The 62500-nt window shown below is 36.7% G+C and overlaps 1 protein-coding gene, 1 long non-coding RNA gene and 1 other non-coding gene across 7 annotated transcripts; all 3 read right to left on the bottom strand.

The window, feature by feature from the left end:
* Positions 1-10030: 10030 nt before the first annotated feature.
* On the bottom strand, positions 10031-26189 carry LOC144972681 (uncharacterized). Of its 4 annotated transcripts, XR_013645407.1 has the most exons (5): positions 26032-26189; positions 21765-21814; positions 19744-19824; positions 11690-11755; positions 10031-10881 (listed from the first exon to the last, which is right to left on the bottom strand). It is a non-coding gene; the product is annotated as an uncharacterized LOC144972681 (long non-coding RNA). The 4 variants fall into 4 exon arrangements; XR_013645404.1 differs by lacking the exon at positions 11690-11755; XR_013645405.1 differs by lacking the exons at positions 11690-11755; positions 26032-26189 and adding an exon at positions 25841-25910.
* LOC144974279 (small nucleolar RNA SNORD18) lies at positions 22047-22109 on the bottom strand. The gene has a single exon (XR_013645684.1). It is a non-coding gene; the product is annotated as a small nucleolar RNA SNORD18 (small nucleolar RNA).
* An 8369-nt stretch (positions 26190-34558) lies between the features above and the next one.
* On the bottom strand, positions 34559-54569 carry LOC144972682 (E3 ubiquitin-protein ligase CHIP-like). Of its 2 annotated transcripts, XR_013645408.1 has the most exons (8): positions 54203-54540; positions 48315-48513; positions 45769-45934; positions 43847-43919; positions 42585-42641; positions 41185-41301; positions 38464-40795; positions 34559-37038 (listed from the first exon to the last, which is right to left on the bottom strand). XR_013645408.1 is itself a non-coding variant. In XM_078914196.1 (7 exons), the coding sequence occupies exons 1-7, from the start codon at positions 54338-54340 to the stop codon at positions 40670-40672; spliced, it is 876 nt and encodes a 291-aa protein (XP_078770322.1). In that variant the 5' UTR covers positions 54341-54569; the 3' UTR covers positions 34559-40669. The 2 variants fall into 2 exon arrangements, 1 of the variants encoding a protein (XP_078770322.1); XM_078914196.1 differs by having other exon boundaries at positions 34559-40795; positions 54203-54569.
* Positions 54570-62500: the final 7931 nt, after the last annotated feature.

Here is a 62500-nt window from a genome sequence, read left to right on the forward strand (position 1 = left end):
TATTATTATTATTATTATTATTATTATTATTATTATTATTATTATTATTATTATTATTATTTATTATTATTATTATTATTATTATTATTATTATTATATTATTATTATTATTATTATTATTATTATTATTATTTTATTATTATTATTATTATTATTATTATTATTATTATTATTATTATTATTATTATTATTATTATTATTATTATTATTATTATCACCATCATCATCATTATATATTATTATTATTATTATTATTATTATTATTATTATTATTATTATTATTATTATTATCATTGTCATTATTATTATTATTGCTACATACTTATTTTACTTCTACTATTATTGTTAAAACCACTATGACTACGAATAAGTCGTCATTGTTATTGTTGTTATTATTATTATTATTATTATTATTATTATTATTATTATTATTATTATATTATTATTATTATTATTATTATTATTATTATTATTATTATTATTATTATTATTATTATTATTATTATTATTATTATTATTATTATTATTATTATTATTATTATTATTATTATTATTATTATTATTATTATTATTTATTATTATTATTATTATTATTATTATTATTATCACCATCATATATTATTATTATTATTATTATTATTATTATTATTATTATTATTATTATTATTATATTATTATTATTATTATTATTATTATTATTATTATTATTATTATTATTATTATTATTATTATTATTATTATTATTATTATTATTATTATTATTATTATTATTATTATTATTATTATTATTATTATTATTATTATTATTAATATCATCCTCATTATCATCTCAATTAATATTACTGCAATTTGTAGTACTACAAGTATTATTTTTATCCTCGTTGTTTTAATAATTATTACATATATAGCTTTTCATTTATTACGAACCAAGACATTTTGAATAGTTCCAAAGTGTTTCGAGCAATTGTTATCATTATGATGGAAACCTAGTATTAAAATAAATTGAAACAAAAATGCAAATTGTATATTTAATATGTGTCTATATGTCAGATGTGGAAGTGGCGCGTGAGTGGGATGGGTATGAGAGTTAATGTCTTATTATATCTCAATAGGGTTCAACAGTCGAAATTCACTTCCCTCGTAATGACGCATAGCAACTGGTTCTAGTTCTAAACTATCGGAACAATGGCGACGCCATTATCTCCCTTTTGAAATACTTCTCCGACGAGCATAAAAGTGTACCCAGAGGAGAAAAACATAATAAATCTGATCATGTTTTGACTTTAATACATTCTGATCACATGACAAGCCAGCACGAAGAATAAAAAGTACCAATTTTCTTTGTTTAGAACCAAGCTGCTGGTTGCGGGGCGGACGTGACATCAGACTATTGAATCCTATTCCTTTGGTTTTCGAGGTTAAAAACAGGGGAATGAACTGGAGGCTGTAACTGTAAGACGTAGACCACGCCTCGACGTAGACACAAGTGGGAATCGGGAAGTCAACCGAGACTATTTATAGAATAAGGACTCAAGAGATGAATGTAACTACTTTTTGAGATGGACACCAGTGTGGAGTGAATCCAGGACCCTAGGAGGTGGACATCAGTGGGGAGTGAAGCCGGGACTATGAGAGATAGACATCACTTGGGAGTGAACACAGGACCAACTGGTATGGACACCAATGGGGAGTAAACCAGGGACTTTGGACGGTAGACACCAATGGAGACTGAACCTGGGAGGTGGACACCAGCGGGGAGTGAGATCAATGCTATGAGAATGAGAGGTAGACACCAGTAGAGAGTAATCACGAGAGCATGGGAGGTGGACACGAGTGGGGAGTGAACCCGGGACAATGGGTTATGGACACGAGTGGGGAGTGAACACGGGACCACCGGATAAGGACGCCAGTAGAGATTGAATCCTGGGCTATGAGAGGCGGACACCATTGGGGAGTGAACCCGGAACTACAGGAGGAAGACATTAGTGGGGATTGAACACTGGGATATTAGAAGTGGACACCACTGAGAAGTGAAAGCGGAACCACAGGATTTGGACACCAGTCGGTGGTGCCCTAGGGACTATGGAAGGTGGACAGCTGTGGGGAGTGAACCTGGAGCTATGAGTGAGAGGCGGACACCACTAGTGAGTAAATGCGGAATGACTGGATTTGGACTCCAGAGGCTATTAGAGATTGACAAATAATGCCAACTTTTTTGGCAAAAAATGCTAGAATACCCCCCCCCCCCCCCCCCCCCCCCCCCCCCCCCCTGGCAGAACACACAACGCCATCTATCATCAATGACATAAAAGAAGCCCTCAGCTAGACACCGCAAAATTTCAAAATAGCCACAAGATATTTATAATGGATTAGAATATACACTCTGTTGAGAGGGCAACTGCAGCGCAAGCAAATCTGAAGGAGGTGGAATTTACATGAAATGGCCAAATGGATAAGCACAAGAAAAGTACAAGGCAACCGGAGCTCACTTCACCAACTACAAGCCGAGGCATTGACAATCAAAGGGAGAATAAAGATATCAGGGAAACAAACACCTTCATCAATGCCAAAATAGTCTTCATTTCAGATGCCAAACAAGTGTATAGTATTTAGACACTTTAAACAGCCCAATGCAAACAGACCTAAATCATGTAAGTGCAGAGCTAATGAAACTAAATCAAAGAGCAATAGAAGTGACTTCAATTAATTCCTGGTCACTGCGACATCATAGAAAATGAAAAATCAGGTACTTTGGCCAAAATGGGATCTGGGGAAACAGGATGAACCAATCATCAAGCTCATGCAAATGCCAACTGGTAAAAGACACACCCGGAGCTTCAGACATCCCTTTAAAATAGTCAACCGATTGCGTTCCTATTCCCTTCATTATCATTGTCATCTACATATGACTCAGTTACAGCAAGGGTTTCGGTTTCAGTATCAGTACATGCATAATACACTACTTTCAATTCTTTAACTACCGGCAGAAGATCAATATTGTTGATATTTACTCCTTAATTGTTACTAAGTCAGTCATTGTTTTTAGACGTGGAAGATGTAACAGAAGACGGGCCTTTAACCTTTGATATTTTCCCTGCATTAGCAGTTTTGAAGAATGAAGAAAGCGCGCCAGGCCTTTGCAATATTGAGACCAATATGGAAAGTGTCCTGGGCTCTAATTCATGGAGCGGGACTACGACGACAGTCTGAGACTATATCGGTAGTCTGACTAAAAGGCGTAGTAAGCTATTCATGCAGCCGGACTACGCGAAGTCTAAGACTAAACGAGGGACTAAACGGGTGAAATTTATTGTTTTTGTTTTTAAGGGTTTTACGGCGCTAGCAACACATTAAGGTCATATCAGCGCCAGTAAAAAAGAAAGAAAATGGGATAGTAAAAAGTTATAGAATTACAATAAAGCATCCGAGAAAAGAGAAGAAAAAGGGGAATTGGTTAAAAAAAAGAAACAGGTGTAGATTCCAAAAGCACACTATCAAAGTACTTAGTTTGAGATCACTAAAAGTCTCATCCAGACACAATCACAGGTCCCAACTAAGAGGAATACACTCAAATGTTTACCAATCATATAATATAATTTGTAAACTAAACATAATACAATGCATAACAACAGAGAGATGATTTACAAGGAAAAAATATCATCTCCCAAAACTATAACTATACATTCGACTGTTTCCCTCTCAGCCAAGGACTCTGACCAAGGTCAGGACAAAACCAAACAATCTCATTCCAAGAATAAGACAGAAAGCAATTGGAAAACAGATAAGAGGGGATAAAAGACACAGCAAGTACCTCCCTGCCCGCTATGGGAGGTAGGAACCCCATCCAGCATAATACCGTGGGTGAAATTTACACCCGCGATTCAGCAGGTGTAAATATCTTAGTCTGGGACTAAATTTCAAAATCATAATATGTGCTATACGCTTGTGGGAGTAATTGTACTGCGATTAGAACAAGGCTACCCGACAGTTTTTGATTTTATTTTTATTTATTTATTTATTTTTTTGGGTTTTGTTTTATTTTATTTTATTTTCTCGAAGATTCAACAATCGCACATACACTCCTCATCTTGTCCATTCCAAACACTTTCCAGGTACACATATTGTTTCATAGTAACTTACTACTACTACTACTACTACTACTTCCACTATTATCACTACTACTACTACTACTACTACTACTACTACTACCACTACTACCACTACTACTACTACTACCACTACTACTACTACTACTACCACTCCCATTAATACCACTACTACTACTATACTACTACTACCACTACTACTACTACTACTACTACTTTCACTATTATCACTACCACTACTACTACTACTTCTACCACTAATACCACTACTACTACTACTACTATTACATTTCTATTATGTCTTTTATCGTCCATTATTTTCTAGAAATTTCACGTCTCTCACTGGCCTCATCATTTCTATCACTATCACACCACGCTAACGATTCGTTCACACTCCAACCATCGTTGAGTACAGACGATGCAATTTATACTGCATTTCTTCTTATTTGTTTTCAACGTTTATTTGTTTGTTGTGCCGACGAAGGGTTTGTACCCGAAACGCCCATTGTCTGTATTGTTTCCACCGATTCCTATCTATCTTCACTCTTTCGTTAGTATTTTCGAGACCCCATGCTTCAGGCAGCGCCCACCGCTCTCTACTTAGAACAATGCTACACCGTTGATAAGAATCATTTAAGTGCCATCGTTATTTATATTTACTAAAAACATTACACACACACACATTCTCAAACAATTTTTACACCCCTAAACTTGTCTCACACCATTTTTGTTTGTGGGGCAAAAACAAAAACAACAACAAAAACGATCAAAACAAACACGAAGAAGAAATAGATATGATTTCTGTGCCACTTCGTATGACGCATGCGCAGCTGGAAAAGTAACACATTTCTATGACGTTGTGTGTTCAGAAAAGTGAGTGGAGCAGGCACTTATGTTGGTAACAACAAGAGATGAAGTGAGTAGAAAAGTGCCAGAAGACAATAGAGAATAAAAAAAATTTCGCGGCGGTGATGGGGTTTGAACCCGCGACCTTATTGGTACGACAACTCCGCCTGGCCGGTGAGAGCGTGGCTCTACCGTATGAGCTATCCACGAACACAAAAATATTCGTATCAAACTCAAGTCATTCATTTCTAGAGCTCTCTCTCTCTCTCTCTCTCTCTCTCTCACCGACTTCTGGTTCAACACACAACCATCGCGAAGTTACCTGGCCAGCAGTTAAGCTTAATAGCCAATATTCTCAACACAAACATATAACATAGAAACGATTGAGACATTGAGTATACTCCGGTATATGGGGTGAATTTTTAATTCAGAAAAGTGAGTGGAGCAGGCACTTATGTTGGTAACAACAAGAGATGAAGTGAGTAGAAAAGTGCCAGAAGACAATAGAGAATAAAAAAATTTTCTCAATCATTTCTATGTTATATGTTTGTGTTGAGAATATTGGCTATTAAGCTGTCATCTGCATTTTTTGCGGCCGCAAATATCAGGGCGATCCGCAAATTTCCCAAAATTGGCAAATCGTGGCAAATTTTGGGAAAATTGGCAAATCGCGTGGCAAATTTTGGGGAAAAAAAAGAAGCGAAAACAAAATAACGAAAAAAAAAGTGCGAAACTTGAGAAATGTTGCAGCTTTGCCTGGGACCAAACCAAGGGAAGCTACTCTCTACGGATAATGATCCTTTAAAATCTTTGTAACAACAACGCTAATCACAGTCATTTCATTTCTCAAGTCCAAGTTTTTTCTGTATCGCGTGTTAATTTTTACTGAAACGCTTAGTTTTCCTCCGCAAATTTTGGTCTTTTTGGCAAATTTCGGGGGGGGGGGGGGGGGGGGGGTTTGGGCAAATTTTAGGTCCCAATTTGGCAAAAAATGCAGATGACAGATTAAGCTTAACTGCTGGCCAGGTAACTTCGCGATGGTTGTGTGTTGAACCAGCGGTCTCCAGAAGTGAGAGAGAGAGAGAGAGAGAGAGAGAGAGAGAGAGAGAGAGAGAGAGAGAGAGAGAGAGAGAGAGAGAGAGAGAGAGAGAGAGAGAGAGAGAGAGAGCTCTAGAAATGAATGACTTGAGTTTGATACGAATATTTTTGTGTTCGTGGATAGCTCATACGGTAGAGCCACGCTCTCACCGGCCAGGCGGAGTTGTCGTACCAATAAGGTCACGGGTTCAAACCCCACCACCGCCGCGAAAAATTTTTTTATTCTCTATTGTCTTCTGGCACTTTTCTACTCACTTCATCTCTTGTTATGACGTTTTGTGATACGTTTCCGAGGAATCCCCAGTTAAAAATAGATTGACCTCTGTAGTCTGAGACTTCGCAAGCGTAGTCAGAGACTTTGATAGTCAGGGACGAAGTCTGACTCCATGAATAGCTTACTTTCCGTAGTCTCTGACTTCCCAAAGTCTTAGACTACAAAGTCTCAGACTTTGCTATAGTCTGAGACTACTATAGTCCCACTCCATGAATCAGACCCCAGCATATCCACAAACACCAAGCTTAAAATCTTTAATACTAATAATGTGAAATAAGTCCTGCTCCATGGGTCATGGGTCAGAGACTTGGCGAACAACCTTGACCACATCAGCCAAGATACAAACTTTTGTCAATCGCTGCCTTCGACAAATCCGATCCTCAGGTTGAAATGGTTTGACAAAGTGCCAAATGCTGCCCTTTAGACGAGAACAAACCAAGGGCAAATGGATGTCCAGGTCAGACGCAGAAAGTGGCGATGGGTTGGCCATACACTGTGCAGAAAGAGCCCTGTAAGTGTAAGATAACCAAGCAGTCTCTCGAATGGAACCCATAGGGCAAGAGGGGGTCGTCCAAAACAGACTTGGAGAAGCCTTCACCAAGATCTGTGCATCTCCAATCTTACCTGGAGTCTGGAGGCAAAGGTATGTGCCAAGGACAGAAGAAAATGGAAAAGTGCCGGTGTTTGTTTTTTACTAAAAGTCTCATCAAGACACAAGCACAGGTCCCAACTAAGAGGTTTTGTTTTGTTTTGTTTTTATGGGTTTTACGGCGCTTGCAACACATTAAGGTCATATCAGCGCCAGTAAAAAGGAAGAAAATGGGATAGTAAAAAGTTCTAGAATTACAATTAAAGCATCCAAGAAAAGGTAAGACAAAGGGGAATTGTTTCAAATAGGGAACAGATGTAGACTCCAAGAGCACACCAAAGTACTTAAGTTTGAGATCACTAAAAGTCTCATCCAGACACAATCACAGGTCCCCACTAAGAGGAATACTCTCAAATGTTTTACAAATCATACATAATATAAGAAACATAATGCAGTGCATAACAGAGAGATGATTTACAAGGAAAAAAAAATATCTCCCAAAACAATAACTATGCATTTGACTGTTTCCCTCCCAGCTAGGACTCCGGCCAGGGCCAAGACAAAACCATGCAATCTCATTCCAACTTGGAATCCAAGACAAAGACGGAAAGCATGTTGTAAATCAGATATATGGGGGTAGAAGACACAGTATGTACCTCCTTGCCCACTATGGGAGTTCAGGAACCCCACCCAGCCAACTAAGAGGTTTGTTTGTTTTTAAGGGTTTTACGGCGCTTGCAACACATTTAGGTTATATCAACGCCAGTAAAAAGGAAGAAAATGGGATAGTAAAAAGTTCTAGAATTACAAGTAAAGCACCCAAGAAAAAGTAAGACATAGGGGAACTGGGAACAAATAGGGATCAGATGTAGATTCCAAGAGCATACCAGTACCACCAATGTACTTAGTTTGAGATCACCTATAAGTCTCATCCGGACACAAGCACAAAATCCAACAAAGAGGAATACACTAAAATGCTTATATTCTACATTGAAAATAAATATAATAATACATAACAGAGAGATGATTTACAAGGAAAAAAATATCATCTCCCAAAACAATAACTATGCATTTGACTGTTTCCCTCCCAGCCAGGACCAGGACAAAACCAAGTGTAATCTCATTCCAAGACAAATACAGAAAGCATGTTAGAAAACAGATAAAGGGGATAGAAGACACAGTATGTACCCCCCTGCCCACTATGGGAGGTCAGGAACCCCACCCAGCTAATTCAAGCTGATTTTGTTTACACCAATCAGTGAATATAATATATTAATTTGTTTAAAATAATTCTTATCGGTAACTATCTTTTACTTTTAATAAACCAAGAATAGCAGTATCACCTGCATATTTCACTATAAAACAATTTTCAAAGGATGGTCTGCGTCAGTGTATAAATAGTCAAAAGACACACACAATGATTCGTCCCAATGTGTTAGAATGCAAAAATTACATAAACAATATGATAATGATAGCTAAGTAACATTATATAATATATAATTCTTTTGTAAGTATTTAATGAATTGACCTTTCCCGAAAATAACTTTAAAGGTTCACAATATTAATTATACCATCTACCATCTCGTACATCATGAGATATAAATGTTTGGCCCAAAAAGCTAGAAAGTATTTGTTTTTACTTACTTAGCAAGCACACTTCAATACCTTTGTTACTGCAACCTAGTGGTTGTGCCATTTATAAATAAGACAATATTTAATAGCTTGCAAAACATAGGACAAAGGAAAAACCATAAATTAAATCTAAAATAATTTGAACAATTGCTTTCTGAGCCAATCACCCTTGCTAACTGCAATATTTTATGTTTCTATGACTACGACAAGATGATTGATAAAAACATAACGAGAGAGGAAAGAGAGAGATGAATTGATTTTCTATATATTCTTTTTTGGGCCCAACATCTATTCATCCTCGGACCCCACTTGTATCACTTTTGACATTTGGTGCCACGTCATAAAAATGCGAGTGTCACCAAAATTCATGCAACTGAGCAGTTGTCAAAATTTGACACAAGACATGGTGATTTTTTCCTTGAGCAACCGTGGAGGCACCAGAGCACTCTGCATAGAATGTTTGACATCGCAAAAACAACGGAACATTTCAAAGAAAATCCCAAAATCCGGAGAAGATTATCATTACTGGCATCTAATAATCGTTTTGTTTTTTGTTTTTAAGGGTTTTACGGCGCTTGCAAACACATTTAGGTTATATCAGCGCCAGTAAAAAGGAAGTAAATGGGATAGTAAAAAGTTCTAGAATTACAATTGAAGCATCCAAGAGAAAGTAAGACATAGGGGAACTCGGAACAAATAGGGATCAGATGTAGATTCCAAGAGCATACCACCAATGTACTTAGTTTGAGATCACCTATAAGTCTCATCCGGACACAAGCACAAAATCCAACAAAGAGGAATACACTCAAATGCTTACATAATACATTTAAAAATAACAAATATACTAATACATAACAGAGAGATGATTTACAAGGAAAAAAATATCATCTCCCAAAACAATAACTATACATTTGACTGTTTCCCTCCCAGCCAGGACTCGACCAGGGCCAAGAAAAAAACCAAGTAATCCCAATTCCAAGACAAAGACAGAAAGCATGTCGGAGAACAGATATAAGGGGATAGAAGACATAGTGTGTACCTCCTGCCCGCTATGAGAGGTCAGGATCCCCACCCTGGCATCTAATAATCGACACTAGTCCTGACATCAAGATCATAACGGTGTAAGATTCCATAAAGCCTAATCTTGGTATTTAAAACAAAAGCAAACAACGTGAGTATCGATCTATTTCATTTGAGAGACAGGGGAGAGAGAGAGAGAGAGAGAGAGAGAGAGAGAGAGAGAGAGAGAGAGAGAGAGAGAGAGAGAGAGAGAGAGAGAGAGAGAGAGAGAGAGAGAGAGAGAGAGAGAGAGAGAGAGAGAGAGGAGAGAGAGAGAGAGAGAGAGGAGAGAGAGGAGAGAGAGAGAGAGAGAGAGAGAGAGAGAGAGAGAGAGAGAGAGAGAGAGAGAGAGAGAGAGAGAGAGAGAGAGAGAGAGAGAGAGAGAGAGAGAGAGAGAGAGAGAGAGAGAGAGAGAGAGAGGAGAGAGAGAGAGAGAGAGAGAGAGAGAGAGAGAGAGAGAGAGAGAGAGAGAGAGAGAGAGAGAGAGAGAGAGAGAGAGAGAGACTACTCTAGTAGAATAGTTGAATTGATTTATTTTAATGCACCTATCATTCGACAACTGTACTATCACACTACAGCTATATAGAAAAAAAAACATTGGCCCCCATCCCCTTCAACCATCAAAGACCACCACTGGTCTTGTGTCACTTTTGACATCCTGTTGACAAGTAATGATCACTAAAAATATCCTTGGATCAGAGTTCCACTGTGCCACCCTTGGACATTTATAAAGATCCTTCCTTGGGCCAGGGTTTCATCGCATCGTCAGTACACATATTGACATGTAACATTGAGGAATATGACACCACATCAAAAAGATTAACCGAATGAGATTGCCTTTCATAATATACACAATCACAAAACAGTTGTCTTACTGAGTGGAACAATTTTCTCTGCAGGTCAAAATCCAAGGAGTGAAGTCTGCTGGATATTTAATTTGAAATAAAAAAAAGCACAAATATCACTGAGAAAACTCATCTTCCAATACATGACAATCTATACTTTATACTGGTGAAAGAATTTGAAATCATACTCTAGACCAAAGAACTAATGAGTGGTAAGCAGCGAGCCAAAACACAACAACAGATGCCACAAAGCACTTTAAGGAAAAAGGCACAAGAGAAAAAACATAAGCGGCATCCGCGCCCTAAATGAGAAATCAGGCTCAAATCAATGAGAAAACTATTTTTACCCCCCCCCCGCATCTTTTGGTTGGGGCTGTCATTATAAAACTTCCATCCGTTTTGGTGGATAAAGTGCAGATTCTCCCACTGGATCTGAAAAATGGAAAGGGGGAAAAAATAAATGGGGAGAAACAAAATCAACTATAAAAGGTGGAACCACACCTCAGACCTGCCAAATCGAAAACTTCACAAATTTATTAATTTCTAATAATTGACGAACACTTCAACATCACATCTTTGTGTAAAATTCGTAAAATTACGAAAAATTAAGCAGGTATGCCACCTCCTCTGATATGGACAAACCACTGCACAAGGAGCAAGCTTAGAAAAAATATTTAATGAGTTAAATTAATTCTTAAAATTTTTTTAAATGTCAGAGATCATGGTATACTTGGCAAGATATAAAATATCTGACAAGAGGGATGAGTCTCAATTATTATGTATGAGGCAAGATGCACCAAGAAAGCCATTGGTAAGCTTAACGGAGACCAGTATTGCCTCATTTTATTCATAATTTTAAAATAAAATATGTAAATTGGTGGTAGAGGGCTAAAGCAAAAGTTTTCCAAGCTTTTGATTACCCTGACGGATCATTTATTTGCAGGCTAAAGAGTAAAAACATACAAAATTACCTAATGAAAATGTACGAAACAATGGTTTCCGAAACTACCCAAAAGGGTAGATCAGGGGAATGTTTCATTTTAATGTACGAGGCATTTCAGACCAACAAGCTACAAGATCAACTTGTCGGTGGATCACAGCCACGATCGAAATTTTATAAAAATAAATATTTTGAAAAGTCACAATTAATTCAATGCAAATCACGCTCAGTTCCAAAAATACATTTTTCTGGGATCTTGACAAACAAGAAGTACTGATATATTGAAAGAATTAAGTCTACCTTCATGGGCCAAATGACTAATTAGATATTCACTTCCCTCCTTTAAAAAACTGGATGTCGCTTATCCTGCAAGGAGAAAAAAAAGCCCTTATTGAATGTAATAAGCAGGGTGTCCAGCAGATTATCAGACTTAAAAATCCTACCTCCCCCCAAAAAATCCTACCAAGCAATTTAAAAGCAGGGGTGAGAATGACTGGTCACAAAAAAGGAGGAAATTTTTCATCGTGAAGATCGTGACCCATCCATTAGGTATTCCAAACCAAAATTTGAAGTTTGAGACAAAGCTAAGGTAGTAAGAGATTTGTACAGAGCTCATAAATTAAACAACAATGCAAAAAACCAGATCAAATTATATTGAAAAACAAAAAAGTTATAGTTTCAAAGTTTATTGGACTTAGAAAATTTTTCGACATTTACAGCGATTCAATATTTCATCATTTAAGGATGCTTGTAAATAAAAATTTAGAGCACAAGAAATGACATTGAGCATGTTTTTATAAATGTCAGGGATATGACAACTGATTATGGCCATTAAAGTTAAGTTCATCATTACAATTTTCAAATTATAGATGCGAAAAGTTTGAGAAAAATCACCAAAAGTGCCAAAAGCATGAACAGAACGCTCCGAAATCTGACATCGGAGCAAATTGGAAAGGGATTATATCAGTAAATATACATTTCACTCTGTCCAAATTACATATATCAATTATATAAGTAACAGAGATGCTATCTAATTATTATCAAACAATTTGTTTCTAATATACAGATTTTATGACACCAGGAAGTCGTGAAAAAGTGAAAAATGACGCGTAATATGAAAAATTCTCGGATTTGCGTTTTGGATTAATAGCATAATTTGCCCATATGGCCAATAATAATATCATATACAATTGTTTGTTTCTTAAGCAGAATCATATACATAAATAATTACTTATAAACTTTTGGTAACATTTATCGATGAATAAACTACTTCAAATTTGAAATCATAAATTTCAAATATGTTCATGTTAGGTCGATTTCAAAATTGTCACCAGTGAAAAATCTATGAAATATCAATATTTACTTGCTACACATTAAATTTACCTCTTATTGCATATGGAATACTCCCCACTCCACATCTAAAAATGATATTAAACTGTCATACAAATGAGCAAAGTCTCCAGTCAAACTCAATGTCTTTTCTTTCAATACAACTTTCCTATACCTTATCTGAGCTTTTAAAATCTGCACTCCATTACAATTACTGTATTCTGCTAATAGATCATCAATCTCTTCTTTTGTAGTACATGACCCACCCTGGATGACAATTGCATTAATTATGTCTAGATGTTTTTCCTTATCCTTCAACTCCTTCCACAACTACGACTTAAAAATTGAACACGTCTTCTGGATTCTGCACTGAAGCTGTGGAGCTGTCACGGCTGAACTTGGAAACAAGTTTACAAACCTGTCAAAACCTGGAAAATAAAAAGAAAGATAGAAAAAAGTTATGATACACATGGAATGATCAAATCTGTAGGAAAGGTTATCACTATGCATCTCAAAATAAAAGACCTCGAAAAGTTAGAAGTCTATCTTTCAATAATTGTCATAATTTTCAACCAGTGTGCATTCATCCATTCGCAAGACATTAAAATAAACCCTTGGGGTGGGAGAAATTAACACAGTTGCGACATGCTAGTTGTTAGTAGCATTCTGAATGAACAAAGTCGTGCTCGTTCCAGAATTTAGTTGTAGTTGTAGTAAGCCAACTCACAATTGCCAATAACTAGCTAGTATTGTGTGTACCTACACAAAGCATTATCGACTGATTGGTCCTTTCCGCCTTGAGTCTAACGTATTAACCACTCTACCAGGAACTCAGGAAAAACCTTGGACTAATTATAAAATCAGTCTATGCCCCTGCCAAAACAATTATTTAACTTACTGTATCCCAACTAGCATTTGCTTCCTCTTTGAGAAAATGCAACTGAACCAGAGTTTGTTCATGAGGGTGACAACAGGTAGCTCAGGTCTCAGGCCTCCTCCATGCATCAACAAGTAAGATTTAAGTGAAGCGTAGAGAGCATCACCTGGTGGAAGATAAAGCAAATTAATCAGATACATATATATAAGATGTTGCCTTAATTCATTACACATTCTAGAACCATAGTTACGTTAACTGTTGTGGTATTAGTCGTAGTGGCACTGTAGTGTGGGAGTGGTAAATTTTATAGGCTCAATTTTATCTGTTTTGATAACTTGGACTGTACCATTTGATAGAGCATTAAATGACCTATATTTTGAAATGTGGTTTGTAGAAATGCATGCATAAATAGCGGAGATATCTCAGCTTTGCTAAGGCACGACTCTTTCACTTTCACTCAAAACGAAAGTCAACGGTCACATACACATCACAGAGAAATGAGAATCGAGAAAATGAAACACGATTTCAGCCAGATATCAAAGTCCCTATTTTAAAAAAAGCATAAGTCAAGCATTTCGTAAGAGAAAACCGTTATATCTAACACTACTACTATAAACAGTCTGCTTTCAGACTATAGGTCATGATAGACAGATTTTGTTAATACCATATCAACATCAAAACATTCCAAGTTTACAAGGGGAATTCCCTTCTGAGATTGTTTTGATACTAAAAATAGAACACTTCATTTTTCTTCCCCGCTGACTTTTAAAAAATAGAGTGATTTATTTTATCTCAACAAGACAAATTGATAGCTTAATAAACAAAATTTTATTTTAAGATGATAAAAATTACCAAGATGTCATAAAAATAATTAAATAGTAAAAAGAAAAGTCGAGTCGAGGGGAAAGTTTTTCTCACCTCAACCCGGCTGATACTACAGTCCGGCTTCACCTCTACATTTAGTTTCAAATAATAAATTAAAACATTACATTCAATAAAATTGACAAGAATATTTAAATACTTACGTATAGTGATAAATGTGTTTTTTCCAGCTGATGATACTACAGTAGCTGAAGAACGTTCCGATAATTCCTTGTCGACCCCGACGGGCAGATCGGCTGATGGAACAGCCATAACAATGGCCGCCGCCGTGTCGTTGGACTAGTTGCTCAAGTCACGTCAGAAAATATTAATTTACTTTATCGTGGGCTTTCCATTGTTTTCAATTTTTGAAAAATATTAAAGAAGGATAATTAATTTATAGAAAAGATTCACGTTTTTTCAAAATCTCCACCGTATTCATGAAGAAAAATCCAGTTTTCGTCTTTACATCGTCTTTACGTACAGAAGAAAGAAAAAACCGAAAATAAACGTGGTATCCCGTTGTAGATAATTTTCTTCCGTTTCCTACGAAAAAAACCGCAAGAAAATCGGTTGAACCACGACAAAAAAAAAAATTTTTTTTAGCGAGCCGTGTCATTTTCGAAAGTCGATCTCGGGGAAAAATATTGAAGTAATTCGGAAAATTTCACTTTTTATTTCAATGAATCGTAGATTGCATAATTGTTTTTTTTAACTTACGTTTATCTTATTTTATAAAGCAGATATTAAATATTACGGTGACATCAATTTGGTTCTGCTCAGATAAAATTGAAGCTGGCGCTGAATTAATTAAAATCTCAAAGTTTTCATTCTCATTCACTCACCCGGCATTGTCCACCGGAATTAGGGTCGGTTTGGAATACCTACATCCATGCGACCATAACCTATAAATTTGAATTTCACTCAAATTTACTGAGATGCGATCCAAAATTTGTCTTGCAGCAAATTCTGACACGACTCGGTGGAATTTCTAAAGTTGAAAGTGTAATTTAAACATTTGGTGGTTGTAGTAGGGATGATGATGTGATGGTTGTAGTAGTAGTGGTGATAGGGATGATGTGGTAGTAATGATTGTAGTAGTAGTAGTGGTCGTATGGATGATTGTAGTGGTGATAGGGATGATGTGGTAGTAATGATTGTAGTAGTAGTAGTGGTCGTATGGATGATTGTTTTTTTTTGTTTGTTTGTTGCTTTAGGTCTCTTCCAACACAATTGAGGTTATATGAGAGACCGCTGAAACAAAAAAACAAGCAATCTAACAAAAATAGTACAAATGTAAATCAAAATCATAACCTAAAGATATCATAAGCTAAATTATAAATAACCAAGAACAAACAGGCAGAAGATTTACAGAAAAAAAAATATCCCCTGTCAAAAATACAATCACAAACCAAAGAAGCAGGATAGGCTAGTAAAGAGAAGAAGAAACGACATCACTATCGGATCGTACACCCATGCGAACATCATAGGTATATGATTCAAGGGTGATGCTCCCATCCAACCACCCGCTATGGATGATTGTGTGGTGGTGGTTGTAGTAGCTGTGGTAGGAATGATGATGTGGTGGTTGTTGTAGTAGTAGTGGTGGTAGGGATGATGATGTGGTGGTGGTTGTAGTAGTGGTAGTAGGGTTTATGATGTGGTGGTGGTTGTAGTAGTAGTGGTGGTAGGATGATGTGGTGTTATTTGTAGTAGTAGTGGTGGTAGGGATGATGTGGTGTTATTTGTAGTAGTAGTGGTGGTAGGGATTGATGTGTGGTGGTTTTGTAATAGTAGTGGTGGTAGGGATGATGATGTGGTGGTGATTGTAGTGGTAGTGTGGTCTTAGGGGATGATGTGGTGGTGTTGTAGTAGTAGTGGTGGTAGGGATGATGTGTGTGGTGGTTGTAGTAAGGGTGATGATGTGGTGGTTGTAGTAGTGTGGTTAGGATGATGATGTGGTGGTAGTTGTAGTAGTAGTGGTGGTGGGATGATGTGGTGTTATTTGTAGTAGTAGTGGTGGTGGTAGGGATGATGATGTGGTGGTGGTGGTTGTAATAGTAGTGGTGGTAGAGATGTTGATGTAGTGGTTTTGGTGAGTGTTTTTTATTCATGATGATAATAGCAATTGTCAAATAGGAGGAAAATGTTTCGTCTATAGATCAAACACAAGCTAAGTGTAAAAATAACAGGAACATAGCCTTGTATTAGTATTATTTAATATATTACTATAAGTAGTATAAATCCAGTCTTATTATTAGACATAAATTTACTTTTTCTAAACATTTAATGAATTGTCCTTTCCATATGTAAAAGGCCTACAATGCTATTCAAATAAAAGGCCAGAAATGTGTTTTGTTTTGATTTTTATTTCATAAAGCAGGCTACAATATCTTTGTTACCGAAACATAGTGGTTATTCAGCTTAAATACAACCCAATAATCTCTCAAATTTAAAGCCATAGCCCAAAGGTAAAAGAAAGAAGAGTAAATTAAGCCAATCACCATTGCTTTATTCTAATAATATATTATTATCTCTGTATAACCAGATGATTATAAGAAGAGAGAGAGAGAGAGAGAGAGAGAGAGAGAAAAGAGAGAGAGAGAGAGAGAGAGAGGGAGAGAGAGAGAGAGAGAGAGAGAGAGAGGGAGAGAGAGAGAGAGAGAGAGAGAGAGGGGGGGGGGGGGGGGGGGTGTATTAAAAAGGCAATAGGTACCTACAACGGAGAAAAAAAATCCAGACCCATTTGTCCCTCCCTTCCCCTTCAACCATCAACCAGCTAATCAAAGAACACCATTGGTCTTCTGTATCAATTGTGACATCTGGTGCCATTCTGTCTGGCCCGACGTCATAAAAACGGGACCGTCACCAAATTTCAAGAGACTGAGCACAGGTGTCAAAATATGACATAAAACATAATGGTGATTGTGTGGTTTTGAGGAAAATGCTTGACACGGCAAAAAATCCGACCTTGGGTGCAATTATCCGACTTTTTCCTACCAATCCGACCTTAAGGTAAAAAATCCGACTTCGCTGGACACCCTGATAAGGGAAAAGTGACAAAATCATTTGTTTCACATGAGCTAACTAGTATTTTGAGTAAAAAGGCAGAAAATATGACAAGACAAAAAGTATGAAAATCAATGTTCCAGTTTGTGTGATCAGCAATGAACGAAACCAAAGGCTGATGCATAGACCTGAATTTATGTATGAGACAATTAGCACCAAACAAGCTACAAATAACTGGTTAGTGACTCTATGTCTCAATATATATATATATATATATATATATATATATATATATATATATATATATATATATATATATATATATATATATATATATATATATATATATATATTATATATACAAAAGATGCCATATATGCAGCCCAAACGAATTCATTGAACTGAGACAATGACGACGACCATCATCATGATAAGACGTGCACCTTTACAACCAATGCCATGAAATGCCTGCAGTCAGATCATGTGACAATCCATTAGACTAGTGCAATGAGTTAAACGATGATTGTAGCTTGCATATACGTTGTTGGGTCAAGGTAAGAATCTCCAACATAAAATATTGGGATGACATGAATTTCTTGATAAAAAAAAAAACAGAATAGGAGCTTGCAGGATAAATACATAAATTTACAATTACAAAAAAAAAAAGTATGAAAAGGTTTAATTACATAGCAAGCTATACATAGCTTGCAAGGGGGATTTGATTTAATATCGAGGTAACAGGCAATATAAATGAACAAGAATCAAAGCTTGTACGTGGATCTGTACATCGTCACTGCAATGTGGGTACAAGAACAATCTGGCAGAAAGGAAGGTAAATAGGACAGTATTCAAAAGTGAACTAAGCTTCAGGAAGCTGTGAACTGTAGTTCTGAAATTGTTTCAAAATAATGGTTCAGGGTCACAACCAGTCTTCGCAAGCAATAATTTAGAAAACGGAAAAAAGTTGTGGTTAGAGGATATTCAGATAGGAATATCAAAAGGCTGGAGAAAAGGTGTTAAAGATTGTCTTGTCTGGACAAACTGATCTTAAATCCCGACACAGACTTGGTCTTCTATGTCTCCAGACAAGTTAGTTTTAGATGACTGAATGTATGTTTAGTATTGTCCTATTGTTCATTTTGTAAATTTCTCAGAAGACAATGAAATGAGAAAGGCTTTAAAAAATAGTTGGCAGTGAGGGTAAGCGAGAGTTAACATTACATTTATAGGCCGGCAGACCATACACAAAGATAAGTAAAGTCTAGCAGACGTATTGACTGGAGGATTTAGAAATCAGCTCCATGGACTCGTGGCTCTAAAATAAAGAAAAATAATGGATGTCATTTGTCCAGCAAGAGACGAAAAAAGCCCATTGATGTAATATCATTAGATCCTAATTAGCCGGCTGCAGTGCTACCAACCCTTACCGATGTAAATGACCGATGTAAATGTGTACATTGGAGCCAAAATGAGTAAGATTTTTTAAAATTTTAAATACGCACAATCCTGAAAACCATGAGCTCACTTCGGATGGCAACAAGACCATACTAGCAATATCATAATTGATATTCAAATTAATGAATACTCTTAATAGACATAGTATCGACTTTTATAATCAATGTATAAATCAGACATTTCACTCAACACCCAACATGAAGTTCTGGGTAATATAAATAAGTAAAGAGTGCACAACTTAAGCTTTTAACTATAGAAATTGAACAATGCAGAAGATCAACAGAAAACGAACAAAGAACAAAAAGAGTAAGAATACACATCTCTACATATCATAATCCATCGATAATGGATAAAGGAGAACATTTTTGAACAATTGCCTTTAAGCCCCATGTTTACGGCATTCACCCCCACTACTTGTAGAAATTGTTCCTCTGCTGACGTCAAAATCGTGGATTTCCAGAAAACCCATCAGCACTGATAAAAACAACCAATCTTTCTGGCCAGGCAGTGCTGGCTGTATTAGGATTCTACTGCATAAGGAAGAAATATGTGACAATCTGTCTGGATATCATAAAAGTATGAAAATCAATGTTCCAGTTTGTGTGATCAGCAATGAATGAAGCCAAATACTGATGCATAGACCTGAATTTATGTATGAGACAATTAGCACCAAGCACGCTACAAATAACAGGTTAGTGACTCTATGTCTCAATATATAAACGATGCCATACATATGTTCATAATGAATCAGTGAATCTGATAAGACAATAATTGAATAACAATCATGATAATCTAAGACATCACAATCCATGCCATGACATACCTGCAGTCAGACATAAGGCTATCCATCAGGCAAGTGCAAAGGGTGAAACGATGTGCTGACAGTTCGCGTTCATTGTTGGGCCTAGGGAAGATGGAACCAAAGCATTTAAAAAATGAACAAATTTTGTGGCAGACTAATTTGACAAAAAATGAATACGAGATAAATTAACATCTCTATAAATCTAAAACCAGAGCAGACCTGCCTACTATGATAAATTTGTAGAATTCAGAACTTCACAAGCATCTCTACGTCATTAAAACATAAAATGACAGATGCCAAACTACATAATTGTAAGGATTTTGAAGTATTCAATCCATGTGAGGGTAAATTGATTTAAAGCGACAACCTGACTACAATAATATATCCTAAAAATTACGATTTTTAAAAGTAGGCAGGTCTGACAATATGTATGGAACATTGGTTTTCATAGCAAGTTATGTATAGCCTGCTAGGGGGATGAGTTCCAATATTGATGTAAGAGGCAATATAAACGAACAAAAGAACAAAGCTTGTACGTGGATCTGTGCCTCCAAGGAGAAAAATCTTTGTATTAAAGTTAATATAATAATCAAAAGTGAACTCAGCTTCTAAATGAAGTTCTTTAAAAATGATTACAACCAGTCTTTTTATTAGATGTTACAGGGTTTAAAGTGCTTGTGACATTTAGACCATAAAAGAAACAATATAAAAAAGTAAAAAGGAAGAGAAAAGTAAAAAAATTCTAGAATTATAATGCATGGTCTTTCAGATCCCTACACATTACTGTTGTAGATGATTGAATGTCTAATATTTGGCGCTTTCGAAACCACTAAATAGCTCTGAAGAAAAAGGAAGCGGCTAAAATTTCATTTTATTTTTTATTTTATCTTTTTTTAAAGAAAGAGAGAATGCTGATGAACATGCTCAGAAATTGTAGACATCATCAAAAGGTCAGTGACTCTAGTCCAAAATTTCATCATTGGTTACATATGATCATGTTATTGCAATCTTCCGCAAACAATGCACATTTAGTATTCATACTTGTACTATTTAAAGATCAAACAATTTATTCGACCGCGCTTAAATCTCTCAGACAAATGCCTCTAAAATCATCACCAAGCTCCCAACTAAGTGCAAATGAACCATCAAAGACTGATGGACACTCAACTTATATTGGAACTCAAAACTTGGTATAGAAATCATCATAGAGATACACGCTTTAAACAAAATTCGCAAAAAATAAGAAAATAAAAAACCCCATCAAACTAGGTTATTAGAATGAAGATGTCATAACTGGTGATAACAAAAAATCTGGAAAATAGGGAATTGTGGAAACCAGAAAAGAGATAAAAATCAGGATTGAGTGTGTAGTGTCTGCATGAAACAGGCCAACAAATATTTATCATACAAATAAAAATAACCATCTAATTCTCTCAGACAGAAATGGCACCATTGGTTCAGACAAATATGGAATGGCAATCAAAAACTGACTGCCATCCAACCCGTTGAACCTCAGACTCGTCGTCCAATTTTCATCACCGAGGTCAATGGTAAAATATTACAGCAAGCAAATCAGTGCACTAAAATTTAAATAGTAAAGATGTTACAAACAACAAAAAATAATGAAAAAATAAATAAACCCCAAAACATGACACCAATAGATGTATATTTCCCAGCTGTTGAAAGAACGAACTAGTCACTCAGCTCTATGTAATCGTTTTTAGCCAGTCACTTTAAAGAGTAATTCTCACTATATTCTATCAACAGACTATGAACATTCAAGGTTACAGTTTCTGTGTGTTGGTACATTATATCAGGCTGAGCTGTCAGGCTAAAGGCACACCAATAAGCTGGCAATATAAACAAGACCATTTTTCTTTCAGCTAAATACAAGTATCAAAAAATCATTTGACCAAATACTCCAAATGAAAGACATGGACAAAATCCATTTTTAAAAAAATATATTAACCGGCTAATTGAAGCAGAAAATTATGATTTTGGCATGAACAAACATGTGCAACAAAAATTAGGCCAAAACTTACTTTTCAGACGTTTGGCCAAGACTAAGATCAGACATCTCATTTCATGAAACCTGCAAAATAAAATAAACAGTAATTGCAGCAATTATTCAGTGATGTGAATAGAAACAAGTCCTCAAAACCAAATATATTCAATTTGACCATGTTCAGAAGTTAATTTACATCAAATGAATCAGTGACTCTAGTCCAAAGTTTCATCATTACAGGTCAATAAAACATTTTAAAGGTAATTTATCTACAATTAAATGGCAAATTGAAGTAACAAATGGAAACGAAATGATATACAAAGTCAGCACATGGAATCAACATATGTTTCAGAAACACGGACCAAAGATATCATCATTCCTTGTAAATATCATTTCACTCAAAGCATCAGTAGAAACATTTTTAAAAATGATTGTGGAACATGTAAGCCATAGACGTGGAAAACCTTGATTATAATCATACTCTACTGTTTACAGTTAAAAATCAGGATAAAATTTTGAAAAAAAAAAAAATAATTCACTCATTACCACTTTCTCATTTCATTTCTAAAAGAACCAAGCAAAAACGATACAAAGTCAGCATATGGAATCAACATAAATTTTCAGAAACACGGACCAAAGTTTTCATCATGCTTTGCACATTGCTGTATCTGGTTCTGGATTTCAACATTTAAAAAAAAAGAAAAAAATCTAGATTACTATTGCCTACATAAAATATTTAGAGTCAGCCAGCTATTATAGCCTAAATCATGAATTTTGAATGGTCATGTGGATCAGACAACAGAATGTAATCACAAATAAATCAGGTGAAACACGGAAAAACATCACCTCCACAAAATGTTAGCTACATTCATTCCTCAGCTAGTCTGCCATGAAATCTGCCGTCTTATACAAGGATGTAAGCACATTGGGGTTAGCTTTGAGCTATGGTCAAAAATGTGATTGAAATTTCAAGGATTTGTTCGATATTTCAATTTCAAAATTTTGTATTTCTTACAGTGTTCTAATGCACAATACAACACGACCCAAACAGTATTATGAGTCATGGAACAGGGATTGCTATAATCTAAATAGGTAACCGTTTATGATGGCACTTCCATCCTTTAACCGTAAAAGGGTAGAAATACTAATTCGATCTTGTTAAAATAAGGCGACAGACCTCAGCAAAGACAAATAAATAAAGACAATGCATATTGACCTATCCATACTTTTTTATGATTGCGTACAATGCACAGAAAATATGGGAAACTTCAATCCGTTTCAAACAGCATGACATTGGGACTGGAAGTAGCAAAAAATTGGCTCATAATTCACATTTAACCTCATACTTATATATGGGGGCATTATTGCCCTCATACCGAAAAAAAATCATTTCTAATTCTATCCTATCCCAAAGTAAGAAGCGACATAAATCTGTTCATGCTCAGAGAAAGTGAATGAAAATATTATCACAGAAATTCATTAGCAGCCTCTAATACTCATCACAGCAAGAACAGACCGCAATTGTTTAAAGAGCATTCTCTGGGTTGTCAATTAGTCTTAGTCTAGATAAGATATCCTACTGCTTTAACTTAATCGTTATAACGTAGTGTTTTTATGCACCTCCGCTGACGGTGTATCTTAACAGATCGTTTTTGTACCTCCGTTACCCATGCCCATCCCACCCAATTTCATCAGCGATATTGTGTTTCTGTATTTGGACATGGTGAAAGTTATATTGTGACATCTGTAGGATGTTTTTAATTTATATAATAACAATAATAATAATTTTAAAAATGGAAATATAAAACCAGAAAAGTTGCATTGAAGGTAAAATAATGTTTTAGAAAGACATTAAATGTGATGAACAGTCAGGTGGCTCCGTTGCGCAGTGGACAAGCTGTCAGACTTGAAAGTACCGGGTTCGATTCCCATTGTAGACATTTTATTTGTTTAATTTACTTTGTCTTTATTTGCTTTTTTCAAAACCTTTTTACTTTTGATTTTTAAAAATTATTATTCTTTAATTTACTGTCATTGTATAAACGTACATCGGTAATCACTAAGCAGCGTGCTAAACTACAATCTAAAACTATTTAAACCCCATGGACGTATGCAGCAACATTTTCATTAATTTACCATCACCGCCAATGGAGGTGCATAAAAATGCCACCTTATAATAATGAAAAATTAAGGTGTGTGCCGATTCCTAAGATTAAGAACTAAGAATAAGAAGACTGGACTAAGAAGTGAAGTAAGGCTGTCATTCAGACCCAGGGACTACCAATAATCTGGTCGTTATTCACCTCTGATCTGGGAGTCCCAATAGCTCAGTTGGTAGAGCACCTGCACATGCAAATGCAAAGGGACCAAGATCCATCCCGGGTGCAGTCGAGATGATAAAATCCGTATGTCAACATGCCTAAAAACGCTAGCTTGATAATTCGTGATAATTCCCTGTCCACTTTTGCATCGACCTCAACTGTAACCCATCAGCTACTGGAGGCTAGCCGATCATTCGGAGAAATGAGTTCCAAGATTATTTTCCTGACCGTTCAGTACAGATAAAGTGGCGGCACGTGATTTGAAATTAAACATCTTAATAAAATTAAGGCGTAAAATTAAATTCAAAGCCGAAGCTGTGTACCGCATCCATGAAATTCGTTCCAGCAAAATCCTTACTCAAATCTTAGTCTTAGTGGTCATTTTTGAAATCCACATGGTGGTTACAACCGGAAATGTAAGTTTCATGTCACAAAGTCAAAATCAAGTTAAGTCCGTCAGTATTCAGTATTAGCTTGCCGACTGGTAATATGTATCCCACTCACTGCCTCTAGCAACAAAAAGCGGTAGGCTACTACCGCAATCTCGGGGACCCAAATAATTTTGGGGGTTTGGGAGGGGAAAACTATTTTAAAAGTCTATTAGTATTAGGGGGTTTGGGAGGGGAGAGACATTTAAAAAAACGTTTTCCCCCTCCCCATCCATACCCCCAAAAATATTTTTTTAAATAGTTCCCCCCCCTCCCAAAACTATTTGGGTCCCCGAGTTTGGTGTCTAGTACCCAAAAAGCAAATAGGCCCCTTCATAACGTGATCGTGGATGCGAGTTATTTAGTGGTCCCAAGATTTCGAGAATCTGAATGAAGGTTATTTAGGCACTTTGATAAAATTTTCAAACTCAAAATATCTTGATTTGACTCAGTCAGGGGGATGGGACTTGAAAAAACAAAATTTGATACCTTAATTGTTTCTCTACGACCTACGGTTCCAGAGTTATATTTTTCTATTGAAATTTTTGTCAATTTTACAGAGAGAATCTGTGATCTCACCGCTGCCTCAAAACCAGCATCTCGCGGCGATCGGGAAATTTTGAGTTTTGCAGTCAACATGGCCCACTTATTGATTTCAGTAATTTTGTTTCAATTAAAAAATAAATGGCAAGTGTTAGGTATCATTTTAAAGGTCAGAAAATAAGCTTTATTTTCATATAAATCATTTTCATGGATGGAAAGTATGGAAAAAATTAAGGATAAATGAAAATGGAAAAAAATATGAGGTTTTTGTCCTAAAAAGTGGGGTTGATGGCGGGAAAAATAAAATAATGAGCGAGTGTATCAATTTTGATGAAATTTGGCAGAGATATTCTTCAATTAATTGTCTATCGATGTATGAAGTATAATTAAAATGTATCCATAATTTAAAAAGTTCTTTTAATTCAAAAATTTATAAATTTTTATTACATAAGCTTTCTGAGAAATACAATCAGCAATTAAGAATGAAATACACCGTTAGAAAGCTTGTTTTGTGCCCTTTATAATGATACCAAAGCCAAAGTTAGTCACATAGGTTCACGAATAACGCCATGGTGACCAAAACAGTAAAGGGTCAAAAATAAAGTTCCAAAAAACGAGTTTCACCTTACAGTGAGCCTATCGGCGGCCACTGGACTGGAGTTATCAAAGTGCCTAGATTATTCACTCCACGGTTTACCATCTAACAAAAGCCGGCCCTAGGTTGAGGCTGGGGATATCTGCACGTTTTCATTCTTTTTAGAACATATTAAATAAACATGATAGTGATAGAGAAATAACTTGATTCTAACCAAATTATTTACCAGGCTGAAATAGGCTTGAGAAATAATGATGGCGCTGGATTGTGCATTCATTATGAAAGTGATTATTCACTCCACGTTCCACATCTGCAAACAAAAGCATAGGTTGAGGATATCCTCGCACGTTTTCGAACAATTTAAATTAACATGATAGTGAGTAATAGAAATAACTTAATTCAAACAAAATTATTTACCAGGCTGAAATAGGCTTGAGAAACAACGATGGCACTGGATTTCGTTGGATTGTCGAGCCTTCGCTCAATTGGTTAACCATTAGCGATGTGGCTCCGGCTCAGGCTGAAGAGGAAATGGAAGAGGGAAAGGCCACGGACCTAAAAATGGAAGAGGCTAGCGGAAGGGGAAGGACAAAGTGGCAGTGTTGGGTTATTTGATCGCTTTTACTCGATCGACGACCGAGCGCCAAGCCACGAGTCAGTGCTCGATCTCAATGCCGGAAGAGCGAGTTAGTAAAACGATCACTCGATCGTAAAACGATCAGGCGGGTTGTGAGCTTGAGACGATCTTGACACGTGAGACGAGCTTGAGACGATCAGGATTCGAGCGAGCGGAGGGGTAACGAGTGTTTCGAATCATTTCAAATTCAAACGATCACAGTTTGCCATCCGATACCAATCGCCAACGTTTGCACACGGTAGTCTGTGGTTCTTCCACAGCCCTCACTCCTTGTCAGATGTTAGTGTGTCTGGGTGGCAGTGGCAGGGAAATTCGTATAGGTGTATCACGCGTGTGTGACAAGACTTCATTAAACCTACTAAAGTTTGACTATCACACACACACACACACACACACACACACACATACACACACACACACACACACTAAGGCTATTTCTATGACACACACGCATCCCTCTATCAATGAACACTCCTACAGTAGTGCGGCTATGTGGTCTAGTCATGACGTAACTATAGGTAGTACTCTAGTCGACCATGGGTCTCGTGCATTATAATGGTCTAGTGGTATGACACCCGCTTTGGGATCGGAAAGTCCTGGGTTCGAGCTTCGCGCTCGGTGCATAGTTGAGTCTTTGGACAAGGCTCTTTACTCACATTCTCTCACCGTACTCAGGTGTAAAATGAGTACCTGGCCGTTAACAGCGTTGTCTTTGTCTGAAAAATTGTAATATCGCCTAACAGGCGGCATGTCCCGTCCTACATATTAAATGTTGCTTTTGACCGGGGACCCCTTTACAAAGCGCTTTGATCACATTTAGTGGATATTGTAAAGCTCAATTTTTTAAAGTAAAACATTAGCTTTGAATATGGAATGTTTCAATTTTAGATGCCTGTGTATTCTTTGTTAGTTCCCATCATCATCATCATCATCATCATCATCATCATCATCATCATCATCATCATCATCATCATCATCATCATCAGGGGCAGCGGTACGGTCTTTGGTTGGCACCCGAAAGGTACCGAGTTCGATCACCCGCTGCTGAGTGGTCTTGAGCAAGTCACCTTGTCCTAACTAAATTTGCGGCGCTGCACTGCGGCTATCGCTTGGGTTATTCCAGTCTTCCCTTAGAATAGACCCGAAAGACGAATCTCCCCTATGGGATGAATAAAGGGAATTATGTTTAATTTATTTATCATCACCATCATATCAGCGGGATCATCATCATCACCACCACCACCACCACCACCACCCTAATAATAATGGATAAAATAAATATCAACACATTTCAATGTAATAATCAATCTAAAATCAATCAGTGCTCCTAAAAGACCCTTTGATTTCTTTGTCTAATTCGTTCCATACTTTTGGAGTCCCGACAAAGAAAGATTTTCAGCTAACTATAGTTTATATATGGGAATATTAATCAGTCGTTTATATTGGAATCGGAGTTGTCTAGCAGGTGTATTAGTTCAAAGCGCATTTCCAAGGATTTACCATGCTCAATGAACTTCACAATATTTAATTTAATTTATTCCTCCGGCACGCCATATCGACCATACATCCATTTCGTACAGTAGGTACCGATCGCTGTTTGGAGTCTTTTTGTATTAAAGCTCTTTACAATACCCGTCATTGCTTATAAGATAAGAATACATTCACACCTGAGTCAAGTGCCTGACACACGGACTTAACGTCTGGATCACAATTTTTAACAATCACTGTCACTCATCCGGCCATTGACAAGGCTTGATTTTGTGACAAGAGACACCGTACCACTGAGCGACCGAACAAATAATCACCATCTGCGCCATCGTCATCATTATCATCATCCTCATCACAGCCGTAACAGCCAGCAATACCACAATCATCATCTTCGGGTCCGGTCTATCCGTGTGGGGGGTGGGGGTGGAACCTGCTAAAGTATTTCATTTTTTAAACAGAAACACGATAATCATCATCATCATCATCATCGTCATCCATTGTCGTCGGCATCGTTATCATCGTGTCCGGGCAATCCGTGTGTGTCTGGGTGTGCAACCTGCTAAATATCATTATTATCTACCTACCTAATAAAAACACACCATTCTTGTTCATTTATTTTTCAAATAATGAAATGAAAGGCACGACCTTTCCCGCACACACAAGAGGCGATGACGACCAGTGACAAATTATGGGAGGTGGGGGCGGCCGACAACTTTTGGCGCGACATAAATATGAAATGTTAAGGTGACAGCGGGATGATGGTGGTGGGAGGGGGGGGGGGGGGTCTCAACCCTTCACTATCAACAACTGTTTGATGGCGTGTGTGTGTGTGTGTGTGTGTGTGTGTGTGTGTGTATGTGTGTGTGATGCGACGAACGATCATAATCAAGGCTGCCAGACAGCCAGATTTCTTCTTGCCCAAGTAGTCAAATAGACCCCAAATAGCCAAACACCACAAGCATTCTGACTCCCTTGAAAAACTCATTTGTTTTGATTAACAAAACAATCGACTACAGTTGGATAAACTTATCTTTTCATTTTTTTAAAATAAAAGATTTTTTTTTAAAATGAATAATAATAGAAAAGCGTTTCTTAGTAACCAATTTTGAACTTGGCCATCTGGCAGCCCCCATCATAACCAGCTGCAGTCAAGCCAGCCACAGACATAAGAGAGGGAGGGGTATGTGAAGTTTCCTGTGGCAAACGAGTTACTCGTGTTTTTTTTTTCAAACGAATCACTGCTCGATGACGTCACTGACCCGCCCGAAACCGACTCGATTTTAGAGGACTCGATCGAAAACCCGCTCGATTTGATCGTTTCAAACTCGACCCAGCACTACAAAGTGGCAAAGAAGTTAGAAATTAGGATTGCCAGAAGAGATAAAAGTAGGGAGCCAAACCACCAAACCCGCTGATCAAATGGAGACAAACCGGAGCCAAATGGAGTTCAATTTAGTACCTTACTGAAAACATGCCCGAAATGTGGTCCCGTGATTATTTTCATGCGGGCTTAATATTTCAACTGGCATTACGAATTTTGAATACCGATAATGATAGACCAAGCAGTTTTCTCACAATGCCGTTTGATCATCGTTTGCAATAAAATATGACTCAAACTTTAAAATCTTTGGGGTCACAAGAAAGTTGCATTCAGTGGCGTAGAGTTTAGCAAATAATTTTGGGTTGTTTCAAATAGTGTTAGTACAATAGATATCATTTAAATAGTACTTAACAGTGTTTTTTAAAAAAAAGCTCACAGCTTTTATAATTGAACTCTTCCCTGGTGGACAGCGGACATGTAATGTATTGGACAACTCAATCAGCCCGTTAGGTTTTATGTTTTATGGTTTTTTTTTACACAGACACTGGACTTTGATGTAAAACAGGGCCCTGCTATAATATGGGGCCCTGGTGTAAAACAAAAAAACGGTGAGGGGGGGGGGGGGGGGGGTCATCCAAATGTTTACGCCCGTCTTCGATAGGGCAGGGATAAATGCCTTTCACAAAGATATAATCCCCGACCAACTGTTGAGCAAGACAACTTATAAACGTCGCACAAGACAAGTCACGAAAACCCAATGCTCACCCATCAAGCACGCTGCATGTTTGCCATTCTTGAATTATTTCACTGGCGAGGGGGAGGAGTGCTTTGAATATAATAATGTGAAATGTCACTAAATCTAAACTTCTGTAATACCAGATTCCATGTAAGTTTTGTACAGCATAACTTTTTAAAGGAACCGCAGTTTTCAAATTAATACAAGAGGTGCATAATTAAAATTGGCATAATTATTAATTTGACCTCTACACTCTGGTTTCTGGTTGTGGGCAATCTATTAATAGTATTGCCATTCGCCGCATAACATGAAAAAGAATTCCACGCTTTGCCTCTGGATAAATACTTGTAAATTTTCCTCGCTGTGACAAAATTGCATGTTTAATTCATATTGTTATCAGTTTGTTTTAGGTAAGGGTCTTAGAGAGCGTTCCAGGCAACAACGGGGTGAATAGAATTTCCGTGAAGATGGGTGGGCTATATTTGCACATCTACAAACCACCTAGGCCGGTGTCATACAACAAGATCACATAGCCACACTACCGGCTGCAAAGCCACATAGAAGGTTTGTTTTTGTTTTTAAGGGTTTTACGGGGCTTGCAACACATTTAGGCCATATTAGGCCAGTAAAAAGGAAGAAAATGGGATAGTAAAACGTTCTAGAATTACAATTAAAGTTGGTACCCAAGAAAAAGGAAGACAAAGGGGAATTAGTTCAAATAGGGGACAGATGTAGATTCCAATCATATATATACATATATATATATATATATATATATATATATATATATATATATATATATATATATAATAAAAATATTACAATGCATAACAGATTTACAAGATAAAAAAGAGTATGTTGGAAAGTACTTTACTCCTGACTAGTATCCTATCTAAAAGGAAGCAAGCAATTGCAAACATTCATTTCATTCTACAGAATCCGAGATAGTCTGGGTTCATGGGCCGCATTCCTCTTAAAAGAAAAACAAAAACAAAACAAAACTCTGTTTTGTTCTTAAGGGTTTTACGGCGCTTGCAACACATTTAGGTTATTGTATCAGCGCCAGTAAAAAGGAAGAAAATGGGATAGTAAAAAGTTATAGAATTACAATTAAAGCACCCAAGAAAAAGTAAGACATAGGGGAACTGGGAACAAATAGGGATCAGATGTAGATTCCAAGAGCATACCACCAATATACTTAGCTTGAGATCACCTATAAGTATAAGTCTCATCCGGACACAAGCACAAAATCCAACAAAGAGGAATACACTCAGATGCTTACATTATACATTAATAATAACAAAAATAATAATACATAACAGAGAGATGATTGACAAGGAAAAAAATATCATCTCTCAAAACAATAACTATGCATTTGACTGTTTTCCTCCCAGCCGGGGCCAGGACAAAACCAAGTAATCTCATTCCAAGACAAAGACAGAAAGCATGTCGGAAGACAGACATAGGGGATAGAAGACACAGTATGGACCCCCTGTCCGCTATGGGAGGTCAGGATCCCCACCCAGACAGAGAGTGAGTTGGATGACAGATATGTATAAGGGGATAGAAGACACAGCAAGTGCCTCCCTGCCCACTGTGGGAGGCTAGGAGGAACCCCACCCAAAAAACAAAACTCTGTTGTTATTAAGATTTATTAACCAAAATTATTGGATATCAACCATATTATTGGATAACAGGTGCACTGTCGTACTCTGGAAATAACCCATATTTAAAAATTTGGCCAGAAAACTCGTCCTTCAAATATTGATCGATTTTAAATGGCCCTCATTTGGCAAAAACTTTCAAACCTGGGACTTCGCAAGATCGATATTTGAAGGACGAGTTTTGTGGCCAAATTTTTAAATATGGGTTTTTCCAGAGTACGACAGAGCAGTCCTCACCGAATTCATGCCAAATTCCAGCACGAGCTGGGTGAATGAATTTCAATCACCCATGACCATCCGATTTCTGCATGCTAGGATTCTGGCACGCTTTTTGACTTCTTCGTGCATATGTGCTAACCACCTTGGGTGTATTGTCACCGACTTTGATGCGCATGTTCGGTGTTTTGAGTTGCACAGAAGCGATTCTGTCTAGTCTCTGAACTGTTTAAGGTTTTCAGAGCAAACTACATCCGCAGGCAGGCTGTTCCAAATTCTAATTGTTGATGGAAAAAGCGACTGTTCATGACATTGCACTCTTGAGCATGGAATTTGTGTAATTTGAACGATATAGTGTGGTTTCTTTGTTCTTCCAGAGTGGCCATTGAAGGTTGATAAGCATGGTTTCAACGCGGTGTCTTCTGTCAAGATCGCCGAAAACGAAACAGGCAGCTCAGGGGCGGTTGCTGGCTGTTTAATTAAGGCGGCATGAATCGAAAACACATTCTCTCACCGTACTCAGGTGTAAATTGAGTACCTGGTCGGTTACAGTGCTGTCTGAGTCGGAGAAAAATGTCATGTCGCCCAATAGGCATCATGTCCTGTCTCACATGTTCCTATTTGTTTGGACCACTTTTAAGTGCCTTGAGCACACTGAATGGACATTGCGCTTCATCAATGTTCTAGTGGGTTTATTTTTTTAAAATGTGTGTATATTATTGTTTGTAAAGGAGGGCATGTGTGGTTTGAATTTTAAAGAGGTGTACTCACGCAGGTAATTGTTATTTACGATGGGCATATGTAAAACAGGCCCATTTGTCGACCTTCCTCTACTCAAAGCAAAATTGCTATCACCCGATCTCTGAATTTGTCCATGGATCCTATCATAGGTATATTTGTGGCACACGTAGGTGCATTGAGATTTGTGAATGTCATTTAAAAAATCATGACAACAGCACTTAAACGGTCATATAAAATTTCTTACTTTGAATATCAACGGTGATAATAGTCACAATTTAAAGAATGAATAGAAAATCCAGCCTCAATGCACCACATATCTACTCAAAAGACAATAACATACCTAACAAGTTGAAATGCTGTGAGTGCCGGGACTGGGATTCTTATTTATGGCATCATGGGGCTCTACTCGGTGAATGATTTGTGTAATGTTATTATTGATTATTAATATCAATTTAAGCAAAATGAATATCAATAAAATTTATATTTATTGTTATTTTCTTCATCCGTATGTCTTGATAACAACAAACTTGTTCTTCCAACGATGAAACTGATATGGTTTTGATTTCTCCCAAGTCAGGCCCCAAGGTGTCCAAAACTAGATTTGCCGGCCTGGCCTAATTATTTTAGCAATAAAGAGCATTAGATGTTTGTGGATAATCGTAGTTTTAAAACAGAAGAAAAGAGTTTTTTATATAAAATAATAAGGCGGTCTTTCCTGTTTTGGATCAGCAGGAGCGCCCATACTCCTCACCACATTGTAGCACATTATCGTGTCTGTCGTGGGCAACAAGAAAAAGAGAGCCGTCTGGGATGACGCACAACCTTCGTACAGTAGATAGGCTATCGCGGCTCGTCAGGAGAGATGCGCTAATGCTAACGAAAAGCAGCATATGCTAAAATTAATGATGAAAAGCAGTATCTGCTAAATTTGGAAAATATAGGGCGGTACAAAGCAACTTCCCTCAACAGACCAACCGCCAGTGGGGCAGCCCTTCTTTGCATCATCTCAACCTTATTTTTTGTTTTTAATAGTTATGTTTTTGTGTTTTGAAGGGTTTTACTGCGCTTGCAACAAACTAAGGCCATATCACCGCCAGTAATTTGTTTTTGTTTTTAAGGGGTTTACGGCGCGAGCAACACATTTAGGTCATATCAGCGCCAGTAAAGAACTCCGGTAAGGATCGGACAAGACTAAGTAATCTCATTCCAAGACAAAGACAGAAAGTAATTGGAAAACAGAAATAGGGGTATGGAAGACACAGCAAATACCTCCCTGCCCACTATGGGAGGTTGAAAGCCCACCCAGTAAGCGCCAGTAAAAAGGAAGAAAATGGGATAGTAACCATTTCTAGAATTACAATAAAAGCACCTAAGAAAAGGTAAGACAAAGGGGATTGGTTCAAATAGGAAACGGATGTAGTTTCCAAGAGCACAATATCAAAGTACTTAGTCTGAGATCACCTAAACGTCTCATCCATACACAAAAGCACAGGTCCCCACTAAGAGGAGTACACTCAAATAATTACAAATCATATATAATACGTAAACAAAACATAATACAGTGCATAACAGAGAGATTGATGATTTACAGGAAAAAAAATATCATCTCCCAAAACTAACTATACATTTGACCGTTTCCCTCTCAGCCAGGGTATCCGGCGAGGTCCAGGACACAAACAAATCTCATTCCAAGACAAAGACAGAAAGCAAGTTGGAAAACAGATATAGGGGGATAAAAGACACAGTAAGTGCCTCCCTGCCTACTATGGGAGGCCAGGAACCCCACCCAGGTAGTGGATTCTTTAACTCCCTCCTTAACACCCATATGAAAATCGTCACGTTTGTTACGATGCAGCCAACATTTTTGTCATTCTAATTTCTTTTGTACATCATAATATTTGAACAAAAATGTTTGCTATAGTTAAAGTATATTAACACTGTGTTCAAGAGCTCGTTTAGCAAAAAAAAACAACCCAAAAAACCCCCCAAAAAACAAATGTAGAGCAAGAACTAACAGATTTTGTGTTTGAGTGAAATAAATCTATTTTTGTATAGGTTGGGTGTGACGTTTTGGGGGAAAATCCGGAAAATGGCCGGTACGGAGAGAGTTAAACGAGGAAAAGAAGTTATGGTGACAACAATTCTGGAGCCGATAGTTTCCATTTCATTTATTAAATACATAAACATATTCAGTAAAACAATAGTCCTGAAATGAATTTAGAGAGACAGGAAATAAATGTAAGAACAAGGCTAGACGGTGCTAGATATAAATTATTCTTCCTCTTAAAAATCTTAGGACTCAATTAAACTGAGTTTTAAATACCTAAATAAAGGGGAAAAACAAACAAAACAAATAGCAAATATTAGCAGGGCGATTTCTTGATAATAGTAGTAGTAATGCAATCAATATTGTCACAATTACAATATTATTTATGAAACATTATCAGCAAGACTGTTCCATGATCTTAACTATTTGGGAAACACATAGAATAATCTGAAAATAATAACTAAATATGGCTAATACCGATGTGTATTTATTTTCAGGTTTGATAATCCACGTTGTTATTGGCCCATTGTTGCTGTTGCTGAAACACTCTCAAACCAATGCAAAATTTTGTATCCCGTCAAACAATGTTAAATAAAGCCCATACCTACTTTCAGTTATGAGACCTGCTAATATGTGCACTTAGGCTTAAACCATAGATGATATAATATACATCAGAAAGAAGAATTTTACAAACCAGATAAATATGACCCACCGCGTCAAATTGATATTATATCATATGACGGCAAAAATTAATGTTTTGTTTTGTTTTTAAGGGTTTTACTGCGCTTGCAACACATTTAGGTCATATCAGTGCCTGTGAAAAGGAAGACAACGGGATAGTCAAATATTCTAGAGTTACAAATGAAAGCACCCGAGAACAAGTAGGACATGGAATGGCTCAAATACGGAACAGATGTAGATTCCAAGAGCACTCAATGTTCTTATTTTGAGATCACCGGAAAGTCTCTTCCAGACAGGATCCCACTAAGAGGAATACACTCAAATGTTTACAAACCATTACATACTAAAAAAAAAAAATATATCAGTGCATAGCAGAGAGATGATTTCTAAGGAAAAAATTGCCATCTCCTTAAAATGATAACTCTAAATTTAAATTTAACTATTTCCCTCCCAGTCAAGGATCTAGCCAGAGGCAGGATAAAGCAAGTAATCACATTCCAAGACAAAGATGGAAAGCAATTCGGAAAACAGATAAAGCAGGATAGAAGACATAGGAAGCAACCTCCTGCCCACCATGAGCAAGAAGTGGATGTCAAAAAGTGAATGTACATTAAAACGATCAGAAGTATGTAATTTTGAGTCTATTGACTTTATGAAACTATAACATATTACATCAATTCTACACCAAAAAAAAACCCAAACAAATAAACTTAACCAAAGTTTCACATTATTGACCATTAGTTCAACTTTCACCATCAATACAACCTCGACATGATACTGTTTTGAGACAGCAGGCCACATATGATAAATATGTGTCCCATTGCCTAATTCTGGTATGATGTTGGTATGGACGGATGGGGAACATTAAATCATTAATCTGGATTTGAAATTGACTGCATTCATAAGTTCTTGTCGAGAAAGTAAATTTCATATCATATATTGCAATGCAACACAACCTCGTAATTCTGATCATAAAATAAATTGAATATTTTTTTTACCAAAAAGCTTAATTTGACATATTCGAAATCAACTGATATTGATTGGTCTATTGGTTTTCAACATGGAAATCCAATGAAACAGCAAGTAATTTCTCAAAAATAAACATATCAGCCTCTTTCACGCTCAACAGGAATTTACATTCCATCTTATTCATTCAAATTTTGTGTTTAATATCTTTCCCAAAGAAAAAAATGCCTGAAGTGGAGCTTGAACCTAGATCCCCAACTGCCCTAACTCATGGGTCCTTAACTCCTGAGGGTTGCAGTGCAATGCCCAATAAACTCAGTCGTAGAGCACGTAACTATTTATTGGAATATTGCTTGGTCCCTAATGATAACCCTGAAAGCAATCAGGGGACTGTTCTGATTTTGGCAATCTGGAGAATAACTTTTTTTTTTCTTTTTTAAATTGGCCTGTTTTATGTACGGAAATGACTTTTGTATGTTCCAGGATTATGATTTTTTGACGAGCAAATTAAAACAAAGAACAGATAAAAGTCTCTAAATTTAGATTATATTATAGAATAGTCCAAATATACTGCTGTTTTGAGTCATGATGTATTGTGCATTAGGATGCCCTGATTTAGCTCTTTGACAAGTTGGCTGCTATGCCTATGATCCATACAGTGATTAAAAAAGGCTAAAACCAGACTCTTTCCAATACTGCTGAAGGGAGTTGCTTTCTGCACATCGTTTTTTTAAAAATGGTTTTACGGCGCTTGCAACACATTGAAGTCATATCAGCGCCATTTAAAAGGAAGATTGGATAGTAAAGACATTCTTGATGTACAATTAAAAGGACTTGAAGGAAAAGTAAGATAAAAAGGAATGATTCAAATAGGGAACAGATATAGATTCCAAGAGCACACTATCAGTGTACTTAGTTTGAGATCACCTAAAAGTCTCAACCAGACACCAGAATAAGATCCCACTAAAAGGAATACATTCAAATGTTTACAAATCATATGTTGAAAAAAAAAAAAAAAAAAAAATAAGAGTACATAACAGAGAGATGATTTACAAGGGAAAAAAACTATCATCTCTATCATTTGTTGCTGACAGCCACTACTATTAGCTGTCAAGGGTGTAGATGTAGAACTAGTGTTAATAACTTTAAGGAAATTTCAAAGAATTTTATTTTCCCCTTATATTGTGGTAATTTAAGAAAATAAAAAAATTCTCTAGCACTGAAACAAAATTGCTGTGAAATCAAAATTCATAATATTTCTTCCATTTCCGTAGGTCCGTAATTGTCATCAAATTTACGTAAGGATTACGGTTGATCCATAAAAGTATGCAGGAATGAATCACTGTACAGAAAGAACACTTTCAGGTCAAATCAGTGAATAAAAAAAAAAAGAAAAGAAGGGAAATGAGAGGAAAGCAAAAATATTACTGTATTGATCTAGAGTCTAGAGTTTAATAAATGCATTTTTCCTAACTGATCAGTACATTAAAACAGTGATTTGGGTCAATATATTATAACATACTATTTCTGTACATGACTTAAAATGGGTTTGTTTTTGTTTTTAAAAATTTTAAGGTATTCTGCTGTCAGTAAAAAGGACAGAGACTTATCAAGTAAGATTAAGGGGAACAAAAGGAGATTCCAAGAGAAATTCGCCCATTATTGAATTTAAAACCACTTGAAAATCCCACCCAGATACAAGTACAGGATCCCACCAATATCCCACTCCACTGCAACCAAAACACATATCAATGCTTTAACTATAAGACTTACAACAGAGTTATCCTAAATTTTCAATTATATTTAGCTTCTTGAATTAAATCATTGATGTCTTCATATAAATACTTTACAAAACCCGTCATTAGTAGTGACCAAGGACATCAAACTTTTGGGTGATAAAAGGTACATCTGGAGCGGACATAGCAAGTAAACTAAACCCCACACGGGTGCTAGAGGTGAGTGTCTGGGTAGTGGTTGAGGCATTCATAAAAAAAACAACAAAAAAACACATTTTGGCAGCCCTTGCCAATATTTTTTTCTCCAAAAATTCTACTATTAATCATTGTCAGACTTAAGCATGTAGGTGGGTGAAGAATGAAAAAAAAATTGACTTTCACCCCCTCCTTAAAAAAATAAATGCAGTTATTTGATTTGTTTTTAAAGATTTTACGGCGCTTGTGACACATTGAGGTCATTTCAGCGCCAGTAGAAAGGAAGAAAATGGGAGAGAAAAAAAGTTCTAGAATTACAATTGAAGCACCCAAGAGAAGTAAGACAAATGGGAATTGGTTCAAATAGGAAACATACGCAGATTCCAAGTGCATACTACCAGTTTACTTAGTTTGAGATCACATATAAGTCTCATCCTGATACAAGCACAGGTCCCCACTAGGAGGAACACATGATTACAAATCATTATGTATTCAAAACAAGAAATAATACAGTGCATAACAGAGAGATGATTTACAAGACAAAAAATATAATCTGCCAAAACTATACATTTGACTTTTTCCCTCCCAACCAGGGTATCCGGCAAGGGACAGGACAAAACCAAGTAAAATCGTTCCAAGACAGAGGGATGTTGGAAAACAGATATTGGGGGATAGAAGACACAGTAAGTGCCTCCCTGCCCAAAATAGGAGGTCAGAACACCCCAGACAAAGCTAGGGGAATAGCATTACATTTTTATTCCAGAACGAGGAAAAGAAACCAGTAGAAAGAGGACCTCCAAGATATGAAGAGAACCTCACACAATTGAGCCTAAATCAAATGTCAAATGTCAATCTCTAAACTGGTGTGCAAGCAACAGATCATTATAGATTACATAAACAATCATCAATCCATTAAATAGTAAAACATGGCTATTCAGGGTGACTCTAATGGAACCAATATTTACTACACAAGAGGGTTTTTTTCTGGGGTAATATCATACGTTTCTTTAGTTTCAAGAAGTAAACACAACCTCTTGTAATGTTTATCATTATTAAACTTTGGCAAGAGTAAACATTACTGGGAATTTATATTCACATGACATCTTCATCCTCATAGATCAATTTCTCTTAGCAGATACCTGTTGCACCAAAGACACGATATATACATTTAATTGTTAACTTAAAAAGAAAAAAAATTAAAAAAAGAAAGACATTATAGATCAAGAGCAACATTTTGAGAAATCATCAAAATTAACAAAATTATATGTGCATGCCCTCAACATAATAACATAATGTTAATATGTGAAATGAAACCTGAATGTGGGGTCATCAGATGCATTTGAGAGTGTTCCGGTGATTGAAACACTTTCAGGTCATAAAAGTGATAGTGCGAAGGGTAAAGTAAGATGATACGATTCATTAATAGAGTTAACTGAAGTTGACCCAGGCAAATATGGGCTTTTGTGCTCTATGTAAGACAAAACATAATTGTCATGGCTCAGACTCCAGTAATCAACAATACCACAAATGAAATCTAATGATATCATAGTTATGATTATTTCATTAAACATCTATTAAAATACATACAAAAAAAAAAAAAAATGAAAAAAAAAGATGATTGAAAGGGGAAGAAATAACTCATCATAAAATAAATACAACAGCAATTGTATACTGATTGTGTCTAGCCAGAGTTATAAAAACCCCAAAATGCAATATTTTGATAATGACTCTCATTCCAACTCACGCTGAAAATACTATATATCATTCTGATGATTCATCATTTAAAATAATATCCAAAAACATGACTTGTTTCCAATCAAAATTACAATAAAAACAATCAATAATATCACAATTATTTCAGACAATTATGACATAACTTTCCCAAGAATTGTTCGGAAGAGCTTTGATAAAAAAAGAAAATTAGCACACCATTAACTGGATGCAGTTTTGACGCAGCAGCTGCTCGTTAAGATTGAATCAACTGGTTACTCTCTACTGTTCATTTTCTATTTAGTGGAATGCATATATTCTGAGCTTTAAAAAAAATGGAAAAAAAAGAGAGGAAAATGACTTAATGGGGAAGGGTGGCCCAGTGGTAAGGTCTTTGCTTTGTACCCAAAAGGTACTGAGTTCAAATACCCACTGCTCTGTGTGGCCTTGAGCAAGTCACATCACCCTAGCTCAATTAGCGGCACTGCACTGCAGCTGATGCCTGGGTTACTCCAGTCTTCCCCTGGAATAGACCCTAAAGACAAATTTCCCCAATGGGATGAATAACAAGAATGCATTTTATTATTATTTATTCATGGTTTAACTGCGCTTACAGACTCTGAAGTCATACTCAGTGTCAGTCTGAAAACTAATGATAAACCACCAATGCTCTGGAAAATGACTATTTACTGCTAAGAATGGAAATTTAACAATCTCATTATTTCTCCTGTTCCAGCTATTACAGTGACTAAAAACAGAATTCTGCTGTATTTAAAATCTCGATAAGATACTTTTGAAAAATGAGATGTGACAACTGATTTCAGCTCAATGATATTGTGGAACATTGATTTCTAAGCAATCACAAATGATCCTTCGTGTTACAATTCATAATATTACAAATAAAATGTGCTGTGAGTTCAATAATCTTCTGCCCATGGGTTCTCTTCTAAATAATTGTCTATCACTTCCTTCAGTGAAAAATTTGGTATGAGCTGATCTGGCGTCAAGTCTGTGCGGGTAACCGGATCGAAATGACCCACTCTCTGTAAACAAAAGTTTTTAAAAAATATAATGAAATTATGATAAATATCAATTGCAGAGAAAGGTAAAAAGAAGACTGAGATTAAGAGAAGGCTAATGGAGGGAGAGATGAAAATAGTTGGTAAGACCGGACTGAGCTCAGCTGGCTTGAAGAAATTGTATGCACCTTATATTCCATGAAGAATAAAAAGGATTGGTGATGGCGATGACAAAGGTGATGATGATAACAATGATGATGAATAATCCATAAAGTTTCTTTCATCCATCATTAGTTTTACTTTAACACATAAAAGTAAAATCAAGAAATTCAAAATGTGAGAAAGATTGTTAAAAAAATAAATAATATTCACGCTCATCATAAAAAAAAAATGATAAGTATTTTTTAAAATACCTGTAAATGCTCCATAATATCTTTTTTATCATAGGTAATACCACTGGGTGTAATGACTGGATCTCGCATTATTTCAAAACTGATTTTCCCACACAAGTAGTCTGGAACATCACGCTTCTGAATCGACAAAAATATTAAAAAATTGATGTTGAAACTGTAAATGATTGTGCAAGTTTATAACTTCATAACCTTGAGCAGCTGGTCTGCAATATATGACTAAATTATCAATAACATAATCTGTCGAGGATTTTACATACACCTGTTGACTGAGAAACTTGAGATTATAATGAAAACTATCTTTCTCCACTTGAAGCATATATATGTTGTTTTTTTCCCCCAATATACCAATGAACACCAAACCCAAACATGGACTGTTGTTCAGTTTAATTTATACATAAATAAGAGTGAAGAAACAAGGATGTCCTTTCACTTAACACGATTTGGTAAGTTATATAAAATCAAAATAATGATTATTGAAGTTGACACTCGTGAACTTACTTAGAAGTGAAACAAGAGTTAAAATCACTCTAACAATAGAAAAGATATAAATCAAATGTGCCCCTCACATCTTATACTTTTATAACATTCATTCTGGTATGAGGTGTGTTTCAGAATTAAGATTCCCTTTTCTATAACGTCACCAATAAGCAACCTTGAACTAACAAAATTTGAGACAATATGACGTCATATCTGAATAATCTTGATGCCAAATTTTAAGTATATTGGTTGCAGTGTCATAGAGCTGTGACCTGGCAAGTTTTTTGCGCTTTTGCTCATTATCCAAGAGTAATCAACATAAAATTGCAGAGCAAAACATTGATGCAACCTTCTCATGCTACATGTTCGGGTTGTCATCAAATTTTCAGCCAGATCTGTTAGATTTGGTGGAAAGTATTTTGAGAAAGACAAGGGTCCTATCAAAAGGGTAGCAAACAATTTTCACACTATAGAAACCGGGATTCAGATTTTTTAAAAATATCACTTGTCACTTTACAATGCTTTAGAATTGAAACAGTATGATCAAGTCTGATCATTTTTTAAAGTTTTGTTTACAAATATGTTCAAATAATATTTTCATCAATTTTCCCCAAAAAATTGGTAGCAAAATCCCAATCTGGGGGGAAAAAAAACCATCTGAATTTTGCCAATTTTCACTCCAAAAAAATCTATTATAAAAGGCAGGCCTGTATAGAACCGAACCTATGCCAAAAAATATAGATAAATATCACAGCTTAATAAATATCAATCTATATAGAGCTACTTGAAATGAATGTGAGAACAAAAGAATGGTTTGCCCTTTGTCAGAAGATCTATGGGATTTCACATTATCTATGTAATATTCTTGACTCATAATTTTCCAATAAAAATATTTAGGTAACATGGAAAACAAAATAACTTACTTTTCTCCTTTCATCTAACTGTGCATATAAACTGTTCAACTCAGATATTCTTTTATCCTGAAAACAAAAATAACAATTGGAGAAAACTGACAAATTGATAAAAACACAGAGCTTGAAGCTTGAGCAATTAAAACTTAATGTGTAGAAAAAATGAGTGTTAAGAGCCCATATGTGCAGTATCTGACAAATGGTGACAGAAAAGCAAGAATAGAATTGGAACAATCAGAATTTTTACCTTTAAGTCAGGATTTTTGTTTTCAATCTTGCAATCCATCCATGAATTAAAAATTTTTATTCTCTATTGTCTTCTGGCACTTTTCTACTCACTTCATCTCTTGTTGTTACCAACATAAGTGCCTGCTCCACTCACTTTTCTGAATTAAAAATTCACCCCATATACCGGAGCATACTCAATGTCTCAATCGTTTCTATGTTATATGTTTGTGTTGAGAATATTGGCTATTAAGCTTAACTGCTGGTCAAATAACTTCGCGATGGTTGTGTGGCGAGCGAACCTGCGGTCTCCAGAAGTCCGTGAGAGAGGGATCTAGAAATGACCTGAGTTTGATACGAATATTTTTTGTATTCGTGGATAGCTCACACGGTAGAGCCACGTTCTCACCTGCCAGGCGGAGTTGTCGTACCAATAAGGTCGCAGGTTCAAACCCCACCACCGCCGCGAACATTTTTTATTCTCTATTGTCTTCTGGCACTTTTCTACTCACTTCATCTCTTGTTGTTACCAACATAAGTGCCTGCTCCACTCACTTTTCTGACTCAATATATCCAACTTTTCACCCTTTTTATTTAAAAAAAAATAAAATCACCTAATTACTTTCATCAAAAAACCCTAACCCTAAGCTTAAAATTCTTATATCAAAAATATACCACAATAACCTTTTACTACAACCCCCCCCCCCCCCCCCCCCCCCCCCCCAAAGAAAATCCAATGAACAAACAGATTGGCAGCGCTGTAATAGTTTTACCAAGCCATTCACTATACACGGTTTAGTAGACCAAGAAAGACCACATGGTTAGCAGGTATAGAGTCAATGAATGCATGTAATGTTTTTATTCTACAGACAAGGATTTGTATTGTCTTTCTCCCAACCCTCCTCATAAAGGCAGGACCAGGAAGGGGCCAATGGAAAAAATTTCAGATGATACAATAGAGCGAAAGAAATTGTTGGGTGAGGACTGATCATCTGGGGAAAATAATTGACCAAATTTAGATCTGCATGCGAATTATCAAACCTACTCACACAAGTTTCATGAATATCATCTTTTTCATCAACATCCAGCATTCCATTGTTCTCCTTCAAAGCTTCAACTTGCCTGGAAGAGATAAAAATAAGTTCAACAAACCAAAACATTAAAAAAAAAAACCCCCCAAAAAACGCATTATCTACTAAATATGCTGAAAGCACTTAGAGGTCCCAGGTCAACAGCAACACTTAACCATGTTAAACATGAAAGATGAGTCTCAATTCCTACAAGGCAATGTTATTGTTTTTTTTTTTGGGTTTTTTCCGTCATAGATAATGCTGTTACTGGTCTGGTACTCATTTTACACCTGAGTTTAGGTGAGAGAATGTAAGTCTTTACCAAGGGCTAAACTTTGCGATGCCCTCAACTACCGGTCCATAAGAGAGTTTCACAGACCCGCCAAATTGAAAACTTCAAATTTAGTCATTTCCATGTCAATTTTTAGTAATTTCACAAGGAAATTAGTAATTTCTGAAATCGTATAAGAACAACCACAATTTGACATTGATGATCACTTCAACATTACATCGTCATACTTATGCCTTTATTATTGTTGGTATTATTATAATCATCACCATCATCATTATTATTATTGTAGTTATTATTATTAATATTACCATTATCATCATTATTATTATTATCATTATTATAGTTATAGTAATAATAATAGTAGTAGTAGTAGTAGTAGTAGTAGTAGTAGTAGTAGTAGTAGTAGTAGTAGTAGTAGTAGTAGTAGTAGTAGTAGTAGTAGTAGTACTAGTGCTTTTTATCATTAATATTACTATTATTATTATTTTATTATTATTATTACTAAGAATTAAAAATCGTAATTTTCCATACAATTTCGTTTTTCATAATTGGCCATAAAATTTTTCTAAAATTCGTAAAATTGAGCAGGTATGGTTTCATACCATTAGACTACAAAGTCGCACATAAACACTCTTAACCTGCAATGGGCAGTCCAATGGGATAAAAGATAAATTGTCTTTGCCGACAAAATTGGGAAGTTTTGAAAGAGAAATTACTGTGAATTACAAATAGTCCCACATCTTAATAATAGATATCAAATAGTGTCCTCTTGGCATGACAACGTACTGTGTCAATGACATATTGCATTAGGGTGATCACTTTGTAACCATGTGGATTTTTCTTTCACCAGATCTAAAGAGACCAAACTACTGCTAGATGAATAAATTGGTAGGGCTCAGGACTCAACCTTCCGATTAGGAAGCAAGTATGTGAACAATAATGTCACCTACATGGACAATGTTATAAAACTCAAACTATTAAACTTAGTCAGCAAAATGAGGTTATGATTGAAAAGTCAAAAAAGGGGAGAGGGTCTGCTTACAATGGAAGTAGGCAATGTATAAATCTGAATAATATCTTATGTTTTCTAAAAGAAGAATGGTATATAACTTTTTTATTCATTAAGGGAAAAAGGTAATGTGATTTTACTCCATGTTTTCTAGAAAATGTTGTCAATATGTAGAAAAAGTGGTAATGTTTGAAGTATCTTTAAAGGAGTTATGATTGATTTCTTTAATCCCAATTCATTATTAAATTTTTATCTTAAAGGGATCTTGATATTTTAGTTGGCAGAGCACTCGCTTGAAAAGCAAAGGGACCAGGATTGATCTTGAAGTCCAAGATTTTTTTCTGAACCCCCCCCCCCTCCCCCAAGTAGTGATTGGGTAGATGGGTATTATAGATCTGAGAGAAAGTAATTTGCAATATCCCATCATCCTATCCAAAGGGTAGCAAACGATGGAGGTTGTCAATTTCATGCTATAGAAATCGGGACAAACTCCAGTTCCAAAGTCCTAATGGCTCTGAAATAAAACTTTTTAAAATAAATAAAAACTATCCGACTGAAATAGAATATAAATTAATTAATTAAGAAAGACAAAGCCCTGACCTGTCTCTATCTTCTCTAATAAGACGATTGAGATAAGTCTGCAACTCAATTTCACGTTCCATTTGCTTCTCCTCAATAACATTCCACCTCCTCTTCTTTGCAAATCGAAGTGTGCTGGTTATGTCATCTCCAAAATTCAATTTCTGTTCTTTTGCAAGATCATGTGCTGGATAAAAAAGAAATTTAAAAAAATCAAAGGCATTAAATGAAAATCCACATACAGTGCAACCCCTGGATAACGACATCGGCTGGAACTGGAAAATTATATTGTTGTCCAGGGGTGTCGTCATTCCAGCATTTTCAAGATGGCGGAAAAAGGGGGCTTGGTGTGACCCGTGAGTTTAACGATGCCATGTACAGACCAGTGCCTGTGATAAGACACGTCCCAACAACTTTAGAACATGTATTTTTCCTATTGACAAAGGTTCTACCAGTTACACTCTCACTCTCCGATGTGTATTTGTCATTGTTTTGAGGGTAAATAGTGCTCAGCCAACTCGTCACAGGCTACTTTAAAGGTAAAATGAAAGTGATAAACTAAGGAACAGGCACTGGTATAAGATAAAGATCTGAAAAAATGTGTTCGATATGTTTCATACAAATATTTTCAGAGATCTATTTTAAAGACAAAGCCAAGTCGCTGCTTAAATCTCTTGAGCCAGCCATTACTAGCTTGAAAATCCGCCTCTCCAAGGTTGTCTGCAATAATTTTTGTCAGCTCACAGACATGGCCAGAAGTAGGTGCATTTGGAGGCTATGCCAAAAGACGGTTTTCTAGCATTTGCCACAAATACTCAAACACTAAGTCATTTTGAAAAAAACTAATGACAAAACTCATTTTCATTAATTGGACAATCTCATTGACTGGAAAAGAAGAGCTTTTATTGGCTACATGGGCCACAGGACATGATGACCATAGTAGGAAACGATGTTGCCTTTTAGGCTCGATTTTTTGTATCAAGCGTCCATGTCAACAATTGATTGTTATATCAATGTCGCTAAACAAGGGTTTTACTAAAATGTATGTTGCTATTTTGGGGTTTATATTACTAATAACATAGAAAAAAATTCTGAAATAGAGGTCAATGTTGCAATCCAGGGGTTATCGTTAATCAGGGGTTGTTATCCAGAGGTTGCACTGTGTACAATTGATTGTAATTTTAATTTATCTGGGATAAGCCGATCAAGTTCACAAAAGAGGTCCAAAATGAAGATCTTGAGTAACTACCTAATACTGATGGGTGGTTATGGTGCTGAGACCATGAGAATGATGCTGATTTACAGATGATGATGATGATGATGATGATTGGTGGTGGTGGTAGTGGTGATGGGTGACGGTGGTGATGGTGATGTTGATGATAATAAATCTATAATTTAATGATAATGATTTAAATATACATTTTCTGAAAGGCCCAAGTCGGAGAACAAAATGTATCAGTGCAAGGATGCCATAGATGACTTTGACCTTGACAACTTTATGCTCTTTATTTTTTAGTTTCAGTAAATCTTACACAGAGAGAGACCTTAAGAAAATGTATGGATTTATTGAGAATTCAATTGACTTTTCTAGGGCTGGGTATGTATCTATGTTGATGAAAAAAAAAATAAAAGGGTGCTTTTTAAATGTGGAAGCAACGATGAATGACAGTCACTGAGCGAAAATAAAACAATTGTTATGCATGAACTGATACTGATTTATAAATTTATTTTTTTATATTGTGTTATTCATTTAGGAACTGCAGTCTGCTGATAGCACTATAATAATGATAATCAGCCTTAACACATGAATGAGAGCCAAACTTGACATTCTGTTTATCAACATTCTAGAATGATTTTCGAGTATACTGCAGATTTTTTACAATGTCGGATTCTGCTGATGGACCATCAAACTGTTCTGTTTTTAGGAGTAGACTAGGAGAAACTTAAAAACAAAACTCATTGATGGTCCAGCACCAGGATCTGATATTGAAAAAAAAAATCTGTTAAAATTGTGAGTGATGCTCAGGATCTGTGGGCTGTTTACTCCAGTGATAGGCAAGCACTTAAGGTGGCAATGGGTCTTCGGTTCACGGTCAGGGCTAAAATATATTTTATTTTAAATTTCCAAGTCAAAAATAAAAATATTTAAAGATTTATTCAACAATTTTTAATAAAATATACCATAACTGACGTAATTTTCAAAAGTTTATGCATTGTGTGTTGATTGAAGAAATGAAGGCTTATACTATAATAATAAGATAATAGTTAAAAAGGCATCCATGCCAATAGCTTGACATCAAGGGGTCACAGAGGAACCATCAATTGGCCACGACCACCACAGACAGGGTCATATTGGATGATCATTGGCTGTGTGGCCACTTCAAGGGTTTTAAGCATTTTTTTTAGTACAATCTTTCATCTCAATACTAACAAAGATATTTCCCAAAGCAAAAATCTGCCCAAGGTCCATTCTGGGGAGCTTGAGGCTTTAAATTTAAGAGAATTGACACATTACTTACAGAATATGTTTTTCAACTATGTTTTTCAGTTTTCCTTTTTTTTTTTACCTCTTTTCAAAGCAGCAATCGCTTCATCATGTAGACCTTGCTCCAAAAGTGCCTGACCAATGAAAAAATGTCCTTTGACCCATGAGCGGTCCAAGTCCAGAGCCCTTTGGCAGTCCTGATGAGCTTTCTCCCATTGTCGGAGTTTGAGGTAGCACAGAGCTCGATTTGTAAAAAATAATGCTGTATTTGGGTTTTTTATCTGAAAAAAACAAACAATCATGTATAATCACAACAGGGTAAAATAGAATAGATTGATAAGAACTTCATTTGACTTCACATAAAATGTTGACAAATGATCAGACTACCAGCAAGAATTTGAAAGCATCTTATTGGAAACAAGTGGAAGAAGTAGAGTGATCAAGATCATATACTTGGGTAATCATGATTACACACCTTTCATCAATAACGTTGGCTGTCGTTATTCCCAGATAATCTCTTTTTAACATTATACTTAGACAGTCATCTCACCTATTCAACCACATTATCCATGTGATCTTCACCCATAACCTAAGGGATAAGCTGACAGCTGTTCACATGTAAGCTGTCCAAACGACCACAAGGATTGAACGGTCAAGAATCTAAGCTACCAATAGTTCTTTGGTCAAAAATCTCAAGAACTTGTGAGAGCAAAAGTTGACATTATTCCTCGGCAGGGCTTAGTCATGAGTGACTGTTATGCAGCTGTAGACATCAAAGAGTAGGCTTAGATCATCAAAAGTTGTCTACTTCATGGACATGGTTGTATAGGGAACTCTTTATCTACTTCTCCACAACAATAATATAAACACTAAATGGTGGTCCGCAAATGATAGTAGGAAATGTGATTATCAGAAACTCCGAGGGTAGAGGACTTAAATGTTAAAAGGAAAGAGTTAGATGTAGATTAACAATCACAATGTCAACAACAAACAGCCTGAAATGCCAACAATGGCTGACATATCCAACAAAGCTTCTCCGTCCTTGAATACAAATACTCAGAATTTAGTCGAGTAACATTCAGATTCAGACCAAAAAGGACATATTTTTGATGGCGTAATATCTGAACAGTGCCAAAACAAATCAAAGTGTGTAAATAATGATAAATCCAGGGGTTTTGTCTCTAAACAGCAGCTGAATTATAAAAATTATTTTCGGGCGAAGGATGGTTATCATAAATTTTAAGCAGGATGTTATTTTTCAGAAATAGGTCATCTGGAATCATCAAAGTCGTTTAAGAGAGCAGGACAGCTTATTTTCGAAAATGAGCTCACCATGTGTTGCAATTGTAAACAAGAAATATTAAATGAGAGCCGAATAGAGTTATGAAGAATCAAAACGGACTACCTAAAAAACTTAAAAGAAATCTGAAACATGTAAGTTTTAGTAATGGAAGGATTTCCATAGTTTCACAGCACCTGAATCCCCCCTACCCCCTCAACCCTAACTAGAGATATGTATACGACAACCGACTCAGCAAATTGTTTTTTGAATAAGAAAAAATCACACCACTTATAAAAATAAAACTATATTCATCATCATCATTGCCTTTTTCACCCTGGGTCAGGGTATAGGCCACAGACAAACAGTTTCCATCCTTCTCTATCCTGAGCCAACTTTTTTATCTCATTCCAGGTCTTACCACTTCTCTGTATATCAGCTTCTTTAATTCTTCTCCATGTTCCTCGTGGCCTTCCCCTTGATCTTCTGCCCTGAGGGTTCCAGTCCAATACTTTCTTTGTTATAGTTGAGTCATTCTTTCTAAGCGTGTGTCCAATCCACCTCCATCGTCTTCTTCCTATATCCTCTCCCACTGGTTTCTGCTGTGTTCTTTTCCATACTTCTTCATTTTTTATTCTATCCATCCATTTTATTCTGAGTAGCTTACGCATGCACCTGTTTACGAAAATCTGTACCCTCCTTATACATGCCTGTGATGCGTTCCAAGTTTCACATCCATACAGTAGGACAGACTTCACGTTTGAGTTGAAAAGTCTTAGCTTTAGTTGAAGGGAGATATCTTTAGTTCTCCAAACTCTGTTCAAAGATGTGAATGCAGCCTGTGCCTTTCCTATTCGTGCTTTCACCTCTGCTTCCGTGCCTCCATCCTTGTCAATTATACTTCCGAGATAGCAGAAAGTGTCTATATCTTCGAGTTCCTGATCTTTTACTTTGATCTGCTCCCTTTGACGCGTACCTATCCTCAAGACCTTTGACTTTGCAGGTGAATTCTTAGACCAATTGATTCCGAGAGGCTGTCTATAATTGTGGTTTTTGCTTGCATCTGGTCCTGGGTGTGGGACAAAAGAGCCAGATCATCTGCAAAATCCAGATCATCCAACTGTGTCCATGGGTCCACTGTATCCCATTTCTTCTCCCTTTGGAGGTTTCCTTCATTAGCCAATCAATGGCAAGGATGAACAGGAATGGAGAGAGCAAGCATCCCTGCTTGACACCAGTCTTAATTTCAAAGCTGTTAGTAAGCTGATCTTCATGTACAACCCTGCAACTTGATCCTTCATACATTTCCTTAATGAGGTTTACTATCTTTTCAGGGAGTCCATAATGTGCCAGAATTTTCCACAATGTTGCTCTGTCAATACTGTTGAAAGCCTTCTCGTAATCCAGAAAGTTGACAATAAGAGGAGAGTTCCATTCTATAGACTGTTCCACTATGACTCGCAGAGAGGCAATCTGGTCGGTGGTTGAACGGTTTTTTCCGAAAACCTGCCTGTTCGTCCCGCAGTTTAGCATCTGTTGCATTCTTAACTCTCTCTAAAATAATACGGTTGAAAACCTTTCCTGGATAGAAAGAAGAGTGATGCCTCGATAATTATTACAATTACTGAGGTCTCCTTTCTTTGGAAGCTTGATAAGATGTCCTTCCTTCCAATCCTTTGGGAATATCCCGTCATTCCAGATTCTCTCAAATAGTGGGTGCAGGGCCTCAGCATTTCTTTCCGCATCAACTTTTAGAGCCTCCGGTGGAATCTGGTTTGGTCCAGCAGGTTTCCCCCTTTTCATCTTGTTAATGGCACCCACAATCTCTGCTATCGATGGTGGATCACAGCTAATTGGTAGCTCATTCCTTGCAGGCAAAATTTCTGGCTGGTTGTCTGGTTGTGGTCTGTTCAGAAGGCAGTTGAAATGTTCCCTCCATCGTTCAGATTGAGCCTCTTTTCCAAAAATAGTTTTCCCATCTTTGTCTTTGACTGGTACCTCTGGTTTCCCATATTTTCCAGCAAGTGTCTTGGTAGTTTGATAAAGGATCCTCATGTGTCCTCCAGTCGCTGCTGCTTCTGCTTTCTCTGCAAGTCTGTTCATGAATGCTTCCTTGTCTTTCTTCACAGATCTTTTGACTTCCTTAGCTATGGCTCGATACTGCTCTTGTGCATCCAGTCTTGAAGCCCTTGTTCGGCTTGCATTCACTTGTTCCTTCCTTGTTCTCCTCTTTTCAATAAGGTCCAAGGTGGTTGGACTTATCCATTCTTTATGTTCCGATTTCTTTACCCCCAATACCTCGTGGCAAGTTGTTATGTAGACTTCCTTGATCTTTGCCCAATGTGACTCTACATCTATGTCCTCCTCGAGCTCAGTAAGAGGTTGGAATCTATTACTCAATTGTAGTTTGAATTCCTCATTCTTTTCCCCATCAAGTGCATTCACCTTGAATTTTCTTCTTGTATGTGATCTGGCCCCGTGTTTTCTGAGTCGGAGCTTAAGCTTTGCCAATAGCAGGTGGTGGTCTGATCCAACATCTGCCCCTCTCCGTACTGTCACATCTTCCAATGAACGTCTGAATCTACGAGAAATCCAAAAATGATCAATCTGATTCTCTGTCATACCATCTGGTGAGACCCAAGTTGCTTTGTGAATCCTCTTATGGGGGAACACTGATCCTCCAATCACCAAACTGTTGAATGCACAGAAATTTGCAAATCTCTCACCATTATCATTCATTTCTCCCATGCCATGACGTCCCATGATACCTTCATAGCCTACGTTATCCTGTCCCACTTTTGCATTAGCATCTCCCATCAATATGTTGATGTCTTTCCTTGGCAACTTGTCAATGACTTGTTGTAGCAGACCATAAAATGTATCTTTGTCCTCATCTGTTGCATCATTTGTTGGGGCATAGATCTGTACAATGTTCATGCTGATCTTCTTACTCCGTGTTGTAAAGGACGCCATGATGATCCTTTCTCCGCATTGTTCCCATCCTCTCAGTGACTTCTGGGCAAACTTGAAAACTATATTAATTAATAATATTTATTGGGAATTGCAACTAAGTTAAATTCCATAATCACTAAAAGATTAAGTAAATTAATACGTGCTGTGAAACTATGGAAGTCCTGTGTTAGGAATATTTAGGTAATTTGCAAACATATCTCTCTTCAAAATGAAACCAAAATATCTCGAATTAGGCCTAACTGGGTCTCATGGCTTATTGGACTAGGAGAGGATGTCTCGACTTAGGCTGTAAATTGAGTGAATTCATTTTCCTCTCCGGTCCGTCTTGCCCCCCCCCCTCCCCCCTCACATTTGACCTTTCCTCTCAGTCGGTCTCTTGTTTTATGATAGCAAAGTGAGTGCAACTTACTCGTTTTATTTGCTGAACTATACAGGAATCTAACGCGACCGTTTTATTTCGGAATTAAAATTTCTTTCAGTTTCCTAACATCAAAGTGAAACAACTCACTGAGTTTCAATGATTGTTTTTAGAACACCTGTGGTACGCACTTTGATAAAATTTTCAAACTCAAAACATCTTAATTTGGTACAATCTGGTGGATGGGACATGAAAAAGCATTTAATTTGACACCTTTTATTTGTTTCTCTATGATAAACGGTTCCAGAGTTATTGATACGTTTCTGTTGAAAAATTTAGTCAATTTTACAGAGAGAATCTATGCCAGCATCTCAAGGTGATCGGGAAAGTTTGGTTTTTTTTGTTTTTTTTTGCAGTGGCCCACTATTGTTTTCAGTAATTTTATTCCAATAAAAAAATAAATGGCTGGTTTTGGGTATCATTTTAAAGGTCAGAAAATATGGTTCCATTTCATATAAATTATTTTCATGTATGATAAGTATGGAAAAAATTAGGGCTTAGGGTTATATGAAAATTGAAAAAAATACGAGATTTTTGTCATAAACAGTAGGGTTGATGGCGAGTAAAATCAAATAATGTGTGAGTGTATAAATTTTGATGAAATATGGTATAGACATTCTTCAATTAATTGTTTATCGAGTATCAAGTGTCAAGTATCCATAATTTAAAACGTTTTAATAATCTAGTAATTGATAGGTTTTTACTTCATTTGCTTTCTGAGTAATACAATCATGAATCACAATTGAAAAGCTTGTTTTGTGTCCTTAAAAATGATACCAAAATTAACCACCTAGCTTCACAAATAACGCCATGGTGACCAAGACAGTAAAGGGCCAAAAATAAAGTTCCAAAAAACAAGTTTCACCCTACCTTTACCTATCAGCAGCCACTGGACTGAACTGTTATCAACAAAGTGCCTACCTTTAGATGATTAGTTTTCACTTAATAAATGTTTGATTCGTTAACGGTGGTGGAGGTGCATAAAAACACTACGTCTACGTGTTAGTTCTATAAACGTTTTAGATTACAAGTTACACGTAGTTATGTTTGCTGGTATGTTTCATGTTTTTGTTGTGAGTAAATTACAGATATGTTCTGCGTCTAAGACACACTAATTCTTCATGGACACGAGAGGAAAATGAATGATGAATGAATGCTCAGTCTCAGTTTACATTTACAGCCAGCCAGCAGTCTCGAAGAGTGAGTGTTGTTGTTTCCCCAGTCCTGAATAATATCTACTAATATAAAGGTAGCTTTTAATTGTTTATGGATCATCTTTCCTGCTTGAATTTTGACTCACTATGGCTTTAGTGTAGCATGCAATAGCATCTTCGTATTTTCGTGCTCCAAACAGCCGGTTTCCTTGGATGCGAAGTTCCATAGCAGTCATCTCAATATGATGACCACCGTGTTTACTGTCGGAACCCATTTGTGGCATGGATGATGATCAACTGTGGATTAATTCTGAACTAAGACATGAATGTTATATGTGTGCAGCTTAAGTATGTTATCATACTAAATGCATTGGCATGAAGTTGATGTATTTGATTTTGGGAATAATTTACTGAATCCTTTTCATTGAGATGTTATTATCTTCTTTCATTTGGTCATGTTTACGTCCCAGAATTCTAGGAACTCAGATGAAGGAAGTAGACTATTTTCCGGCTGCGTCTCACAGTAAAAAACATTCACTCATAAATTATGTGAAACGGAAGATGACTTGAGAGTCGTAGGCCTATCAGCAAATTAAAAATGCAACAGATGTGAATATCACAATTTGGTCTCATCAACGATTTAGAAATCGATTCAAAAGTGAACATTCCTCTCATTTTCGTAATGAATGAATTAGTTTCTTAAAAGATATGAAGTGGAATAAACACGAGAAAGGAAGGGACATAATCAAATAAAAACACGTCTTGTTTTTTAATGGTTATATTGCTTTGACCATAAAATGTGTTTTGTGCTCTTTTTTTTTAAATTTTTTTTTTTTTTTACAATATTTGAAGCTCCAAAAGTAACATATCTAATTCTGAAGCGTTTCATCGATATCCACGATTGAATAGAAACAATAATAAAATCTGATTAGTGTCGTGATAAGCTAAATTTTGGGGAAAGGGTTTGCCAGTTGATAGGTAAGAGAAAGTAGTTCAAGGGACACAACTTATCTCCGTACATAGTCTTTTTTGTTGTTGTTGTTGTTACTTCCCTTTTACTGTTCTCGTCGTCGAGACAGATAAATGGAAAGAGTGATGAAGAAACCGATGGAAGGTGCGTGGATGGAAGGAAAGAAGCATTGAAAGGGAAAAGAGAAAAAGAATGGAAAAACATTTCTAAAATGATTTTTTTTTAAAGTAGCCAATCGATGTGATCAAATATTTAAAGGTCCATGGAGCTTGAATTTATCAAGGTTTTAGTAACGATTAGCTTGTCACTTTGTGGAGGATGAGCTTGTATCTTATAGTAATTTCGATCAGATCTAAATTAGAACCGTCTGCTCAGTCTCTTTTAGTTTTAGAGAGACAGAGGCAAATATAAGGTGTACATCTTTGACGGGAATGTTGAGTGAATCTGAGCGTAGCCTAATTAATTTAGCCCATAGCAGGCTAAAGAGGGCATCGCTTATCCCTATGTGACCCAATAAAAAAAATATATATTGTCAGTAGTGGTTAAGGTAATTTCAACCATTTTAATTGATCCTATTGATTAAAGTATATGCATTCCTTTGTTCACTTTCTTTTGGTGACCATCATCGTGTATGGTGTATGGGGGGGGGGGGGGGGGGGGGGGGTGTGTTATCAGGTTACGAATTTACAAAGGCTACGATCTGGGTTGTCTTTGGTTTTGAAATACAAAGCTCTATTAAACAAATAAGCCACTCTTAGGAGACCAAGGAAATGTATGGATGAATGTATTGATGGATGGATGGATGGAAGGATGGGTAGATGGATGGAAGGATGGATACGTGGATGAATGGACTGTAAAATGGGCTGATACATGGATGGATGGGTGATTGGAAAGCTATGAGTGGTTTGATGGATGAATGAATATCCATGGATGTGAGGATGGGCCAATAGATGGATGGATGTGGGGATGGATCAGATTATAGATGGAGGGGCGAATAGATTGAAAAATGGGCGAGTGGATAGGTGAATAGATTACATTAGATTAGTACAGTAGACACTTCAAATATACAGTGCAATTTGACAGGACGGCTAGCTGGATAGCCGGATTGATGGATGGATGAATGGATTGATGAATGGTTCACGATGAAGATAACGACTACGACGACGACGACGATGACGATGATGATGATGATGACGATGATTAGGAGTAAGAGGAGGAGGAGGGATGAGGAGGAGGAGGAGGGGATGAGGAGGAGGAGGAGGAGGAGGAGGGAGAGGAGGATGAGCAGCAGGCTGAAAGGGAGAGGGTTAATGAGGAAACATATCCAAATGATGAACAGGACTTTATTTTTAAAAAAGTATTTTGGCACGTTCAGAAGGATAATGGAACAACTCTCGTCTCATGCGTGTTCGTCAAACATGGGCAATATGATCAATACGATCTCCAACTTTAAACATGCGCAAAGTGTCGGGTTTCACTTCCGCTATCAAAATCCTCTATTTTAACAACGTCATCACATCTCTGCGTTTGTTTGTCATCATCGTCCAATCTCCTACATTTTCACAACCAGTTGAACCACTTTTTCATTCATTTATTCAACACTGAAAACAAAAGCTATCTTATAAAATATCGTGTCAATTTCCCAAACAAACTCTCAGTGTGTATTCTCAGCCGTCTTGTCGCTTGCTCCTGTCCAATACAGGCAAACAATTTCAAGCGCCTATAACAACTGCATTCACTTCTCGCGGTTGAGTTAGAAAAACATGACCACCCTCTGTCGGTCGAGTAAGAATGGGGGCGTCAGCAAACACAACCTCTTTGAAAAACCCTTCACCAGAAGTTGTGGAAATTCTTGCAATGCTTCTGGGGATTTTTGTCTTTTTTTTTTTTTTGTTTTTTTTTTTTTTAAGGACAGCATGGATTTCCTTTTCTATTTGAGTGGACAAGCATGCAGTGTGAATACTTGCCAGTTTGAAAAACAAACTTCATACGAGTTATTTCCCCCTGTTAGGTTAAATGAATGGCGGTCGGAAGATTGCGAAAATCTGAGACCGGAGGCAGGTTCGTGATGTTGGAAAATCTTTGATTTTCGATTTTTGTTTGAGAATAATTTAGATGGCCATGCTTGTTTCTGTTTGTACTTGGCTCAGTGGGAGGTCGGTTGTTTAAATGTTGGGATATGGTTAGCAGGCTTGGGTGAATTTTTGAGAGAAAGAGTTAAAGACTTGTGTGAGTATTTCTGGATTTCCCTGGACCAATGTGCAATATAGGGCCTGCCTCAAAATGCAACTTACCGCCTAAAAACATTATTTTGTCCGGGTGACATTGATGATGAGAATCAGATTCATTGTAAAAAATATAAAACTTGGATGAATTGTGTATGTTTTATTAAGTTGATTAAATTTTAATAGTTTTTCATAAAATGTATAAACTACCAAAAATTATGTTTTGCTTGTTCCCCCCCCCCCCCCCCCCTCCTGATCATTCTTAATAAAATTGACTGTTTAGCATCGAGTTCACTCGGATATCCACTATTACCAATTTGACTCGATGGGTCTCATCTGTTCCTTCCAATAAATTTACTTCCCAAAGAGGATGGTCGTTTTACACCACGACTTAATCTTGCAATGACCTTTAAAATCCATAACTTTTTATCTTGGACGCGCGCATGCGGGGGGGGGGGGGGGGGGGGGGGGGGGGGGTCTGAACCTGAAATATTTAACTTTATAGGTTGGACCTATTGTGCCCAATTATCGATCTATTGATCTGATAAGGTTTGTAGAAAACAGTGCAAGACAAAGTAGAAATAAAAATACAAGCGAAAACAATCCCAAAATATTAGTCTGATTTGATTTTTGGCTTTTTTTTTCTTTCTAGAACTTTGCCTCTCACTGTCATTGTTTCAGTGCGCACTTTTCAGGTCTATATCTTACACCAATGCATGCTCTTTATTTTGACACTTTGATAATATCATTGGTCATAAAAGATTCATCTTTTTAAAGAAAGCTTTCTTTGTCGTTGCAATTCAACCACACTTGAAATATTCTTTTTGGTTTTATCAACCACTTATATTTGTTTTGGTTCGTTTACTTTTCGGTTAAAATCACACGGACCTCATATGTAAACTGGATGGTACTTTTCGAAGCATTGACGTGAAGGTTATCTAGAATAAGACATCCCGCCTCTCCAGCAGGAAACACGTCGTAAAAACTCAACAGCGGGTGTCAAATTCATAAAGTAATCTTTGAAGTTGAAGCAGTGACTTGATAGTTATCCACTTCACGCCTCGTAAACCGGCGCAAGTGCCTCGATAAGTGATTTTCACCAACACGGCGACTTAAAAGGACTTCCTTTGTCCATCCCATGCCATTCACACGGCAAACACGCCAACACATTAAAGCCCACTTCAAACACAACATAATAACACCTCAAACCAAAATCCAACTTAGATCACATTATAACCATCCATCAAGACAAGTTCTTGTATCTACCTACTACTTACTATGTTCTTGCAATAACATTTTACCATTTTCATCAGAAAGAGAGAGAGAGAGAGAGAGAGAGAGAGAGAGAGAGAGAGAGAGAGAGAAAGAGAGAGAGAAGAGAGAGAGAGAGAGAGAGAGAGAGAGAGAGAGAGAGAGAGAGAGAGAAAATTGCTATTGTTTAAAATGGATAAATTTATAAATTTAACAAGTTATTCCTCCTCCATAACCAATATTTTGTCCAGCTTTCAGAGATATCCGGATTGTGGAATCAGTTCCCATAGTAGCACGTATTATACACAATCTAGATTCAATAAATAAAAAAAAAATATTGACGAACCATTGCCGGTACACCTAAAAAAACTTGAGCTTTTATTTAGAGAAATATCCACTAAACATGCTCAAAGTGCTTTACGAGTGGTCACTGGTCAACTGCAACATTTAACATGTATGACGTTACATGACGCCTGTTAGGTGATATTGCACATTTTTTTCGGACAGAGACAACGCTGTTAACAGCCATGTACTCATTTTACACCTGAGTACGGTGAGAGAATGTTAGTAAAGAGCCTTTTTCCAAGGACTCAGCTATGCGCCAAGCGAGGCTCGAACCCAGGACCTTCCGATCCGAACATACTGTAGCCTTCGTTAGCTTATAGCCTGAAACTAGGACCATAGCCTTCGCAAACTCATCGCCTGACACTGACTAAAAATATTCGTCAAAAGACGTCTTTGGCCACAAAAGAAAACAACTCACGAGGCGATGCACAAACCTAAAACATGACGTGGATCTTGGCGGAGCTTTCGTTAACTTATATATAGCCTGACACTAGAACCAACCAGGACTTATAGTTTGACGTCATTTTCTAGGTTTGTGCGGAGTCTCGTGAGTTGTCGTTAGTAGTACTCGAGGAAACAAGTGATTCCATTGGTTGAACAATTGAATACAACTCACGATTTGTTTTCTTTTGTGGCCAAAGACTTGTCTTTTGACGTCATTTTTTTTGTCAGTGTCATGCTATAAGTTTACGATAAGTTTACGGTCTTAGTGTCCAGCTATAAGTTAAGGATGGCTCAGCTAGGACCCACTTGGACTTGTCTTCTGACATCATTTTAAAATTTTTATTTTAAAAAAAGAAAAGGAATTGTGCTGCGCTTAGTGAGTTATCGTTGTCAAGGAAGTAACTGATCGCATTGGTTGAACTGTTGAATACAATAACTCTTAATTTTATTATTTTTTTTTTTTGTTGTGTTTTTGTTTTTTTGTTGGGTTTTTTTTTTGTGTGTGGTCTGGCCTTTATTTCGACGTAATTTTTTTTTTTTTTTAACAGTGTCAGGCTATAAGTTTGCAAAGTCTACGCAATACTAAGTCCTTGAAATGTTCTGAAACGTTTTTATGAACAATAATACGACGTGATGTAGATATTCGATCACAAAGTCTGCCTTTCTGTTGGAAACGGTAGTGCTTTACTGCCATAAACCTTACCCCCCCCCCCCCCTCCTCCCCCCTTCCCATTCCCAACTCTTAGCCTATTATTCATTCTCTCCGCCCCAAGAGGGCTGTAAATCTTCAGTTGAACTGTCACCCCCCGACAGCGCTCCCAGTGAGGGCGTGAGCCAGGCTATACCTAATGTGACTGCGTTTTGACAATTCAAAGCACATTAGTCACTGAGAATGACTGTTAGCCTTTCATTAAATTCCAATAATTTGCCGCCAAACCCCAAAGGGCCTATCGAATCAACAGTGTAGTCGACAGACAAACAGACAGGGGGTTTACACATGATAGGACAGGACAGAATGGCTGTGGAATGGGCTCCAAACAACATTATGATATAGAGCGGTTTACAATTACACACATAAGGGACCCTTTGAATAAGCTTTGATTACACTTTAGCTATAGACGTCAACTGAATGCTATTAAAAAAAAAAAAACGAAAAAAAAAAACCCGGAGTACCTGAAGATAAATACTGTTTTCCCACACAAACAAATCACAACTTTTTTTTAGTTTGAAAAGAATAAGTGGTGGAGAGGATCTGTAAGTTTAATAATAACCGAGACCGATTAGAACCTCAAAGTTTATATTTCAATGGAGTATAAACCATAGCATTCTTAAACTCTTGTTTGCTATGGTATAAACTAATCTTTATGAAATGAATCTGCAAGCAAGGTCCATTTGGATGGCTCAGTAGCTAGCGCTTACCAAATAATGATAATCGAGGCATAAGTGTAATGAAAAGATATATATTATTGTACCCCTCCTGACGTGTACATATAATATGCAGGTCTGACATCCTTATGAGCATTGTTGTAATGGACAATATTTTGCATCATTTTTTGAGATGTCCATAACAACAATAAGCCCATAAGGATTATCAGACCTACAAATAAGTGCACGTCAACCCCTCCCCATAAATACTAAAGTTTACAATGGTAGGCAGATTATCAAGCGTTAAATTCACTAAAATTAGATTTTTTCTTTAGAAAGAAGAAGTTTCACTTAACCATTTTTGAAAATGCCCTTCATTCAGAGATAACGAAATCAGAATTCAATGAGGGTAAAATAAAGGGGGCAGCGGGGCTCAGCGATGCGGTCTTTGCTTCGTACTCAAAAAGTACTGATTTCGATTACCCGCTGCCCTGTGTCACCTCTCCCTAGCTCAGTTTGCGGCGCTGCACTGCGACTGACGCCTGGGTTATTCCAGTCTTCCCTTGGAATAGACCCTAAAGACAACTTTCCACAATGGGATGAATAAAGGGAGTTTTGATTGATTTTGATTTGATTTCTTACACTCTTGCGTCCAGCGATTGGAACACGTTTTCTGGAATTCCAAAAAGCAAGACTAAGAATGGTACATTAGTCAGATTATGGAGTGACCTGACGGTTGAATATGAAGAAAGAATAGAATTTAAAGCTTTATCATCACCTTAATACTGATTGGCAACATTTTATGTATTTATTTATACACTCATCTATATAATACTGAATTAATGAATTAATTGATTGATGAATTTGTTTATGTTTGCTGCATAACGTATAATTTATTTTTAAAACACACAAGCAACGGTGGGCGAGCCAATAGTTTTAATAATTTGATTCTTTTCTCATGGCTCTTCATCGCGTTCCTCGGCTCTGCCCCATTAATTCCTATCAAAGACGAACTTTTAAACGAGGGTTAGTACGTACATTTGATTTTATTATTGTAGTTGTTGTTGCTGTTGCTGTTGTAATTGTTGTTGTTGCTGTTTTTATTGTTGTTGTTGTTGCTGCTGTTGTTATTGTTGTTTTTGTTGAAAACAGGCTCTAAACCAAATTCATTTATTGTCGTCATCTATAACTGAGTCATTCGTCATTTTAGGCCGTTAGCTATTTGGATATAATATTGTTGTATTATATTAGCACTAATTGCAGTATACAGGAGGTGGGGAAACTCGAATCGGTAGGCCAATGGGAAAACACACACACACACGCACACACACACACACACACACACACACATTCATACCTTCATCCTATACACGCATAGAACACACATAATCTAAGTATCAGGTATCACGCGATCCAGTCAAGTATAATAATGTGTACCCACTTTGTATAACATTTTTACATTTATTAGCAGCGGCGATAAGTGATAACTATCACGGAAACGAACTGCTTTGATCTTTGAGTTTGAAAAGTCACAGCTGTCAGGAATTGCTTGTCGTTCACTGTCCCCCCTTTTCACCAGCGTTGAGTGGCCTATCGGGTTCCTGACACCGCCGCTATTTGTAGCTACTTTACCGTGTTGTTGTTGTGTATTCAATGATGGAGTGGGAAAGGAAGGGCGGGGGTGGGGGATGGAAGGAGGAGGGGTTCGGCCTCCTGAATTGGCGGAAATTGAATATTTAGAGAAATAGATCTATAGGCTATAAAATAGTATGATTAATGTATTCGATTACTTGTTGATTATATGTGTTTTGTGTGTTTGATTGTGCGTCTTTGATTCATCTTAC

The sequence above is a fragment of the Berghia stephanieae genome, chromosome 5 (genome assembly GCF_034508935.2).
Source record: "Berghia stephanieae isolate SIO BIC M18660-M18661 chromosome 5, UCSD_Bste_1.3, whole genome shotgun sequence".
NCBI classification, from domain to species: Eukaryota; Metazoa; Mollusca; class Gastropoda; order Nudibranchia; family Aeolidiidae; genus Berghia; species Berghia stephanieae.

Coding starts and splice junctions, on each gene's coding strand:
- LOC144972682 (XM_078914196.1), bottom strand. CDS start 54,340: ATGCCACAAATGGGTTCCGACAGTAAACACGGTGGTCATCATATTGAG. Junction 45,935..48,314: donor GATTGCTGCTTTGAAAAGAG/GTAAAAAAAAAA, acceptor TTTTTTATCCAG/CACATGATCTTGCAAAAGAA. Junction 40,796..41,184: donor ATATTATGGAGCATTTACAG/GTATTTTAAAAA, acceptor TTTTGTTTACAG/AGAGTGGGTCATTTCGATCC.